The following is a 72,089-nucleotide window of genomic DNA, read 5'->3' as shown; positions in this document are numbered from 1 at the left end:
ACAAAGTACTCTTTGTTTTTTCACGTTCCTGTGCCGTCATGGCACAAGCCGTGGACATTCCGCAGCATAGTCGCATTGCGGTGCGTGATCATTTGCGGGCTTATAATGTTCCTTTGGAAGGCTTGGCTGTGATAATGGTGGTGAGTGCGGAACATGCTTATCCATACAAATTGTTTTATTCGTGGGTGACGTTTTCGGCGGTGGACTCAAAGTCTGGTGTGTTCCACACATACACAGCCACTCCTGTACCTAATGAGTATACTCCGTACAGGGCGCAGGAAGTTCCTATAGATGTTTGGCAGCATGGAGTTTGGTTTGGTGGCGCCCTACCCCATTCTTTGACCGCTCCGAGGTTGGGTCCTTTGTTCATTCCAGGTGCAAGTTGGCCTGTTTTGGCTGGATTTACTCCTCACCCTCTGCACGGCAATTGTAACCTAGCTGAACTTCGGCGACTACATGTGGTCGCGATTGCCGTGATTAGGACCCTAGTGCACTACACAAGCCGTAATCATCAGGGTGGAGCCCCGGGAGGTGCGGCGCTTCCGGCAGGGCAGGCTGGTTTGAAGATCAGTCCTGTGATGGTCAATTCCGTAATGGGAAAGAAGCCCCAGGATAAGGATGATTTTCCTTTCTGGCTTGCCGAGAAATTTGACCAGCTGGAAGCTGTATTTCCTAATACGACTCAGGGTGAAAAACACCAGATTCTTACGCTTAGTTTGCCGAAAGATTTGGCCCCTGAGCTCGTTGACTGTGAGACATGGGGTAAGACTTTTTCAGTGGTCTATGCGAGGTGCTACGGCACCCTGTCTATGTCCGTGCTGTCTTCATTCCTTAAACGTGTTCAAGATGATCACGGACCGGAGTCTGCGGTTGAGTTGGGAATGCGCCTGTGTGGCACCTTTGATGTAGTTTGCGATCTGATCCTTGCAAATGTAACGGGGGATGCAGCGAACTTTCAGGTTGCTAACGCTTTAGTGGTGCTTCCTGATGCCGAGAAACCCCGACAGTTGGCGAAGATAATTGTGGCGGCTTATAAAACAGTTGGTCGCAATGCCAAGGGTCTTAAGCCTTTTTCTGTAAAGGAGAAAAAGCAGCCCCAGGGACAAACTTCGGAAACGGAGGTTCAGCCCAAGTCCAAAAAACAAAATTGGCCTAAAAAACAGAAACAGGGTAAGCAACAGCAACAGGCTCAGAATTCTCGCCCTGCGTCTCCGTTGCCTGCGCATTCAGAACGCGTTTATGATTTGTGCGACCGCGCGATGATTGAATCTCCTGATCGTTTTCAGGCTTCTGATCAACGCTCTCCTCGTTCCTTTCAGGACTCATCGGCCCCATCAACCGGTGGAGGAGGGGGCAGCAGGGGTCGGGGTGGCCAGCAAGGACGTGACCAGCCCTGCCCGCGCAACGGTGCAGAAAAGCAGGAGGGCTCTACGCCTAAGAGACCGCAGTTTGCCAAGAAGAAAGTCGCAGCCTTAACGCCGCATCGATATGCCCCAGATTGTGAGAACGCGGCTTCGGAATCTGACGTGGGCTCTGACCTTGCTGGACAGCGCGGCGGAGATTACCATAGTGAGAGAGGCCCTCCGTCCACTACTGAAGGTGGCATCGACTGACACTTATGTTGTGATTGAAACAGCTGATACAAGAGTTGCTCCCCCTGATAGACTTTTTGAAATTGTCCTGTTAATAGAAGGTGACATACAGCGAACTATAAAAGGGGTATTTTGGGAAAATCTTTCATCTACGTATGACATTTTGCTTTCGGGGGCTGACTGGCCCCCACCTTTTGTTCTCGCAGCTCGGCGAGGGGAGGAGGTGATCCTCCCCAGTTTCGTGAACACTGTTTCGAGAGTGGAAGCGCTGCATTTTGCAGAAGAGTGGGCTCTGGCGCTTGCACCGGCTGTGTACCGCAATCAATGTGGCTGGGATAAATTGTCCCCATGCCACGAGATTCCTTTACGGTCTCAGCCGCAGCCTCAACCTCAATATCCCATACGACGTGAAGCCAAAGCTTCAGTCGCGGCAATCCTTGAACAATTGGAATATCAAGGTGTAATTGAAACATGTGTGTCACCGATGAATAACCCCCATTTTACTGTAAACAAGCCGGACGGCTCATATCGATTGGTTTTAGATTACCGGCATTTAAACTCGCATTGCCGTAGCTGTGCAGTACAGAATACTCACGGCTCTGCCCTAGTGAATAGTCTTGTGCGTAAACGGTTCAAAACCACGCTTGACATTTCCAATGGTTTTTATGCCCATAGATTGGACGGTCTAAGTTCCCAATGGACCTCCTTCACATGCGGCGGTGTGCAAAAAATGTTTCGGCGTCTCCCTATGGGCTATAAGAATAGTCCTGGAGTTTTTTCCGCCCGCATTGTCTCTCTTTTGGAGAGGATCGACCCAGATGCTTGTTCGTATGTGGATGACATATATCTCACAGACGACGAACTTTGGGAGCATCTGTGTCGAGTCAACAGTATAATTTGTAACTTTGCAGACATGGGTTACAAGTTTAACTTTGCAAAATCGCACATTGCAGAGTGCACAGTGTTGTTTCTAGGCTATGAACTCAACAATGAAGGAAAAGGTTTTGCTCCTCACTTCCTGGAGAAATGCGCGCAGTTGCGCTCTCCGACGACGCTGAAAAAATTACAATCTTTACTGGGCTTCTTGAATTTTGGAAGAACATACATTCCGGAATATGCCCAGTGTATCAAGCCTTTGTATGCTTTGATACAGCCATCTTTTTCCAAATCATGCTGGCTGCCTGAGCATTCGGCTATACTGCAATCCTTGCAAGCTGATCTGCTCGCTTCTGAATACTTACAGACTCGTGATAACCAGACCAACCTGGTGATAAGAATAATTCCGGGGACGGTGGGTTTCACGTACCTAACTTTTAATGAAGGAGATACAGTACCTATTGCTTACAAGTCACACTTGTACACTTCGGCTGAAATGCGATTTTCCACTGTGGAGAAAGTTTTGACGGCTGTGCAGATGGCAATTCTCAAGGAACGTGCCCTGTCACAGGGAAAACGCATGTTGGTTGTTACCCCGTGTCCTGCCTTGGAGGCAGTTAGGAAAGCCAGTGTACCAAATTCAAAAGCTTTGCACCCTCGGTGGATTCAATGGGCTGCATCCTTGACGACCCAGGATGTCACGTTTATTTTTGACGCCACTTTGCGGTCGCAGGAGTACTTACAGTATGAATTCGTTCATCCAGCTCCTTTAGCAATGCGAACTTTGGAGGATTTCCATTGTATCATTTACACTGATGGTTCGGCGCAGGTTGCGCATGGCTCTAAACATGCCTACGTTTCCGCATGTGCCATTGTGGTCGGTGCTATGGTGAACGATGAGTTCAAGTCCAGTGTCGTGCACACGCAGACACTTGGGGACTGCACCACACAATTAGCAGAACTTCGTGCTCTGATACTTGCATTAGAGTACGCTGATCCTTGTGTGACGACTTTAATCGTAAGTGACTCTTACTACTGTGTCCAGTCTTACAATGAGAACTTGTTCTTTTGGATTCTGAATGAATTTCGAGATTCCAAAGGTAGCACAATAAAACATAAAATGATCTGGGTCCGAGTGGCTGAACTTAAAGATAAGTTACCACTCGTGTTTGTGATTCATACTCTTGGCCACCAGCATGTGGGAGTCCACGCTGTCGGTAATTCGCTTGCTGATGAAGGCGCGAAGTCAGCAGTATCAAAATACTTAGTTGCAGCAGTTACACGGTCCAAAAGTAAAATAGATGATGACATCTTGGCGGCTGTAGCTGCCACTGAGAAGGGAGGTAAATATCCTTTGGGGTACCCTTCGAAGTATACATACCACTTAAGTCCCGATATGGTTCCTTATGTGAAAATTCCTGGTGTTGGTGAACGTTTGATTCCCAACATGGATCACAGAGCTACTTTGATTACAGCGGCGCATGAAGGTGTGGCGTCTGCGCATGCGGGCGTCTCGGCCACTGTAACTCAGCTACAACAAAGGTTCTGGTGGCGGGGACTGTACAAACAGACGCGCGATTATGTCCTTCAATGTGACATTTGCCAGCAGATTAAGCCTTCAACTGCTGCGCGTCTGCCTCAGACACAGTTGTACATATCTAATAAACCGCTAGGTTGCGTTTATTTAGATCACTGCGGTCCTATTTCTTCTGATACTGCATATAAGTACATCTTAGTAGCAGTTGATTCATGCACACGCTTTGTGTAGGTATGGCCCCATCGCAGCGCTGATTCACGGACTGTCATAAGAGATTTGCGTGTCTTTGTCGGGATTTTTGCCTGTGGTACCTTCCATTCGGATCAGGGTCCGGCTTTCGCCTCTAAGGCGTATAAGGATGCTATGGTTTCGTTGGGGGTCCAAGTCAAGTTTTCGTCTCCATACAGGCCTGAGGGTAACAGTGTAGTGGAACGAATGAACCGTGACTTAAAGCAATCTTTGACAGCTCGAGTTATAGGTACTGGCAGAAACTGGTTGGCCCATCTCAATTGTGTGCAGCGTGCTCTTAATAATCTCCCTAGAAGGTCTCTGGGTGGGCGGACCCCATACGAAATGCTCTTTGGTATCAAGATGTATATACCTGACCTCGACGGTCTAGACTGCAAGGCCCAGGCCGCGGCCTTTGACGTAGATGAACATTGCAATGTTTTACAGGATCTACAAAAGACCAGAGACAGTCTAGCTAAGGAACATTTGCCCTCCACATCGGATGTTGCGTTGCAGATCCCGGTAGTTGGCTGGCTACCCCAAGTTGGAGAACTGGTTCGAGAGAAGATCGATAACAAGAAGGAATTTGGTCCCTCATATCGAGCTCCGGTTCGCGTTCTTGGAGTGAAGGGCACGAGAACAGTCATATTACCACCACTTCCAGGTCGTAAGGAAAACAGATTTATCTCAATTGACAATGTCAAGATACACAGGGTGGCCGATTCTTTCATAGCATGACACCGGCAGTATCCTGTCCTTCCATGGTGAGACATTCTGTGTTGGTCATTACTTCTAATGCTGAGCCAGAGGTGGCCCTCGAGATGCCTGTTGTTTCCAATCCTTTATTAAATACTTTTCCTATTAATGACAATGATGACCTGAATTACACATATCCAACTGATTTATCGATGCCGGATTTGCAGACTCGTTTGGCCAAAGAATCCAGATTCTCTTTTGACTCTGTTTCAGTACATTTTAAAAAACCCTCACGTTTTGCAATTTATGCCACATTTAAAAAAAAAACATTTTTTGATTCCCCCTTGGACATATATTTGGGTGATTCTTTTTTCAATTTATCTTTTTATGTCAATTGGTTTTGTGTTTTATTTTTTCCGTCTGATCGATGGACACTATGTCAAAGAGAGAACAGGAATTCGGCACCTTAATGGAACATCGGCCCCACTTTCGTCATCACATTCAGCACAAAGACTGAAAAGAGATTTGAATACAGTTAACATCACTGCTTGGCCTGTTCTTGATGGGATTGTGTGGGATGCGGTTAGATTTCAAATCCATGGCCCCACTGAAGTGATTAATGTTCTGAATGTGCTTAGAGTGAACATGGGGGATGTAGTAAAACAAAACATACGTTCTGATGATTGGGATATTCAGGCCGTGAAAGCTTTATTCTCTGATTTGAAATATTATGCTGCCTTTGATGCTTAGGATTTATACTTCGATTCTGTTAATTATGGTGATTTGTTTTGCTTTCAACGTTATGGTAATCATTTTCTGCATAAAACAAGTTCCAGAAGGGGTACTTTAAATTACAAACAGTGGGAACATTGCCCAGCTCCATTACAAGGCAGCTCCAGTACATTTCTGAAAAAATACACTTATTTTACAGACTCTAATCAATCAAATCCTGAGTCATTTTATTTTAAAATGACACAAAAGTCCATGTCCAAAGTTAGACTTACCGATACAAAATTGTTGTATTCGAAGTCCTTTCTAGACAAGTTAGCTGTAGATGGCTACGAGCTATGGAAGGAAATAATTGACCTTAAATCGGTTTGGGGTACCAAAAATTGGCAGGTACAAGGCACTGAGGCTTTGCACCATGCATGTCTCATCCCGAATCACATGTTGTTTCTAAATTCTACCATTTCCCAGACAACATGCTTTGGATTGGCGACTTCTAAAAAATTAAATACACCAACTATCCCCGAATTGGAAGAATATTCAGGTTGGGGTAATTACACTAAATTGTCCATTCGTGATTTACAAACACTATTGCACAATTCATCCTTTAATGTATCCAGTTTGGATACGAAGGGTTGGCTGATGTGGCATAGAAGCTCTGATTCTTGCCAACGTCGATTTCTGGGTTTGACTGAGGGTTTTACACAAGTCAGACCTGAACCCCGTTTTGAAGCTGATTATACTGTTACAACTTACTCAGTGGGCAAATTGTGTCAGAATTGGTTACAACATTCCACGTTAGCTGCAGTTAAACTACATCTATCCCAGTTAAATGATAATGTGGATTTAAATGATTTTATAAAAGGCCCGGCTATTGGTAGATCTAAACGGTGGATTTATGCGATTTACAATGAAATTTGGAAATGTTCGCAAATTGAGGCTGCTAAACGACTAAGGGCTATTGACCAAGCTAATTTGGAAAAAGTGCTTACAGTTGTCGATAACAGTATTAACATGATTTCTTCACGAATTTACACTTTGAATAATATTGTTTCTTCTGTTGTTGACATTGTAAATGATGAGGTGTCTGTATTATACCATGGTCAAAATCAATTGCGTTCTGTAATGCAGTTTGCATGGACACTACAGACACTTAAGGCGAGCCGTGTGCCCTGGAGTTACATGAACGTGTCCTCCCTTTTTGCCCCATTTAATTTGACTGACAAGCAGCGCATGCTTTCAATGCGTGATGCATCATTTTCTATGTTACATATTGAAAGGTTAGAGTCTTTACCGTTTTCTGTAGCTGAGGCCACTGCTGCAACGTGGCTTATCCATGGATTAATTACATTACCATTTGCTTTGTACAAATTCACTAATTGTATGCGGTATATTGCAATAGGGCGATATGAACCACTAGGCAGCGCATTCCTCCATGAGGCATGGTCTCTACCATATACATACAGATGCCTGAAGGATGGAAAGGAAGTGAATCTTAATGGTGAAGAATGCACGCAGTCGCCTGACCGTTCATTAATATGCAGACACATCCAGTTACACGGTTCTTGTAATCAGGACCAGCCTAATTTAGCCTGTGTTTTGAAAGGCACACCAGTTCCGGCAATAGTTCCCACATTTACATTATTGACAAATGGTAGTTATTTGCTTTTGAATAACGAAGAGTGTTGTGGTTTAATTATCGGTATCGCTTATGTGGTAACTGTATCAGAACATGTGGTGTGTTGCAAAAATGTTCAATATCCTCCCACACATGGGAATTCAGATGTTTCCATCTGGCCACGCATCCCAACCTTGAAAGCAGAGTTCAATGGTATGAGTAGAATAAGAGCCCTTTTGTCTCAAAAAGAAGTGGCCCTGAGCTCGGCCCGAGAAACTTTTGTCCTTCACATAGCTAACACACGCACAGAGGTGCAGGCACTTTTAAATACTGACTTGCCGTTTCATTTTTGCGAATTAGTTCATCAAATCTTTCATTGCCTCCTCCACGTCTGGCCTCGCTCACTTTTTTAAAATAGTTAGCAGTGGTCTCGTGACTTCCTTTGAGAAAATATTTGGTATCATCCCTGCGTTCTTTCATTCTATATTTTCGAGTCTGCTCGGAGGATTCCCTGTTTTCCTTGCATTGGCTGCAGGCGTTTTGATAATATTTCGTTTTATAAAACATGGATGCCCATCCTGCACTAGGAGCCGCTCAGCCCCTCCTGGCGCTATTTCGTAACTGGATGCTTGATTACTATGGCACCTTTCGCTTGCGACTTTAAGCACGGCATTTGGATTATCATTTTGATTTTCATATTTCACATGTGTCCAGCCTTCATTGCCTGAACTGCGATTTCAACTGGGACCTTGATTTGTTTCTCTGCTTGACGGTGTCTCCTGACGTCGATTTTAATCATCTGATGAGCCCCGTAGTTGCTCACGAGTTGGTTTGTTCTGGCGAAAGGATTATGGCCTTGGCAGCGATGCATGGACTAATGGGTCAGTGGGACATACTCGCAGCGGCGCATGAGTTCCTGGCACATAGCGTTCTTGAGAACCCACTGAGTTGTCCTCTGATGTTGCTAGAGGATCCGGTTCTGGAGGAGCACGTATGTTCTTTCCCATTGCTTAATTGGATGGCTGAACTGTTTTCGGATGATGACAGTGATTTCATGTTGGAAGCTGTACCTGCATATTTTGCATATTCCGTCCAATCATGAGTTGCCTTGGAGACTTTCATTATTATGGCACATGACGTTTTGTATTTTAGGAAGGTGCCTTTTTCTTACGAACATTTTGTTTTTATACGACCCAGGCCTATAACTTTGTACTGCAGAGGCCTTGCGTTGAAGACTTTTAATAAAATTTGTTTGGCCACTTTAGGCATTCATATATATTTTTTATATTTAGCTTGGCTCAATCCTGTTGAACTCTGCTTTCATGTTAAGCCTCTATTTTAGCGTTGGCTTTCCTTATTTTTGACCGTGCTCGGAACATTGGGGGGGTGTCGTATAGATGCTTCTTTTCTATATACTGTGTTAAGTTAGCATGAGTTTATTAAGTGTTTAAACGCCATATTTTCCTTCGGCTTCAGTTTGCACACGACATATACTTGTTATTGTAGCTTTCAACCTAGACGAAAGATGTGAATTATTTGAGAATAATATGTTATTACTCTGATATCAGTCATGCTTGGTACACTGTCTGCACAGTGAGTGCTGAACCCTCTAAGACTAACTCGACACAAGATTGCTGGGAGGTCTTATCTTCGCACCACATTAGACATAACACAAATACAGTTGCTGCCAACATTGGGCTCTAAGCAGGTTTAGGATAGAGTTACTGGGAATGCAAAAACACACTTGATGATGCTTTGCATGCAGAGAGCTGGTGGAAGATGATGTGATCCTCTCCTCTTGAGATTTAGAGGTATGGGCCTGCCCTGCTAAAACCCAAAAGAGACCTTCATAGATATAATATAATATGCTAAATAGGGAGGGTGAGAAATAGGTGTTATTAATTCAGATTCATTTCAGCATTTTAATATGCTATCACCGTTTGCTTACTATGGACTAGTGACTATGCTGATAACTTTGATTCTTATAATATGTTTGCTTGTATTATATAAGATACTGCGTTTGAGAACCTTGCATTGATTAATAAATATTTCAAATATGCACGTGTCCTCTTTTACTCCACGTTCTGGTTTGAAATGATTATAGAGCGAAAGAGTGTTCATGTGTTCCACGATACCTGAGGTAACCTAAGTTCATGTTCTGGTTTGTCTAAAGCATTGGGAGTTTGTTATGACCAATGAGACACTGTAGCTAGCTCGGTAAGGGGATTTTGGGTACTGAGGTGAGTTTTGGGTCATCCTAATTCACTGAGGTTCCAGATCTCTATGCACAGTTCTGTAGGAGAATGGAATCCCTGCTACAAGAGAGTGAATAGTAGAGAGAGTAGTAGAGCGTAGTAGAGAGTGAGTAGTAGAGAGTGAGTAGTAGAGAGTAGTAGAGAACGAGTAGTAACGAGTGAGTAGTGGAGAATGAGTAGTAGAGAGTAGTAGAGTGCGAGTAGCAGAGAGTGAGTAGTAGAGCGTGAGTAGTAGAGCGTGAATAGTAGAGAGTGAGGAGTAGAGAGAGAGTAGTAGATAGTGAGTTGTAAAGAGTAGTAGAGAGTAGTAGAGCGTGAGTAGTAGAGTGAGAAGTAGAGAGTAGTATAGAGCGAGTAGTAGAGAGTGAGTAGTGGAGACTGAATAGTAGAGAGTAGTAGAGAGCAATTAGTAGAGAGTGGGAAGTATAGTGAGTAGTAGAGAGTGAGTAATAGAGAGACAGTAGTAGAGATCAGTAGAGAGTGAGTGGTAGAGAGTAGTAGAGAGTAGTAGAGTGAGTAGTAGAGAGTACTAGAGAGTGAGTAATAGAGAGAGTAGTATAGAGTGAGTAGTCAAGAGTGAATAGTAGAGAGAGTAGTAGAGAGTAGTAGAGAGAGAGTAGTAGTGAGTGAGTAGTAGAGAGTAGTAGAGAATGAGTAGTAGCGAGTGAGTAGTGGAGAGTGAGTAGTAGAGAGTAGTAGAGAGCGAGTATCAGAGAGTGAGTAGTAGAGAGTGAGTAGTAGAGAGTGAATAGTAGAGAGTGAGGAGTAGAGAGAGAGTAGTAGATAGTGAGTAGTAAAGAGTAATAGAGTGAGTAGAGAGTGAGTAGTAGAGAGAGAGTAGTGGAGAATAGTAGTATAGAAGTAGTAGAGAGTGAGTAGTAGAGAGTGAGTAGTAGAGAGAGAGTAGTAGAGAGTAGTAGATAGTGAGTAGGAGAGTAGGAGAGAATAGTCAGTCAGTGTCAGTGTCCAACAGTCAGTGTCAGTGTTAATCAGTCAATTTCAGTCAGTCAGTCGGTGTCATTCAATCAGTGCCAGTCAGTGTCAGTCAATCAGTGTCAGTCAGTGTCAGTCTGTCAGTGTCAGTCAATCAGTGTCAGTCAGTCAGTCAGTCAGTCAGTGTCAGTCAATCAGTGTAAGTCAGTGTCGGTCAGTCAGTGTCAGTCAGTGTCAGTCAGTCAGTGTCAGTCAATCATTGTCAGTCAGTGTCAATCAGTCAGTTTCAGTCAGTCAGTGTCAGCTAGAGCAGCTGTGCTGACCTGGTTCTCTGGCTCTAAAGCAGCTCTGCTGATCCTGTTCCCGGGCTGTGAAGCAGCTCTCCTGACCTGGTTCTCTGGCTCTAAAGCAGGTCTGCTGACCTGGTTCTCTGGCTCTAGAGCAGCTCTGCTTACCTAGTTCTTAGACAATAGAGCAGCTCTGCTGATCTGGTCCTCTGGCTCTACAACAGCTCTGCTGACACAGTTCTCTGGCTCTACAGCAGCTCTTCTGAACTGGTTCTTAGGCTCTAAAGCAGCTCTGCTGACCTGGTTTCTCTGGCTCTACAGCAGCTCTGCTGACCTGTTTCTCTGGATCTAGAGCAGCTTTGCTGAACTGGTTCCTAGGCTCTAAAGCAGCTCTGCTGACCTGGTTTCCCTGGCTCTACAGCAGATCTGCAACCATGGTTCTCTGGCTCTACAGCAGGTCTGCTGATCTGGTTCTCTGGCTCTAGAGAAGCTCTGCTGACCTAGTTCTTAGACTATAGAGCAGCTCTGCTGATCTGATCTCTGGCTCTACAACAGCTCTGCTGAACTGGTTCTCTCCCTCTAAAGCAGCTCTACTGACCTGGTTTCTCTGGGTCTATAGTAGCTCTGCTGACCTGTTTCTCTGGCTCTACAGCAGCTCTGCTGACCTGGTTCTTAGGCTCTAGAGCAGCTCTGCTGACCTAGTTCTCTGTCTCTAAAGCAGCTCTGCTGACCTGGTTCTCTGGCTCTAAAGCAGCTCTGCTGACCTGGTTCTCTCCCTCTAAAGCAGCTCTGCTGACCTGTTCTATTGCTCTACAGCAGATCTGCCCACTCCTAAAATAATCCTGACAGAAGCATGTCCTTATCTAATCACTCTGCTGAAACATAAGTACTTATAAACGTATCCTGCTGTCAACTACTTGCACTATAGGAACCCAGTCACTGTCTATGCACTTGCAGAATGACTCAGGCATTGAGACAAGCAGTGGTACAGTCACATGTGCACAATGTAAGCGGTCCCTTAACCCCTTGCAGACTACTGAGTCAGTCCTGCAAAAGTCCAGGTAATAGTCATACTTGTCTGGAATCACACTGTGAGTCTGTGTCCACTCCTACAATCATCCTGACAGAAGCATGTCCTTATCTAATCAATCTGCTGAAACATAAGCGCTTATAAAGTTATCCTGCTATCAACTATCAGCACTCTAGGAACCCAGTCACTGTCTATGCACTTGCAGAATGACTCAGGCATTGAGACAAGCAGTGGTACAGTCAAATGTGCACAATGTATGCAGTGCCGTAACCCCTTGCAGACTACTGAGTCATTCCTGCAAAAGTCCAGGTAATAGTCATGCTTGTCTGGAATCACACTGTGAGTCTGTGTCCACTCCTACAATCATCCTGACAGAAGCATGTCCTTATCTAATCACTCTGCTGAATTATAAGCTCTTATAAACGTATCCTGCTGTTAACTACTAGCACTCTAGGAACCCAGTCACTGTCTATGCACTTGCAGAATGACTCAAGCATTGAGACAAGCAGTAGTACAGTCACATGTGCACAATGTATGTGGTCCCTTGACCCCTTGCAGACTACTGAGTCAGTCCAGCAAAAATCCAGGTAATAGTCATGCTTGTCTGGAATCACACTGTGAGTAGGTGTCCACTCCAACAATCATCCCAACAGAAGCATGTTCTTATCTAACCACTGCTGAAACATAAGCGCCTATAAACTTATCCTGCTGTCAACTACTAGCCCTCTTTGAACCCAATCACTCTCTGTGCACTTGCAGAATGACTCTGGCATTGAGACAAGCAGTAGTACAGTCAAATGTGCACAATGTATGTGGTCCCTTAACCCCTTGCAGACTGCTGAGTCAGTCCTACAAAAGTCCATGTAATAGTCATGCTTGTCTGTAATCACACTGTGAGTCTGTGTCCAATCCTACAATCATCCTGATAGAAGCATGCCCTTATCTAATCACTCTGCTGAAACATAAGGGTGTATAAACTTATCCTGCTGTCAACTACTAGCACTCTAGGAACATAGTCACTGTCTATGCACTTGCAGAATGACTCAGGCATTGAGACAAGCAGTGGTACAGTCAAATGTGCACAATATATACGATCCCTTAACTTCTTGCAGACAACTGAGTCTGTCCTGCAAAAGTCTAGGTAATAGTCATGCTTGTCTGGAATCACACTGTGAGTCTGTGTCCACGCCTACAATCATTCTGACAGAAGCATGTCCTTATCTAATCACTCTACTGAAACATAAGTCCTTATAAACTTATCCTGCTGTCAACTAGTAGCACTCTAGGAACCTAGTCACTGTCTATCCACTTGCAGAATGACTCAGGCATTGAGACAAGCAGTGGTACAGTCAAATGTGCACAATGTATGCAGTGCCGTAACCCCTTACAGACTACTGAGTCAGTCCTGCAAAAGTCCAGGTAATAGTCATGCTTGTCTGGAATCACACTGTGAGTCTGTGTCCACTCCTACAATCATCCTGACAGAAGCATGTCCTTATCTAATCACTCTGCTGAATTATAAGCACTTATAAACTTATCCTGCTGTTAACTACTAGCACTCTAGGTACACAGTCACTGTCTATGCACTTGCAATATGACTCAAGCATTGAGACAAGCAGTAGTACAGTCACATGTGCACAATGTATGTGGTCCCTTGACCCCTTGCAGACTACTGAGTCAGTCCTGCAAAAGTCCAGGTAATAGTCATGCTTGTCTGGAATCACACTGTGAGTATGTGTCCTCTCCAACAATCATCCCAACAGAAGCATGTTCTTATCTAATCACTGCTGAAACATAAGCGCTTATAAACTTATCCTGCTGTCAACTACTAGCCCTCTAGGAACCCAGTCACTCTCTATGCACTAGCAGAATGACTCAGGCATTGAGACAAGCAGTGGTACAGTCAAATGTGCACAATGTATGTGGTCCCTTAACCCCTTGCAGACTGCTGAGTCAGTCCTACAAAAGTCCAGGTAATAGTCATGCTTGTCTGGAATAACACTGTGAGTCTGTGTCCAATCCTACAATCATCCTGATAGAAGCATGCCCTTATCTTATCATTCTGCTGAAACATAAGCGTGTATAAACGTATCCTGCTGTCAACTACTAGCACTCTAGAAACATAGTCACTATCCATGCACTTGCAGAATGACTCAGGCATTGAGACAAGCAGTGGTACAGTCATATGCACACAATATATATGGTCCCTTAACTTCTTGCAGACTACTGAGTCAGTCCTGCAAAAGTCCAGGTAATAGTCATGCTTGTCTGGAATCACACTATGAGTCTGTGTCCATGCCTACAATCATCCTGACAGAAGCATGTCCTTATCTTATCACTCTGCTGAAACATAAGCGCTTATAAACCTATCCTGCTGTCAACTACTAGCACTCTAGGAACATAGTCACTGTCTATGCACTCGCAGAATGACTCAGACATTGAGACAAGCAGTGGTACAGTCAAATGTGCACAATGAATGCGGTCTCTTAACCCCTTGCAGACTACTTAGTCAGTCCTGCAAAAGTCCAGGCAATAGTCATGCTTGTCTGGAATCACACTGTGAGTCTGTGTCCACTCCTACAATCATCCTGACAGAAGCCTTTCCTTATCTAATCACTCTGCTGAAACATAAGCGCTTATAAACGTATCCTGCTGCCAACTACTAGCACCCTAGGTACCAAGTCACTGTCTATGCACTTGCAGAAGGACTCAAGCATTGAGACAAGCAGTGGTACAATCACATGTGCACAATGTATGTGGTCCCTTGACCCCTTGCAGACTACTGAGTCAATCCTGCAAATCCAGTTAATAGTCATGCTTGTCTGGAATCACACTGTGAGTCTGTGTACACTCCTACAATCATCCTGACAGAAGCATGTTTTTATCTAATCACTCTGCTGAAACATAAGCGCTTATAAACTTATCCTGCTGTCAACTACTAGCACTCTAGGAACCCTGTCACTGTCTATGCACTTGCAGAATGGCTCAGGCATTAAGACAAGCAGTGGTACAGTCAAATGTGCACAATGTATGCGGTCCCTTAACCCCTTGCAGACTACTAAGTCAGTCCTACAAACGTCCAGGTAATAGTCATGCTTGTCTGGAATCACACTGTGAGTCTGTGTTCAATCCTACAATCATCCTGATAGAAGCATGCCCTTATCTAATCACTCTGCTGAAACATAAGGGCGTATAAACTTATCCTGCTGTCAACTACTAGCACTCTAGGAACATAGTCACTGTCTATGCACTTGCAGAATGACTCAGGCATTGAGACAAGCAGTGGTACAGTCAAATGTGCACAATATATGCGGTCCCTTAACTTCTTGCAGACAACTGAGTCTGTCCTGCAAAAGTCTAGGTAATAGTCATGCTTGTCTGGAATCACACTGTGAGTCTGTGTCCACGCCTACAATCATTCTGACAGAAGCATGTCCTTATCTAATCACTCTACTGAAACATAAGTGCTTATAAAGTTATCCTGCTGTCAACTAGTAGCACTCTAGGAGCCCAGTCACTGTCTATGCACTTGCAGAATGACTCAGGCATTGAGACAAGCAGTGGTACAGTCAAATGTGCACAATATATATGCGGTTCCTTAACCCCTTGCAGTCTACTGAGTCAGTCCTGCAAAAGTCAAGCTAATAGTCATGCTTGTCTGGAATCACACTGTGAGTCTGTGTCTACTCCTACAATCATCCTGACAGAAGGATGCCCTTGTCTAATCACTCTGCTGAAACATAGGCACTTATAAACTTATCCTGCTGTCATCTACTAGCACTCTAGGAACCCAGTCACTGTCTATGCACTTGCAGAATGACTCAGTCAATACCTAAGCACTCATAACTTAACTGAGCACTCTGTTTGCAGCACTGTCATCATTCTAGTTACTAGTGATGTTCTTATAGAATGACCTAGACACCAACACAAACATAACAGGAGATGGACAGAATGTGGATCAATGTCACACATTCACCCCAGTCCAAAGATCTGGGCCCAAATCCATCGTTTTTTTTTTTGCACTCCACACCACCCTGGGTTAGACAATGGCGATATGCAAATCAGCTCTGACCCTGTGCCCCATGGGAACAGTCCAGTCCGAACTACAAAAGCCATGTCCTTCCCAGAACGGAATCAAGCATCCGAGGACCGGACCGGTTTCGAGGTAACACCTCTCATCAGCCCGGCTAGCTTGACTCCAGTGGTGTGGAGTGCCTGGGACCCATGTCTGAGCATCCCCAGCGCACTTATGGCGGCAATTGCAAACAAAACAGGTGATGGACAGAATGTGGATCAATGTCACACATTCACCCCAGTCCAAAGATCTGGGCCCAAATCCATCGTTTTTTTTGCACTCCACACCACCCTGGGTTAGACAATGGCGATATGCAAATCAGCTCTGACCCTGTGCCCCATGGGAACAGTCCAGTCCAAACTACAAAAGCCATGTCCTTCCCAGAACAGAATCAAGCATCCGAGGACCGGACCGGTTTCGAGGTAACACCTCTCATCAGCCCGGCTAGCTTGACTCCAGTGGTGTGGAGTGCCTGGGACCCACGTCTGAGCATCCCCAGAGCACTTATGGCGGCAATTGCAAACAAAACAGGTGATGGACAGAATGTGGATCAATGTCACACATTCACCCCAGTCCAAAGATCTGGGCCCAAATCCATCGGTTTTTTTTTTTGCACTCCACACCACCCTGGGTTAGACAATGGCGATATGCAAATCAGCTCTGACCCTGTGCCCCATGGGAACAGTCCAGTCCGAACTACAAAAGCCATGTCCTTCCCAGAACGGAATCAAGCATCCGAGGACCGGACCGGTTTCGAGGTAACACCTCTCATCAGCCCGGCTAGCTTGACTCCAGTGGTGTGGAGTGCCTGGGACCCACGTCTGAGCATCCCCAGCGCACTTATGGCGGCAATTGCAAACAAAACAGGTGATGGACAGAATGTGGATCAATGTCACACATTCACCCCAGTCCAAAGATCCGGGCCCAAATCCATCGTTTTTTTGCACTCCACACCACCCTGGGTTAGACAATGGCGATATGCAAATCAGCTCTGACCCTGTGCCCCATGGGAACAGTCCAGTCCGAACTACAAAAGACATGTCCTTCCCAGAACGGAATCAAGCATCCGGGGTGGTGTGGAGTGCAAAAAACGATGGATTTAGGCCCAGATCATTGTACTGGGGTGAATGTAAGACATTGATCTACATTCTGTCCATCAAATTGTTTTTTGTAATTTTCTAGACACCAACACAAGCACACATACAATATTCTGTGCACAATCCCTACAAACCTCTAAGCAGATACATACTATTGGTACACTCCACTAAATTCTGAAGTAGTACTAATGCAGCCTAGGATACCTCCTGTCAGTCTCATGCAGTTCGTCAATCACCCATCCAGCACTATGGGCCCGATGTAGGTGGCAAATACCGGTCGGAAACGGCCGAATTTGGCCGTTTCCGTCCGGTATTTGGAATCTTGAGATGTAGGGGGCCAGATTTTACAGATTCTGTAAATTTACAGAATCGGTACATTTACAGAATCTGTAAAATACAGAATCGGTATTTTTACCGATTCGGTAATTCCCAGATGTAGGTGGGACTCTTCTGAGTCCCAAAGCCCCTACAAATTCGGTATTTTACCACCCAATCCAATTGGGTGTTAAAATACCGAATTCAGTTGTGCATGCACATGTGTGCATGCACACCTAGCCATGTGACAGACAGACATGCCCTTAGGGCATGTCTGTGTGCCACATGGCGCACATGCCTATTTTTGGGGTGCCAGAGGGTGTCAAAGTGACACCCCCTGCACCCTTGTGAAATTCGGTATTTACCGATTCTGTAAATACCGATTCGGTAATGCCCATTCATTCCTATGGGCTTCAAAGCCCATAGGAATGAATGGGCATTACCGATTCGGTATTTACCAAATCGGTAAATACCGAATTCTTCCGATTCGGTATTCCAGCACATCTGGAATACCTACATACCCACCCCTTAGATTTACCGATTTTTAATTACCGAATCGGTAAAATTCGGTAATTAAAAATCGGTAAATCTATTCTACCTACATCTAGCCCCTATGTTCTTATTGTATCACTCTGCCAATACCTAAGCACTTATGGGGCAGATTTACAAGCCCCCTGCGCCACCAGTACGTCACTTTTTATAACGTAGTGATGGCGCTGGGGAGTCCTCCATATTTACAAGTAGAGGAAAAGCCACCCTGCAAAGCTTTTCCTATCCTTGAAAATACGACCCATTCAAACGCAACACTTTGCATTGAAGGGGGCGTTACATGGGTGTTTGTGTGCCTGTTCCCACACAACACTCATGGAATAACACATCTCAAGATTTACGAGAAAGTGTAAATCTGTAGATATGTGTGAATGGTGTGCCACCCTAGAGGTGGTGTAGCTAGGCACAACAAGGAGAAATTTCCTCGGTTTTTCCTCTTTCAATGCATGCTGCATTCCACAGCACACATTGAAGGAGGAAATTACTTCACTGATTGTTTTTGTGCAGGAAGGCCCTCCCTGGACAAAAACAATCTCTGCATGACACAGACATCCTTGCACCAAGGATGGGAGGGAGTGCTGGTGTGGGCAGCTTAAGTAGTGTGTGACTCGGCTCCGGTACCTTCAAAAGTGGCATGTCCGGGTCTGATCATGACTAAGCTTCTCGGGAAGGTGCGCATGCGTGCGCATGTGCAATGGCACTAGTCCAGGTGTTAATTCAAGTGGCCATATTGGAAGGGGTTGATGCAGGTCAAAGGCTAAGTGTAGTTTAAATGAAAGTAACTGTATGTGTGCACACACATTTCTCGTGTAATGTATTATCGCAACCTGGCCTTGTGGGGAATGTCCAAAGTATGTTTGGTGGGCTCCCAGTGGCGTGCGCATGCGCTGTTGAACTAATTCTAGTCTGTAATGGGGTGACTAGTATGAAATTAAAGGCTTGAATACTAAACGTGCTATGGTTATCGCAACCAGACATGGTCTGGCGGTGGTTCCCTAGGCGGTCATCTAAAGTATGATTATTTAGACTCTGTTTAGTGATACTGGGGGGCGGGAGCACCTAGGAGGTTGGCATGGCTGTGCAGCCCGGGTGATTGGGTTGGCTGGTGTTTCAGATTGCCATAACCGTGCAGCCTGGGTGGCTGCTGTGGGTGATGGTTTTGGAGAGGGTTTCAATCTACCATGTGGGTGAATGTCCACAGTACTCTTCATGAGACAGTAGCCCTTAAAAAGAAACCCGCAGGAGACTGCAAGTGTGCTAGCCTTCCAAATATCATGCCACTAAAGAATAATCAAGGAAAGCACACAGAAAAGCCACATCCAATAGGAAATGACACTCACCTAAACATAGTTACCAGTGACAGAAAACATCAACTTCCCATTTTACATCTCCCACCAACAATGTACAGCTGCGTGTACCCACACACATGATGATGTGGAGAGGAAAGTACCATAAAATACAGGCATGCAAAAGTTAAGCGCCTGCTCTAAATCCAGCAGCATGGTCAACATTTCGAGTGACACAAGAACATTAGGCAGTGACCAAAGGTGCCAATTGTCATGAAGGCCCATCATACAGATGCGGCAGATGTCAGATACAATAATGACACACTGCATGAAATCAGGTATGGTCATCCTCATCAATGAGACTTGGGATTCTGTTTGCATCAATAACGTTTAGTCAAAGCAGCCAACACCTGCAAAACTATTATAAAAGTGCATCAGACAATGAACAGGTTTGAAGGTATGACACGTCTCGAGAGGATAAAAAGGAGTGCATTAAACAACTCTCAATCAAACGATGACTATGCAAATATTAGCAAGAACAATGGCCACCAGAAGAGTTCCACAGGTGAGTGGGTTTATAGCATATTGTTCACCAGGGAACAATTGAGAAACGACGGAAGCGTCAGAGTACACAAGATGGGCTCATGGTCACACTTAGTAGTAAATCACGTGCATGCAGGAATAACACTGGATCACTTCAGGAACACATACACGGGTAAAAACAATGCCATGTTCTGCAGAACGATTGCACACGTGCATAGCACAGTCCAGGAAGGAGAACGTGTTAAACTGAAGCTCAGCAATATATTTATAATATATATTCTTTATTGAATCCTGTTTATGCGTAGGGACTATTCACGTGTGCCTGCATGTTAATATCTCTTTGATGAAATAACGTTTCTGTTGGACCTACCTGACTGTCTTTGCATGGCATTCACCCAAGCATTATGCCTTCACTCCTCCTGATTGCTGAATTTTTTAGGACTCTACATTTTACCACTACTAAGCAGTGCTGAAGTGTTTGTGATCTCTTCTTCAAACATGGTCAAATTGGCCTGCACATAATTACCATAATTAAGTTCCTAGTAAATGATACTACATGTACATAGGATCTGCAAATTAAATGCTATTAGTGTGCCCCTACAACCCTTGTGCCACACACTAAAGTAGCACATTAAAAAAATGTCTCAGACCTGGCACTGCAACGCATAATACAATTAATTTTCAAGTGCCAGAATGATCTGGGAAAATAAACCTTTTCCTAGGTCCAAGCCTTTCTATTTAATACTCTAAGTCGCACCTAGGGTAGTCGCTATAGGCTTATAATACAGGGTGAATAGTAATTAAAAAGTAGGACTTGTGTACTTAGGTTTTGCATGTGTGCCGGAGGAAAGTCGGGACTCGAGAGTGCAGGTAAGATTGGCTTTAGGGCTTGGTGGCTTGCGGCAGTTGGCACTTGCGGGGCAGATTGTGGGCTTTTGTTTAAGTATTCATGTTAATCACAGCACCTTCGCGAGCTGTGATTAACATGAATACTTAAACAAAATCCCACAACCTTCCCCACACATTGTGTACTTCCAGAAAGTACACACTGTGTTTTTAAACTTGCTCTACTCTTTTGTTTGTAAAGTGCAATCGTGAGAGGGATTGTGGGCTTTTGTTTAAGTATTCATGTTCATCACAGCTCGCGGAGGGGCTTTGAATAACATGAATACTTAAACAAAAGCCCACAATCTTCCCCGCAACGCGCTTTACAAACGTCTTGTGCTTTGTAGCCCAGAGCAGGCAGAACACCGGCACCAAGGCATCAAAGCCTTTTTATGCAACTTCTCTTCTTCGGCCACTGACTTGTGAGCTTGTCATTGCAAAATAGTAAATTGGGCAATATTGCTCCAGCCTTCTTAACGCTGGTGTATTGCAACATCAACCCTGTGGGAGATGGTTTTGCTTTAGCAAACAAAAGTCGACCTTTAAACTTGATGTTAGGAGGTGTATGCAGTGCTTCACAGATCACATTGGAGACATAATCAAAATGGCACAAGGGGTTAGGGCAGCGAACCAGAGAGCCATGTTTTTATGTTTTTATGTAGAGAGGAAAGGACAGACTGGGGGAGAGGTGAGTGAGAGGCAAGAGAGGGTGTTGCAATAGAAGACTATGGTGTATTTGATTTTTTAGCAACACTTCACATAGACATTATTTGGGCTGCTTCATGTTAGGTGGGGGCACATTTGTCCTCCACTTCCCTATCTATGTCTCCTCTTGAAACTTTGTCACCAGAGGGCTTTATGTTATATAGCTGCTATGATCACTTGTGTAGCATTTTTTTTAAAAGGGCTGGGGGGTATTTGTGAATGGGATGTCAGTGATGAGATAACCTTTTTTTGTGCTTGGGTGGGAGGGTTTCCTACAGGGAGGCGCTTTTAGGTTTTTTGCCATATAAAATCTCAGCCTGTGTGCAAGCTTGTATGCAGGTGAGGTGCTAAAGTATTTCAGCTTTCATTTACTTTTTTCACCTGAAAAGGTCTGCCATATACCCTGTCTTCCCTCCCCCTTTGGCGGGAGGGAAGCAATAACCAGCTCAGGTGACAGAAATACCGTATTTTTGCTAGTGGGAAAAGGCATCTCCAGCTATCGTGAGCAAATGCGTACAGATTGTGGGGTAGGTCAACATGCCCCCTTATCTTTTTAATGTAGACTTGAAAGATTAGTTAGAATTTCTTCCAGAATTTTCAGATGCTTGTTTTTGAAGATGGTTTTAAGACCTCTCAGTACTTGGTGATCTGAAATTCATTCCTGGTCGTATTGATGCTCTTTGTAATGGTGCTCTTTAGTTAGTTAGTAAACATCCTAGCTGCCGATCGTGGATTCTACAAAATGATGTATTTGGATGAATTTAGCACTGGTGAAGCACCACTACACTTAGATAGGTCTGCAAATTCAGATTGGTAGGAGCGTCACAAAAGGCCATTCAGTGTGACTGACACACAAAACCGGAAAGATATTAAAAGACTTTTCAACTCGCTAATACAAAAGTTATCAAGCCCCTTAGGATGGTAACATGTACACCTCTGAGGAAATAATCAGTGCACATTCCAAACAAGAGAATGTCTTCAAAAAGTACTTTAAAGTTAGCTGTGATGCATACTGAATGCTGATGTAGTATCCTTACTGAAATACCTGAATGTTATGAAGCACAAGTGGACACATTCCCATGTGCAAATCTAGGGGCGTATGAAGTAGAAGCAGAAGTGTGTGACAGGTAGACCCATGGTGGCAGGTACTCGCTACCCTAAGAAATGCTACTTATTGCGGTCTTCATGAAATGATGTGGCTTAGGACAATGACGTTCCTGGTGATGTTCATCTTGCTTAACAAAAACAACATCCCATTGTTTGCACATTTTTGATTGATTGTAGGGAGACTGGATGTCCCAAATTTGCTGGGCAGTCCTGTTTTTCACCATATTTTTCTGTACATTTAGCTCATGTCCTAGCTTTCAGAGCAAGCCTACTGAACACAGGGGAGAAAAGCTTCAACGTTGAGTACTAGGGCATGATTAGTTAGCAGCACTTAGCATAAAGCCATTTAATTGGATGTATCCATGTTAGGGTGACCAAATGTTAAAACCAAAAACTGGGACATTTAGCAAATATAGAGAAAGACTACTCTTTGAAATTAGCTGAGGGGCAGAAAATGACAGCACACATCAACACAGACAATGAGGCACTACGAGACTAAGTTAAAGGGAAGTTTTGAACCATGGGTATTGTTTAAATCATGCTCTAAGAAGAGCCACAATCTTGTCCTGCTTTGGAGCACATAAAAACTGCTTCTCCATGTCTTCAGTCGATCTTCTCTAAAAAAATTGATTTGAGATACATTTCTCTAAATCTGCTGGGACAACAGGTGAAAAATCCAGGACTCCTGCCCACCATTAATCTATTGGTGTTTATATAGCACAAGCCTAGACAAAAAGGCAGCAGAGCGCTGTTCTGCAGCAAAAACAAGTACACAGTGAACAAGCCATATTACTTCATTGAGATGTAGTGTTCTTAAAGAGGTAGGCCTTCAACTATTTCCTACATTTGAGTAGTGTTGGGGAAGTCCTGATGGATATGGGGATGTTGTTCTAGATACTGGGTGCATAGATGGAAAAGGCGTGCTGGCATTTTTTTTCCACTCTTCTTCGCATCCAGCCTGATGGTGTTCTGGCTTTTATATCAGCCAAGAGTGATCAGGCATGGTGAGTTTTTCTGCTAGATAAGTAGTCATGGTGCCGTTGTAAATGGTGCCGCTGATTTTGAAAGTGGTGTGGACCGGCAAAGGGGCCAACGGAGTTCCATAAGGATGGGGTGATATGATCATATTTCTTTAAGCATTGGATGGGACAGGCTTTGGTGTGTATAATGACCTCATGAGGAGTCTACGTGGAGTCTGGGGAGCAGAAGCAGTGAAATGTGTCAAATTCAAGCATGGATTTTATGAATGGCCTTTAAGAAAATCATATTTCATTTGTGTTTTACTAAAAAAGGCATTTTGAATAGAAAGGATTAATCAATAAAATACGTAGCTTTATTTAATGTTCCTAGCTCCCAGCTGAAACGCATTGTATGTTGTAAAGAGTATGCCAGAAGGGTTTTTGGATTAGTAGGTTGAACAGCGCAGGGCCTATATTCTTAGTTAACTATTTTTTGTATGTTAGCAAAGTGTAAACATAGATGAAGAAACTCAAAAACACGTTTGAACCGTAGGTAAAGTCTCCCATTTCCTGCTGCCAGCGCTGGATTTTGCCTTGCATGTCTAGGCCTTGCAAGTCATGGATGCCCACAACATACTGAAGGTTACAATTATGCAAGAGGGGGGTGGCATCATCCCAGGGTTAGGCATCATCGTGCCATAGATGCCTGGAGCTGCCACCATTATGCTTGAGCTAGTTTTATTCAAATGGTAGGCACCATCATACCATGGATTCCCTTAACTTGCACAGAATTATCAACATCATGCCATCGCTTGCTTCATACTGGAAATGCGCCAGTCACATACATTCAGGCATGCACACCGATACTCTGGCACACACACTCTCACTAACTGTATTAAATGTAGTTACTCTACAAGGCTGTAGTGTGTGTGGTGCAAGCAGCACCCCTTCTCCCTTGTGTTGCCTACAGCATAGTTGGAGGTATGGGGTTGAAAATGCAGAGCTTGAATTCTAGCTGGTCACTTTGTCGTTTGAGATGTATAGTGGTTGGCTGTTATTTGGCTGTTATTTAGGCATCTATTGTAGTATTTATGGAACTCCCTTGAATGGCCGCCCTGCTGTGCCTTTTTCTAGGTTTTGTTTAAACTTATCTGCAGGTAAAACATGATTGAAGGTTATTCCTCTTGATGCTGATTTTTAAATTTAAGGCAGATTTTTTTTATTTACTATTCAAAAACACCCTTAAGTTCCCACAATCAAAAGCTATGTTACTCTTCTGCTCGGGTGGTCTGTCGCAGGTTTTCTGCCATTGCAATGAATGGGAATGCAGCTCTTTGATAGTTATTAGCTCACTGTTCTATATTAGGATTTAAACTTATAAACTGCAAGTAACAAAAGGGTCTGTCTGACAAAAGCAGTAATGAACTGACCTTTTTACATTGCATGCAATTTGTGATCTGCATGATTCACCAGCTTCTTTACATCAGGCATGTTAACCTCCTCTGCTACTTTATGATGAGTCAACTTCCACTCGACAAAAACTCAGATCTCTGCAGCAGGTCCATCAATCTTCAGAGTTATCTTGACATTTTTATGGTTGCCTGAAAATTGCTAGAAACTCTTTATCATATTTTTGCATGCCACTGCATCATCTTCAGGTGGGATCTTTTGATGGCTTGTATGCTGCTCAGTCCTCCTTGTGAATTTCCTTGTTCACCCACCTCAACCATTTGCGCAGTTTGAATGCCAGGGAAAAGCTACATCACAGAAGGTGTAACACGAAATACAGATTTATATACCTGTTTAAGATAATGGATGCTAATAATGAGGCACATGGGCACGTGCCTGTTTGGTCTAAACTGGGATCCCAGGTAATTATTTGGCCATTTTTCCTATTTGGGTCTCTAGACCGGTCCCATTCATAGATTGTAACTTATCGAGCATTTGCTGATGATCTTGTCTTCAATTGTAGGTTGCCATTCTGTAAGCTATTTGGATTTGAGTGGTCTGGTGCGAGTACCCAAAAAGACAAGGTAATTCTGTTTATGTTCCTCGTTGGGTTGGGGGTTGCTGGATAAATAGATTCCCAATGTGCACCCCTTCACTTTTGTAGGTTTGTGAGACTGTACTACATATACAATTGAACAGGCCGACATGAGTACAGGCAGAACAAACAGGTAACTGTTTGGTAGAGTTAAACTGGTGCATCTACTGTTGCAGGTTTTACAGACAGTACCCCGCACATTTAAACGGGCGTACGTGAGTACAAGCAGAACAAGTAATATTTTGGTAGAGTTAAACTGTGGTGCATCTTGTACACTGTAGTATAACATACTTACCCATGTTTTCTTCTGTTGCAGGTTTTGCAGATAGTACCGTACACATTTAAACATGTGTACATGAGTACAAGCAGTACAAGTAATGGTATGGTAGAGTTAAACTGTGGTACATCTTGTACATTGTAGTATAACATATATATATTTTTTTTAACAGTTTTATTGTGATAAGGAAAAAATACAATCATACACAACTACACGCCTACAACCCTGGGGCCGGCGCATTCAGCAATCAAGGATGTAGTACACAGCTTTAAAGCCAACAACCCAAGGTGGGCAGGCAGCGACATAGGTCCAGGGCCCATCACATGCAGCATATGCGCACAACTTGAACATCCAGTGACAAACCCCCCGGCTGGCGTCAATATGTATACTCTAGTCAGGGGTCGATCAATCCATGCATGAAGCTATGAATTGTGGTAGAGGTGAATGACCTAGCTACACCGTGTCCCCTCTAACTCGGTCTCCAAACTACTCTGAGCTCCCTGACTAATCAGCTCTGCACAGGGTAAAAAAAAGGGGGGGAAGGTGGGCATCCTCCTTGCTGTACATTGAATAAGGCCTCTTGGCTTTCATACTGCTAACCGCTGTTTGGAGAGTCAAGGCGCCCAGTCCCCTCTACTGTGTCTGCTGTCTCCCCCTCTCCAGGCTCCCCAATCTTGTTTAGCATATATTTTGTGTATAACCCCCAAAAATTCTTAGGTCGGCTCCGTGGTGGGAACAGCTCACTGTAATTCTCTGATTGTGTGCAGCAATATAGCATATCGCGAGACCATTGCGGCCCGCTCATCCAACATAATGCTACTCTACGCTTCGCGATCAGTAGGCCCATATCTACAAGCCTACGTGAAGCTTTGGGCAGTTTTTGGGAAAATCCCAAGAGCGCAACTGCGGGGACAGGTATCAGCTTGGTTTCCACCTTTCTGCTCATTCTATGAAAATGGCCTCCCAGTAAGAGAATATTCCCAGGCATTGCCACGCTAAGTGCATAAACTCAGCTGCGGGAAATGGCATCTGTCACAGTCCGCTTCCTCTCTAAGTCCGTACCTGCATAATCTCTCTGGAGTGTGATATACTCTGTTAACCCCTTGCGTGCGGGGCGTATTCCCCGCCTGTGCTGACTCCGCCTTGCGCGGGCGGAGTCATGACGGAACGGTTCCGTCATCAGCACAGCTCAACCGATGCTGATGACGGAACCGTTCTGTCATCAGCATGGAAGGGGTTAATGTACTTAAAGTGAATGAGTCTGTGTCTACCGTGTAGGGAGATTCGTCTAGTGTTTATGCAGCAGTAATTCCACATATCGTCTTCATTTGTTGTCTGTAGGTCTCTCTGCCAGGCTAGCCTGGCCGCAGTGTAGAGATTCGCCCAATGAGACACAGCTATTTTATAAATATTGGTACTAATTTATATGGGGATTTAGTTTTATTAACATAGGAGAGTTCCCTCACCTCGGGGGGTTCGCATAGGTCCTTCCCCAGGAACTCTCGCATAGCATTAAGCACTCTGTAGAACTGAAAGCAATTTAACATTGTGCTTGCGCCTGCCACTCCGCACGCCTGTTCCCAAGTCTTAACGACCCCGTCCTGAAACAGGTCCCCCATCGTAGCTATGTTCAATGTGTGTAGCGCCCGGGTAACCCCTCCGTCCCTGCAGGGGGGCAGCCAAAGAGTCCATTCGATTGCCTGTTGTTGTAGGAGTTTTTGCCAGGCGTGGCGGGTCGAGTTCAGGGAGTCTATTATACCGGTTCTGCGGTCTTTGGATTTGAATATCGTGGCAGGAAGAGGCAGTGGATTTGCAAATAATTTTTCTATACGGAGGAACAGAATGTCTGCCTTCCCATGAATCCAAGAGTGAACTTGTGCCCCCTGTGCTGCCCTATAATATAACTCGAAAACTGGCGCTCCCAGGCCCCCCATAGAGAATGGCAATGTGAGAACCTGCACAGTACCCGTGCCTGCTTACCCGCCCAAGACAATTTCAGCATTAACTGATTAAGCCTGAACAAGAAGGAGCGCGGTAGAACCAATGGGATGTTCGTGAAAAGGAACAGCAGCCTGGGCAAAACCACCATTTTCATGATAGAAACTCGGCCTATTAGCGACAGTGGCAGTCTGGTTCAAGACTCAACGTCATCTTCCAATTTAGCTATTGCTGTACTGTAATTTTCTCTAAACACAGTTTCAGAGTCTGTGTGTAACCGAATACCTAGGTAGCGAATAGAGTCAGTGGACCATTGTAACGGGTATTCCATTTCAAAATGTTTTGTGTCCGGGTTGAGCGGGAACACAATGACTTAGCCCAGTTTACTCACAAACCTGAAAGTTCCCCGAAGTGCACACCCTCCCTGAGCACTGAGTATAGATCATTCACAGGGTCATTCACATACAATAGAGTGCCGCCTGCATACGTCAACACAACTATCTTGTAAGTTGGAAAATTAATGCCTTTATGTCCGTGGTATTCACTAAGGGCGCACGCCACTGACTGCACGACCAAGGCATACAACATGGGGGACAGTGGGCAGCCTTGCCTAGTCCCTCTGGAGATGGCAAACAAATCAGTGACAAAATTACCTAGCCGTATCCGCGCTAATGGTCTATTCTACAATACGCCAATCAACTGCAGAAAAGCTGAAACCATTCCCATCCTAGACAGCACTTGCCACATAAAAGCCCACGCAACCGAGTCAAAGGCTTTCTCCATATCGAGGAAGACAGCTACCGCCAAAATGTCTTGCTTAACGTGCTTCATGGTACCAAACACTGTGCGGATATCATAAGTGAGGTTCCTATTAGGTATGAATCCGGCCTGATCCGGGGCTATTAATAAGGAAGAGAGAGGGGCCAGTCGGTTAGCCAATATTTTAGCGAAAATCTTGGTATCTACATTCAGCAATGAAAACGGGGCGGTAAGAACTGCACTCCTCTGGGGGTTTCCCAGGCTTAGGGATTGCTGCTATAGTCGCCTCTCTCATTGACTGAGGCATCATGCCTCTAACGCACAAATGATCAAATAACGCAGAGAGATGGGGGAGTAACAAGTCTACAAAGGTTTTATAGAAATTAACTGTGAGGCCATCCGCCCCCGGGGCACTTTTTGTTTTCATTCCTGCCAATGCTTCAAGTATCTCCCCATCCGCCCCAACAGTAGAAGAAGCATATAATTCCAAATAGAATTGTTTAAACCGATCAGCTATTTCTGCTTCGTCTGTCAGAATACTTCCCTCCTCCGATCTCAATTCTGAGATTAATGTTTTGCCTCGTGTGGCATTCAGGATTTGTGCAAGTACCGAGCCCGGTCTGTCTCCCTCACCGTAAGTACGCGCTGTGGCATACTTGTCCACGGGCTTGAATTCACTATCCGCGGCCTCATGATACTCGTCTAGCGTAGCTTTTATCTCATTAATGATCTCCGCGTCCCCTGCAGCTGCATGCCGGGACTCCAAATCCCTCAGTTTTTGTTCCAGATCCATCAGCCACTGCCATATAGATTTGAGCACCCCCGAGTGTTTGGACATAGCTATGCCTCTAATGTATACATTAAAAGCCTCCCATACCGTCTGAAAGCTGTCCACTGATCCGATATTGGTAGCAAAATACGTCTCTATAGCTTCTGCCAGTTCTTCCTTAAAAAGTGGGTCAAGTAGCGAGTAAGGTGGAAAGCGCCATGCGAATGGTGGTATGGATTTCTTGGTCGTGGCAAGAATCAGTAGCAGTGGTGAGTGATCGGAAAGTGTACGCAGGAGCACCAAGCAGCCACGGACCTGGTCTACCAGTGATGTGGAGGCCAGCCAATATTCTATGCGGGTGTGTATATTGTGGTAGGCTGAATAATGTGTAAATCCCCCCATACTGTGGTTGCGCATGTGCCATACATTACTTATATCCTTGACGATTATGACTCTCTATATCACCCGCACCGCAGCAGTCGGGCTCATTGTCGGGGTTGCCGATCTGTCCAAGTCAGGATTCCGAACCAAATTAAAATCGCCGCCCCATAGAAACTGCGCATTTTGGAATCGGTCCGTCAAGGTAGCCAACTTCTCAAAAAACTAAGGACAATCATAATTAGGGCCGTAAATATTCACAATTATCAAGTCCATGCCCCTACCCTGACACCTAGATATTACAAAACGTCCTTCCGCATCGGATACCAACTGCTCCATCGTGAATGCGTAGCCCAAGTCAACACCCCTCTGGCATGTGTCGTGAATCCTGCTGTATTAATGTTACCCAACAAGCTTCTACTGCGCAACATTGCGCTCGTCTGAGGTAGATGTGTCTACTGCAGTATGGCTATATCTACATTCTGCCTGTTCAAGTAGTTTAGCACTTTACGTAGTTTGTGGTAATTATTAAGCCCACGTATATTCCAAGTTATTGCACTAAGGGAGTCAATTGGTTTCCTGGACATTGGTCTTGCTATGTGACGGCAGCCTGAGTACTGGTTCTCTCAAGGTTCCCCAAGCTATAAGGCACGTGTATTGTGTGTACAATGTGCAAAAACCACAACAAACCCCCCCCAAACATCCAATACGCAGTAACCACCACCCTCCCCCCTCCCACAGCAGACCTCCCTCAACTTGGTCGCGCAGCGTCCCAAAGAACTCCCACTCAGCCCCCCGCCGCAACCCCCATGAAACCGCCCCCCATAACAATACTGGTGTGCAACACTCGTGGGAAGAGGTTGCTCAATTCACAGGAGAAATCCAAAATAAGCTGTCTCTTTTCCGCACTGTCTCATGTACGTCGTCTTAAGAGTGTACAGTATTCTTACACAACATTCACTGATTGTTTATACGTATGCCATATCGCCTACAGAGTCCCACAGCCCTGAACTGAGCCCAGTGCACTAAGGTGCTATTACTGTGGATGCCCTATATGTTGGGTCCGGAATCGCATCCCACCACCGTCACATCTCAAGCTCCCCAGCATCTCTGGCTGTGTTCTAACAGTATCTGCCAGCTAGCGTGTGACTCAGGGAACACCCCGCGATAGGCAAAGTCCCCAACCGACCTCCCTGGATCCCAACACCCCATTCAGTCTTGTTATACTCATCGTACATTATGCGCCCCTCCACATCAGTCCTGTTCCTCCAATGACCCTCCAGCAGCTTTGTCCAATAGTTGTTGCTCCGGGCTCCTCCTCTGTTCTTTGGTCCAACCCTTCAATGCCAGTTGTAGTGCCTTCGGGTCAGTGAAGATATCGGAACGTCCTTGCCTGTTAACTCGTAACTTTGCAGGATACAGCATGGCTAGTCTATGCCCATGTCCCGTAGTTGTTTCTTTAATGAAACATAGTGTCTGCGCACCTCCTGTACTCGAACGGTGAAGTCCAGATATAGTGATATAGTAGAGCCTTTGTATCTCAGATCCTATTTCTCTCATGCCAGATTGAGCGCAGCGTCCCTGTCCCTCAAGTTGAGTAGTTTTGCAATTGTCGGTCACGGTGGGGCCCCCGGAGGAGGTCAGGGACCCAAGGCTAGATGCACCCTCTCCACCACAAATATTGCAGAAAAAACAAAGTCTCCCAAGAGAGTGACTAGTAGCTTTTCAATTAATTGTTCCATATTCCCAGTGGGAGTCGTCTCCGGCAGGCCAGTAATCGTTAAATTGCAGTGACACAAACGGGCCTCTAAATCTTCTGTTTTATCTTGCAGGACACGCAGAACCTTGCCGAGTTGTTTGTGCTCAGAGACATGCGAGGTGTATGCCTCTTCTACCTCCGTGAGTCTTCTCTCAGACATGTCTAGACGTTCCGCATGTTTATCCAGGCGCTCTACCATTCTACCCATTCTGTAGGAGAGGGCGTCCAGCTTCATGCCCAGTGAGGTGATGCTACTTTGCAAGCTCTTTTCCATGGATAAAAGCATGTTGCGGATGTCCGTGCCATTGTCGTCACCCATGGGAGCGTGCATTCTTGAAACCTCTTACGTAATGGCGTCATGTCATTTAGAGCATTTTTGTTCAAAGGAGAGTTTAGCTTGCGTTTTATCCCCTCTGCCCATGTTAGTAATCGGCCAGAATCCACTACTGATCCCTGGCTGCAATGCTGTCTAGGCACTCACTACACTCCTCCAATGGCCGCCTTACACGTGCAGTTGTCTTCGCGGACGTCCCTTGTAGAGTCTGTCCTATCCGTGTGGGGACCTTCCTGTCTCCAGTTGCAGCCCTTCCGATCCCTAGGCCGCGTGGACAGGTGTAGGACCACAAGAAGCCAGAACGAGCCTGGGGTTTAGAGCCAAGCAGGAAGTGCCAGATATCACCCGCAGCTGTGGCGTCCCGCAGTGTGCTTGCAATTACACCACTTCAAGACAACCCTAGCAATATGATGTGTCACCTCACCAGTATCCATGCACTGTCCAGGGCTGTGGATGTATTGCCTCAGAAAGAGCTCCATCTCCCAGCTCCGCTCCCTTTACTGGCACAAGACTTTCACACATTCATAGTCTGCAGCACTTAGGGGGATTGAGCAAGTAACGCTCTCCAGGGTGCTCACTGCTGCATGGTGCCAGGCCACTCTGCTTGCTTCTGTGCTGTCAGACAGATCACCTCAGCTGGGGTCCTTTCTGGGGATTCAAGACTACCCTTCATCAGCCTCACAGCCGCCGCTAAAAGTCCATCGCTGACCAGGTAAACAGCCCAATCGTGTATTGTTCCTCACGGTGGGGGGGCACGCCACTGTGTTTTCTCCAGGGAGGTATTAGACACCAGCCCCTGGCTGCAGCCACGGCACTCAAATCACACAGAGGTGTCCGCTCACTCACCTTACCGTAGTAAAATGGAGGATCCTTGTCGGTGGGTGTTCAGGAAGTCCCCGCAGTAAATCACCCAAGATACAGTTGCGGGCAGGCTCATTTATTTCAGGGACTGTACGGCTCCGCAACCTCCGCGCAGCCAGAGCGCACCTCAGAGCCGCCAATTATGGCAGTGGTCTGCACGACTTGGAGCACCGCAGCATCTGGTCCCACCGGCCGTGCTGCCATCGCTGCTCCACCACCTCTTCCGACCTCTGCAGTGACGGTCTGTCAAACGCCACTCCAGGACCACAGGCTCCGCAGCAATCGTCTATCCCCCCAGCAAGCTCTGCAGTCTCCTGTAACCGCAGATCCACAGCAGGCCGGGTTGCACCCCTACCGGAGCAGCCCCGCCCCGCTCGTCTCTCGAGCCCGGGGACTGCCGGACTGTGTGCCACCCTGCCCCCAACAGCAATTTCTTCGACGTGGCGAATCGGATGTTAGTCAAAGTCGGGGCAGCTGCTCTCACTCACTTTCTGATGGTCGATTCTCAGGCAAGATGTAATTACGTTTTAAAATACTGTTGGATTATTGCAGGATAGTTTGACGACTTAACGGAGCTCAGGGCCCAAGCGTCCATCTCAGTCGCGAGCAAGCTCCGCCCCCCGTAGTATAACATACTTACCATTGTTTTCTTCTGTTGCAGGTTTTGCAGTTAGTACCCCACACATTTAAACGGGCATACGTGAGTATAAGCAGAACAGGTAATTGTTTGGTAAAGTTAAACTGTGGTGCATCTTGTACACTGTGGTATAACATACTTACCCATGTTTTCTTCTGTTGGAGGTTTTGCAGACAGCACTGACAAAGAAAATATAATGCAGTAGTTGAACGACAAAGATCCCTGCCTGAGGCTATCTGACTCAAACTACCATATTTCCCTCCTTGTAGTACTTAACGACATTCTGAGTGAATTTGTATCTCTGTGCAAACTGTTCCAAAAAAGTTCTTTGACTACTGTTGAAGCTGTACAGTATGCACGCACAAAGATTGGCCAAATTAAGGAACAGTATTTGGGGGACACTGTCTTTTGGAGCAGCAATGTAAGAGATCTGATGGTGTTGTACAAGGAAAGGCAAGAGTTTGACAGTGGGCCTATTTTGTCTTTTGCTTCCCTTCTTTCTGAGCACATGTAAAAAAGGTTCACTGAAGATGAACTGAAAGAATGGGCATGTTTTGAAATCCAGGCAATAGCAACACAATCACATTTTGATTTTGGGACTGAGAATATACAAAGACTTGTTGGAAAGTATAAACATGTATTGGTCCTGGGTGATTGTGAAACCCCAGAAGATGTTGTTCGACAATACAGAGACTATAAATATGTGGTGGCAGAACATGTAAAGGGTGGGTTTTTTAACACCTTTAAAGACATGCTGAATTTCATTGTATGCAATGCTGCTCAGTATAGTGTGGTGTCTCAGCTTGTTGATGTCTGAGCGACATTTCAAGCATCTAGTGCAGATTGTGAACAAGGATTCAGCCTCATGAATACTATCAAGAGTAAATTGAGGAATAGACTAGAGCAGAAGCATTTGGCTATGCTGATGAGGACAAAGGCCTACCTCCTGAATGGGAAAGTTGAACTCAATAGAGTTTATTAGCACAGGAATAATGGCAAGGATTGCGGTGGGAAGCAACCCTGTCACCCATCTAGTGATGCGACATTTAACGTGTCTGAACAGCCCTCTCCCGCAGTCCAAGTTTGCCTGGATGTCAGAATTTTACAAACTATCTCCGGCAGGATAGCCCAACATTACTCAGTAGCTTTCACATCAGATTGTAAATATTTTATGTAATTTTGTGACTTATTGTGTATACATGATATTGTATAGGCTCTCAACATTTCCCCAGCCAATGAACGGTGTTCCAGGTAGGAATATTTGGTAAAATCTTATGATGGTACCACCATTGAAGTCTTGTGCTTTTCTAAACCTGAAGTGTACTTGCCTGTGTAACCAATTCATGTCATGGCGTGTTTATACAATTTGCCAACCAACCGTAAGACCCTTAACTTGGCGCTGTATGTGTGAAAATGCACAATTTTTTCACTTTTTTAAGTAAACGTTTGGAGTGACATTTGGCGCTGCACACGCACACTGTCTCATTCCTGGCGCACATGGCCATGGTTGCACCACATGTTCTGCCACCACATGGTTGCAGCGCACAGAGACCCTCCACTGCCGCACACAGAGGAAAAAAATTAGAGGGAACATTGGTCCTGACAGAGAAAAACTCCTGAAGTTGTTTTTCACTGTTGTAAGGACTTTCTGTCTCATTGACTTACACTGAGTTATCGTATTATACTTATTAAGTGCTTACTTTAGATTGGGGCAGACAGAGATATATTCTGTTTACGTTCAAATGAATTGCAATTTAAAATCCCCTTAAATGGAGAAGTCAGATTTTAAGTTACAATTCAGTAAATGCCACGCACATAAAACAAAAGTGGAAGTTGTCTCTCAAAACAGGCAGTGATTTCCCCTGATAATATTCACCAGGCACACAACATGTGTTCTTATAGAACCCTACCCATATACTAATCATGTGGCATGCTTCATCGTCATCAGGTGGGCTTAACCTTGCAGTTGGTCGGAGCACTTTGATATTCTCTATTTTCAAAGTGGGATCTTAGAACAGAAAAGGTTCAAATATCTTCAGAAAACCCTAACCCAATTCTTTAATTAAAGGGGCCCTGTGATATGGTTAAAACATAAAATGACACAAAGTGGCCTTTACTGAGTCAGTGTGTATATTCTAGGTCAACGTGTTTGATCAGCTTCGCAAGATGCGCAGAGTTCACCAGTACCTCTAAGACCCTTAAACTCCTAACCTACACAGATCAGGAGTTATGCATCAGCACACAATCCATGTAAGATCAAGAGATAGTTACCCAACCCCTTTGTACAGGGTGAAATTAATTAAAAACTGGAGATTATCCACCTAAACGGAGAAGGAACACTGAAATGGAATTACACCAGTATTAGAAGATGGGTAATTTAAACAATGAAACCCTGGCACTTACAACGGTGAGATAACTAACCTTAGATATATCCTCATCTATCAGCCAGGATAAGTTACCTGTTATGAATTAAAGTACCTGTAATAGCTAGTGTTCAATATGCCATGAAGTCATCTCATTATCCAAGTGTATTCATACAGTGCATCACAAATCCACATGCAAAGAGTAGAGTAAATACATTTATATATACACTATCAGGCGTCTAGTGTTTTCAATGGGGGACATACATGGCAACTGACAATATCCCGGCCTAATTGGTTCAAATGACAGAACTTGCTAGAATCAAAAGTCACACGCTGTGAAAACATGGAAGAGATAGCCCTACTTAACTAACAAAGAAGAATAAATATAACAACAAATGACCCAAGGGTCTAGGGCATTCCTTACCGCACCAATGCTCAGCAGGTACTTACCAACCTAGTCCGTGGTCCTGATCCCATTAATGTGGTGGAAAGGCAGCTAGAGCCAGTCCATAAATAATGCAGAGCGTGCTTTGGTTATCAGTTACCCCTGGAATCATTAGAGAGAAATGGTTCCAGGCCGACGTGGATCGCGTTGGTCATCTTATAATAGGTTTGACTGCTAAATGTACTCATGTTTCTATCCCTATTCTATATCCAGGAGTGACATTAATTGCTACTGACAGATAATATTCACTGTCCAATCCTTGAAATCTTGACTCAGAGATGAAATCATTAATAGTAATTCCCAAAATGTGGAGGAGAAAGTAATGAGTATACAAGCAAACAAGAAGGTGTGTGTTGAGACTAGACCGCTGCACTCGCTGGACACCCTAATAAAGCAAGATGCAGCAGTCATCTTGTAAGTCTCAGTGGACCTGTATAAGCAAGTGTCGGGCTGGACCGCTGTTGTACCTAATCTGCCCTAAAATATGGAAACGGGAGCCCATCTTGAAATTCTTGGGACGGCATCTAATACTGCACAGTACAATATATATTTTTGTAAGAAGCATAATAGTCATATAGAATATTAACAAAACATTCCAATCTGTAATCTAAAAACCATATAAAATAGATGGAAACAGGCTCCTACGGAAGGGAAGGGGAGCTCATGTAAGGTTAGAGCTCTCATCATTGGAGAGTGTGTAGTACAGTGAATGAATTTCATTGTTCAAATTACCCAGGTCCTGGACCCTTGGCCAGCATCAGAGTATACTCCTCATGAAGAAACAGTGAAAATCCTGAAGTTTGGGCTCCTAGCAACCATGCGAATGGGAAGTTCCAGTGAGACCTACTTTTTACATCAACAGTAACTGCAAGCGACAACAGGCAACACAAGAGCATTACTTCACACTATAGCTGCAGTGACTGCCAAAGGCAAACTACAAGAACTGTCTATGATGCCCGATGGCTCGACGTGCCATAGCGATGGCTATCCACGACATCTTGCCTGCTCTTCACAGCTTACTCAAACACGAACGGACCACTTTGTGCCAGATTTAGAAGGTAACTTTTCAGCAGGACTAACCTGGTCCCTGTATCCAAACCTGCACTCCATCACAGCTGACTTAAACTTGTGGCTTTCCAACATCTACCACGACCTCAGGACCGTGAGTGGCTCTTTGCGCTTTTGCAATTTTAGGAGCTATTTTTACGTAAAACAACTGATTGGAGTTTTGTCATTCTGCTATGATTTTATTTATTAAATCTACTTTCTTTTTCCCAAATATTTTGGGATTTTTCTTGCATTGTGATTTCACTACATTCCTCAGTTGCAGAATCTATATCCAGGGCTGACAGAGAACAAGAACAGTATTGTCTCATATTGGAGTTCATTGCAATGGAACTTCAGTACAGATATGTGAAAATCCCCATTGTGGTCCCTTAGGAAGATGGGCAATTAGAAATTGTGTGGAGTCATTGTCTGGAACAGCATTTCCTGGTTGTAGGTGTAAGTCCTTGAATACGGTTCACATGCAATTAGATACAAAACATGACAGATTTATATAATTCTTCAAGAGCACAAAATGTGAGGTACGGTAGGTGTGGTGAATCCATAGAAAGTCTGTTTTGGAAGACATGTAGGATGTTCAAAATAACACATGGCCATTTGGTAATTTACTAGAAGTTCAAGAGGGGAGCATTATGGTGATGTGGAGATGTAAAATGGCTTGAATAAGCAGGTAGATGTTGTACTGTAACACAAAATGATGAGGCTTTCCTGCAGAATGTAATGAGAGGCCCCCGAGTCTCTCAACTCCCACAGATATTTATTGGTCTTGGTCTCAATGCAGGCACCCTGAATATATACAAATAAAACAAATTTTGTTGCATGCACTGCATTGCATTTGGGGAAGCAGTGCACGTAACGAAATTCGTTTTATTTATTTAAATGTTTACTTACCTGGAAAGCTCCATAATCCATAGATTACTACCCCCTACCCTGCCCCTCCCCCTCTCCACGTCACCGCCCTGCAGGGACACCCGCTACCGACTGCGGCTGATAGGGACAGCACTTCACAGGTGCCTGTTGCACAGTCTAGACTGTCAGTGGAACTATAAGAACCAACAAGGACATTTGACCATTCCACTTTCATCCAGGACCAGAAGGGTGTCAGTATATCCACCATCAGTCAAATGTACCTTCCACATAACTCCGCTATTATTTAAAGCCCGAAACAGGGAATCCTTTGATTCCTGTCACAAAGGCTGTGCATTTTAAGATAGCAGTAAGTAGACATGTTGGTATTCAACTTCTCCCAGCATTAACAAAGGCAAAAATAGATGCAAGTAATTTCATTATTTTCGTCAGAAGTAATTCTGGCCGAGGGAGTTAGCATAGCTGCCAAGTTTTATGCTTAATTATACTTTATGTGTGACACTTTGAGTGACACTATTTCAAGAAACAAAAATGCAATTAAGCCCCTGTAATAAAGCTATCTTAAAAGATTGCAGTAGCAGCTGCTACTAAACAGGGGTGGTGGGCGGGGGGGGGGAGTCTAGAGGTGTCGGAATGATGAAAAAATAAATAAAAACTCTTACCTGAGTACCACTAGCTGCTGCCTCTCCTCCGTCCTCTTCTCTGCAGCTGGTAGGCACACAGCCTCCCAGAATCCTCTAGGCAATGACAACACTGCCTTATAGCTATATTGTGATAGATCTGAGCACCATGGTTCAGCGCTCAAAGAGGGTCTGGAGACTGTGCATGCTCTCCACCCAGGCTGTACAATTCAGCCTGTGGAGAACATGCAAAGTGAGCATGGCGGTTGGGCCGGTCCGAGGCGGATGGCCAAATCATCATGCACACTTAAGGTGCAGCCACCACTCCTCATCCTTCGACAACACAGTTGCCCTTCCCAGCCCGCACTAACCTGGCTTCAACTGCAATATCAACACAAAAAAATTACAATATTGGAATGTCATTATCATTTTATTTTTTGTATTGAGCTTGCAGTTGAAGCAGTGGGGAGACGCTCCTCAACCTTAGCGGAGAAGCCGCCGCTGACATATTAGCCCATTGTGATCACCATAAAAACTTTTGATGGAATAGAGGAACTTGGCGGGCATGTGGGGGTTATGTTCATAATGGCTGCAAAGGTGGGAGAAAATAATCTGGTTTAGATATCCATAGAACATGGCCAGGCCAGCCATCTAAGCACCGCACATTCTTCAAGCCGAGCTGGGAACCCTTATACAAAGTAGGTTTTCAGTTCATGTGTGGAAGCTGTTCCATAATCCATTGCATATTTTGCATTCTCTCTAGGGCATGGAGTGCGGCAGCTTATGCTTTTAATCAGACACTTAAGGAACACTAGGACAAAAGTCTTAGACAGAAATCAGACTCATGGCATACGTGGATTTGGTCATAGGTAGCTCATAAAGTGATAGCACTTTCGATTCACAAAGGCAGTTATTTATGATACAGTGTTATTTAGGACATGAGAAGTTTTTAAATGAGATATATAGCCAAGCTGTGAGTTATCATCTCTGATTAATTCATGAAAATAAAAGTACCCAATAAAGTATTACAAGACACGGTCTCTTTGAACCTCGCCGGTCTTGCATCTAAACATCTAATAGCCTCTGGCACTCTAATAGGACTACTCTCATAGGATACAGCACCAGCGGAACTCATACATTCTCACATGACACAGCCTCTGTGAGACTCTTACATTCTCGCAGGACACCACTTCTAAAGGCCTTGATTGCTCTCAAATACTAGAAGAGGTCAGGCTAGTCTCAGAGGCCAGTGGAGTGCTGCCTCATGGTGAGAGGCCACAAGGGGTTGCCAGCTGAAACAGCTCTCCTAAGTCTCAGCTACTGAGACGCAGCCCCTAGGAGAGGCAGCTGCAGGCTGATCAGAATCAGTGACTGGTTGAAGTAGTTGCTAACCCATGGTCTGGTCTGATCTATTAGAGGCCACTGTTCCCTGCTAAGGCAACTCAGACAGAACATCTATCATACTCTGGGAAGGTCCATGCACTTGAGTAGTCATTATTGTTGGGCAATGACTGGCATCTGGGTTGACTATTCTTGGCTGGTGCTGGTGAGCACAAGATAACACTAAATATGTGCAATAATTAACAAGCATATGCAATGAAATAGGTCTTGCATGTGTGAGAGTTACAGCTATTAGCGCTGTAAATGTCAAGGAGCTTTAGCTATGTGTTTTAGTTGGGGTTTGTTGTAGAGGTATGTGGTGTGGAATGGAAATGTGAAGAGTTCAATTGTGTGGTGTGGGAGTGTGTGACGTTCAGTGAAATAATGCTGATTGGAATTATGTTACTAAGTTTAAAAATGATGAAACATAATGTCCAGAATCTATAGTCCACCTTTTGTTTTTTTGCCCCTATTACAAAAATGTGAGGGGCAAGTGGATTATTCTATTGTGTAGACTGGTTGGTCCGGGCCACTATCTTGAGGTGTTGCGAATTTTGTTTACCGACACACGCAGAGCAACAATATTTTGCTTGGACAAATATTGGTATGCACTATGGATTAAGCGCTCTAAATGTATTGTATTGTATTTTAGGGTAGCCATGTCTTCTTTTAAAAATCTTTTTTTTTCTCTGTTATATCGCTCTAAACTTTCCTGGTGATGTGTACTTTTTAACATCTCTATGATCAAAATAAAGTTTTCTATGATGATGATCAAACATAAATAAAAAGAAAGTCAGATTTTCATTGCACACAAATTTAGAAAATGAAAGAATTTCAACCCTAAGCAAGGAGAAGCTGAAAAGAAGATATACATGTTCAACATGAGCAGGGAAGAAATTGTTTCAAGAACCAACACTACAGAACACCGTTGGAAGGCTTACCAGTAGTTAGGCACTGCTCTATGGGCTCTAAAAAACAACAAGCATTGGCAAAGCTAATCATTTGTGCCTCCGCTAGAGATATTGATTTTGCCAAAGTGTTTTAGCCATATTAACAGTGTGTGACTGTGCAGTATGGCTAAAAGTCAAGCTAGAAAAAAAACAATATAACGCAGCCAGCACTGGATGGAAAAACATGGACAAACATATGAAAGGCAGATAAAGCTGATCCACAGTGGCCCATTAACATGTCGGGCAGATCACCACGGCCCGCATGGCGGTGGCGATCTGCCGGACATTTGTGCCCACCCGCATGCCAATCCCCCCGCCATATTACTATGAGGGGGGGGACCCCGGTGGACGGACAGACCGTCTGCCAGTTTTCCGCCAGTAGGCAAGCCACCCGATTGCCTACCGGGCGAAAAAGCAGTTAATATGGTGGCGTGTCTGGTAGACACCGCCATCCATATTATCATGCATGTGGGGTGTTGCCTTGGCATTGCTGCCACAGAAAGACAAGCGATTATCACCATTGGGGGCCCGTAGTGGGGCCCCAGGGGTTCTGGGGGCTGTGGGGTGCACATGGGGGGTACCTATGGTAACCCCCTGCAGTTCCATGCAAAACATGCCTTCTTGGCATTGCGGCGGGTGGTGCCGAGAGCCCCCTGCCGCAATGTCAAGAATGCAGGATGGGCCCGCCAGTGTGGAGGGCGCATCTTAATATCACCAATGGGACCCCCACACCAATGGCGGGTGGTCCCATTCTGTGACAGGATGATGCCCACAGTGACCAAGGAGAAGCTAAGACATTAGAGTGACAATTAAGCCAACCTTTGGTAAGCAATGGACGCCCTCAAAGCCCCTTTGTGGTTCTTCTTGCCAGCAGGCTTGCTCAAAGAAAGTATAACAATACAGCCTTGCAGATACTTCTTTGTAGCAAGGAGGTATCTGTTCACATTTCACTTATTTGAATTAGGCTTTCACCTTTCTGAATTCAATATTTGGACTATAACCCATGTTAATTGCAGTTTAATTATGATACTGCAAGGCATGGGGGAATGTATATATTAAAACACACTCAGTATAGTGATGGCATATGAATTGAAACACACCATGACTTCTCTACAGTTCATAGTGGTGATAAAAGTAAGGTTCTGCAATCCTTCAATTTTAGCTGCCATATTTGGCACATAAAACTAGAAAAAATGTAAAATGATCGGTAATGACCACCTATAGCACATTGGCTCTTATTTTTTAAGTGAGCTATATTTATGTAGCATACGTAGCGGCGCACAAAGCTTACAGTGTGAGGCTGTGGCAAAGCACAGGCTGCAGAGCAGAACCAAGGCTTTGTTTCCATTGGTTTTACGGACCTGAAAATGCAATAAAGTGTGCAGGGACAGAATATTGAGTACACAATATTGAGTTGCACAAATATCGAGTCATTGATATCGTGGGGCAGAAATATTGACAGCAAGAATATCGTAGTCAAGATTATCGACTTAAGGTAAGTAATATCGATTTTAAATATATTGAAGTGTTTAATATCATTAGCAAAAATATAGCTGTTAAAAATAACGTTTTCTTTCATTGTTATGTATTTTAATATATTTTATATGTATGTGATGTATGTTGTTTGCATAAGAATTGTCTTTTTTATATATGTGTTATATTTTTAGTAGTTATTATTTTATTTTATTTTAATTTTGTGCTCTTAGGTCTGTAGTGGGTTGCGGGGTCATAGGGTAATATGTTGGGAAGTAGTTTAATTATAGGACATTTATTTTAAAAAATGTATTTGAATTCTGCGCTTTTAGTTTCATAGCAAGTTGTGGGTTTATAGGGGAATAATACATTTATTAAAAAAAGATCTTTGAATTCAGCATTTTTATTTCTGTAGCGGGTTGTGGGTTTATAGGGGAATAAGGTGGGAAGGAATTTAATTATTTTAAATGTATTGATATATTTTAATTTATTAATTTCTGTTTAATTGAGATGTTATAGTGTTAAATGTGTAACGTAATTTATTATTAATTAATTAATAATTGGTTGTTATTTAATTTTAATTAATTGGTAGCTAATTATGGTAATTGTGTAATTAATTGTAGGTGTGTCTTATGGTTTTTACAGGTATTGGGTGGAAAGGGTGGGAAGTAATTTATTTTTAATCGATGAATTAATAATTGGTTGTTAATTAATTTTAATGTATTTATTGGTAATTAATCATGGGTAATTGTGTAATCAATTTTAGTTGTGTGTTGTGGTGTTTATAGGAGTAAAGGGTGGGAAGTAATTTGTGTTTGATTAATTAATATATAGTTGTTAATTAATAGTAATTTTTTGATATTTATTTTGGGTAATTGTTTATTTTTGTGTGTGTTGTTTTTACTTTTAAATGGGTAAAGGGTGGTAATTAAAGACATTATTTAATTATAAGTTTTTAATAGTAATAGTGTTTAATTTTAAAAGGTAATTGTGTTTCAATATGTTATACTTTAATTTAGGTGTGTGTTGTGGAAAATAAATTAATTTTTATTAGTTTTTTATTAATACTTTTTTTTATTGATTATTAATTATGTTAATCATGTAAATAAATGTAATTTAAAATGTTGAAGTGTTTTGTTAGTGGTGTGGTGTTATAGGGTAAGAAATAAAATAAATACATTTATGTTTTAATTCATTTCTTTGTAAATATTTTCTAGTTCAAAATAATTATTTTTTGTAAATGTATTTATTATTCTATTATGTATGGTATTTGTAGGTTTTTGTTATGTGTAATTAATATTATACTATGTTTTAATTGTATATGTTTAATATTTTAATTTTTTATATATTGTTTATTCTTTTTTTATGTTTTAATAGATATATCTTTTTTTTAGTGTTTGAGTTTGAATAGTAATTTTGTTTTCTCCACTATCCAACACTTTCCCTACTGTTGCATTCTCGGGAGTGGGAATAGTAATTTGTACCCCTACGCTATCCAACAAATTCCCTAATCTTGCAGTCTTTGAAGCGGGAATAGTAATTTGTACCCCTCCGCTATCCAACACTTTCTCTAATGTTGCACTCACTGGATGTAGAATAGCAAATTTAATTATTTTGCTATCCATCACTTTTCCTACTGTTGCACTGATTGTACTGGGCAATTTAAGTTCACATTTTTTTCATTGTTTAATGTTTTAATTTATTAAGAGTTTGTTTTTATATTTGAAAATATTTATATATGTGTTTTATTTCAATATAATTAATATAAAGTTTTAAAGATAATAGTTCATTAATTATTACAAACTAAATATATACATGTATAAATGATTGTGTTTTTGTGTTTATTTTTTTAAATTAAATATATTTTTAATATTTTGTCAAATCAGTTACATGTATTTTATTTTGTTAAAATGAATATTTAATATATTTAATATATAATATTTTATTTATATATATATATTTAAATCGATATTTTTTTACATCTATATTTTTACATCAATATTTTTGATTCAATATTTGTGTACTTACCTGTGCAGGTATGGGAGTGGATATTTGTGTAGTCTATATTCTTTTTTTTATATTTTGAGCATCAATATTCTATCAGTGAACCTCAATAAATGCACTTTTTTCATGGGCCCTGTCACACTGAACTTTCTTACCAATACTGGCAACATTTTCTTTCTTTTATTTTTATCCCGATGGCTGGGGTGCCATCAGGTAAGGGAACAGTGTACTGCTGCTGCACTATAACAATATCACAAACATATTTAGCTTTTGAAGTATTCAAATAACGTTTGAGAATTAACATATAGTTAATTTCCACACTGGCACAGAATGTTAGCCATAAAATCAGGAAGACACTATTGTCTACAAATCCTTTCATCTTACAAAAATATTCAGAAGACAACTGGGCAGATTTACAAGCCCCTTGCAACACTTTTGCATCGCCATTGCGTCACTTTTGTGACGCAGCGGTAGCGTAATAAATGCATCCAATTTCCAACGTGACACATCTAGGGAGATGCGTCACGTTGTAAAGCCCTGCTGCTTCACATTATACCTGCATCAGGTATAATGTATGCAGGGTGGGGGTTCCCACATAGGAAAGCCTCGTAAAAGTGACGCCGTGAAATCTACAAGATTTCACTGAGTCACTTCTAGGATGCCACTGCATCTAAACCTTAGGTGGAGTGACGCGGTGTAGTGGGAATAGGCCTCAAAATGCCTTGCTGGAGTTGCGTTGTGCTTGCGACATGACTCCAGCAATGCATGCTTTTTGCCCCAAGAGATGCATCAGAATTTCTTACGCATCCGTCAGTCCTTGCGCCATGGTACATGGTATTGTAAAAACGGCGCATCCATGGTGGAGCAAGGGTTTCTCAGAGTGGAGGAGAGAAACTGACGCATCTCTACAAATGCATCACTTTCTTTTAAATCTGCCCTAACTTGTTTATAAATGTGTATAAAAGGGTACTACCATTGATGAGAGTATTCAAAAATACGTTACTTCCAGGCACTAAGGCAGTACGGTACGAGCAATCTATTTAATCTCTTATTTCTCAGCTCGCAAGATTTACAGATATTTTATTTGTTCTCAAAACACCTGCCTCTAAACTCGTTTCATCATGAGTCTGGAAAAAGTACAGCTTTCTAAAGTAATCGATTCTCTTGTGTGTGGGTCGAATGCAGATACAAGGCATTTATATGCAATAACAAACAATCTACAATGAACATGCAAGCACAACTACTGGAATGCAAACCCGAAGATCGCTCTTCTGCATTGTTGACACTCGGCCGATCCATAGAAAGAAGGACAATTGCAAAGCTCATGATATGATTGTTATCTACTTTACATTTTCATGGGGAATATTCCATTACCTAAAAATGCTGTGTATGAAGTGCACAAAATTCAGTTATGAAGAGAACTTGAACTCTGCAGGGACGGCAGAGTGCAGCTAGAGGGCATAGGGATTGCAACATATGAACTCTAGAGAGGTGTCCTAAACGCTATATTAATTGCAAGGATCCAATCAAACAAGGCCAGAAAAGACTCTTAATGAAAGCAATGCGAAATATAAATAACACCCTAATTAGGTCCACTTGAATTCAGAGATATGCTCTGGCTACCCTCTTTTTGGATTTGCTGTAATGGTAGGATATAATAGAGCTAAACAAATGAAAGGCTTGGAGCCAGGTGGATTGTCACTTTCAGGGAAAGCTGAAAATAATAAAAGACACAATTGAAGAGAATGATTTACCAAATGGGCATTTTCTAATGTCTGGAGCTGTACAAAGTGCCATACGCAAATTACGAAGTAAACCAGGGGAGAAGAGCCTGAGGGGCGTTGATCGTTTCAAAACATAAGCTGCAATCGCTTGTGTTCTTAACCGATCCTCGTTAGTTTGTGTTTGAAAACGAGGCAGTATCTGTGTGGCCTGCACAAATAAATGCACATTTGTCCTTCACTGGGAACCAAACACCCTAGTGCAGCGCTTGACTCTCAGAGGGTAGCGTTGCAGAGCAGTCTAAGGCTTACTCAAGGGAGGTGGTGCGGGCTAGTAATCGCCATTAAAGGGACACAGAAATAACACTCAATAATTGATTTTCCAGTTTGTACTTTGCTTTATAAAAGTAAGAGTACATTTATTAAACACAAACACTACTTAATATTATGTACCAATTTACAAATATACATAAGCTGTTGGAATTACTTTGTGACATTGCATAATATCTCCACCCCTCCCGCAGGGTGGTGGGGTCTATTACCACCACTCCCATGTACGCACATCATCTTGCCCCCTAATGCAGTGGGTTGACACAACCTAGAGCGAGGGCCATGCCCACTGGCACTATCCCAGTGGCGACCCACCCCATCATCTCAACAAGCATTAAAATAGGTACACCTGCCCTGGAGACACATAACCCGGACGGAGCATCTCATACTGACCATATAGTATGCACCTCTACATCTTAGTATCTAACAGTCTGGATGTTCCTCCCCTAACGCAGTAGCAAGAATACATGTTTGGGTATCACTTTAAATGAGGTACATTTCATAGCTGAAAACAGTTGTAATGCATTGCAATCACAGTCTCTAAAAGGCATCACAGGTAAAATCACAGGTTTAAGCATTTACAGCCAGACACCCTAGCAGGAATGTCTGGCAACATAACCCCACTTGCACTGATACACGTGTGACTTACAGTCCCTCTAAAAGAAATAACATTGGTAAATGCACTTCTCGTGCAGTTACACCTCTCCACCTCCAGGAGATGCCCTTCTCCAGACATCCCCAGCCCAGCCTTCACACATTGAGGCAATCCTTAAAGCACCCCCCAGCTGTAGAACAAAAGTTCCAGCCCATGGGAAAAGTAATTGCTGGCTGAGCCCTCGAGGGGTTGTTTCTTTTAAGTCCCCATGAGACTTATGGAGGGACTTTCTCCCTTTGTGCTGGTGGTGACTGTGTTGCTCCTGCAGCTTCCCCTGCACATTGTCACACCTTTGGCGGTGACCCAGTCCTCCTGGGGCCACCCCGAGCCAATGAAAAGCTGTTTTCCCTTGCAGGCTGGTCCGGCCCAGCAAGGCATTTTGGGGCGCTTCTCCGTGGCTCCGTGAATATCCTAGCAGCGGCTGCCCCGCTGTGCTAGGAGAGCCGTGCTGTGGACCTCTGTCCGCGTCTTTCCTTTGTTGGCGGGTCCAGTCCCACTGGACCACCAGGTGAGTAATCCAGCTCAGGGAGTCCACCCTGCTGCTCATGCTGATTTTCAGGGCCCGGTCTCGCCAGGGCCCCACGCACCTCCTCTCCAGGGCCTCGGTACCACCTGGGCACCCCGCGTCCTGTACACATTGGAGGGCAGTTCAGGGAGCCCACCCCCAGCTGCCCTTGCCGGCTCTATGACTGGCTAGCACCCTTATGTGCTGCGGCGGGAGCTGGCACGTCTCTTCTGGTCTGCCCGCTCCTGCATCCGGCCTGGCAGGTCTTCGGGGAGGAGTGCAACGGCACTCCCCCTGCCTTACCGCTGCTGCAGGGGAGTGCTGCAACACTCCCCCGTCCTCCTCTTCACCACGGGGCCGGTGGATGGGGTCCCAGGCCCCAACAGGGATACCTGCATGGGGAGCAAGACGGCGCTTCCCGGCTTTGCTTCACTTTTGCCAGGGGTCCGGATGGGCTCCTGGCACCTCCCTGGGGGCATGTTTAATGGGAGCACGACGGTACTTCCCATCCAATCTTCCACAATTCGGGGCCTGGAGATGGGATCCCGGGCCCCGCCCACCATTTTCCAGGGGTGCAACTGCGCTCCCCGATTTCCATTCTCATCAGGGACCAGGATGGGCTCCGGCAACCCTCATAGCCAGTCTTCATGGGTAGCCCGACGGCACTCCCCGACTTTTCTTCAGGTCAGGGCAGTCCCCAGGCCCTGACCCACCCCGGGGGCACATCTAAGACCGGTGCCGGAGCCCACTGCGATTTGTTGTCGGTCCCAGTAGAGGTCAAAGGTTGCCTCCCTTTGGGGGGCATATCCCTGCCCCCAGAGTACCGATCTGCACCATTTTCACCTCTTCTTGCTCCTGGTGGCGCTCCCCAGCCACCGGGGAGCACTTTCTTTTGCACTCTTGGTTTCCAGGAGGGTGAATTCGGCAGAGAGAGGTCTTCACTGGCTCCCTGCACCAGCCTCTCTCCTGGGCCTCTCTTCTCCTTGTGCAGAGGACCAGGCTTCTAGTCACTTGCCCTGGTCTCCCCTTTTGGCGCAAGTCAAGGTCCTGGGCCAGTCTGGAGGTTCTTCCTTCCAGCAGCTCATGGTGCCAGGCTCCGGCACCAGTCGTCATCAGCAGACCACACCCCAGTGAAAGCTCCTCTTCCTGTGCAAAATCTTTTAAAGACTGGTGAGGGCGCTGGCAGGAAGTCTCAGGTTGCCCTATCAAACAGTGACACATCACTTCTCTGCCCCTGCTCCCTCCTTCCTGCCCAGGCCTCTGGGTTTGTTCAAAATGGCCTTGTACAGGGGTCTCATGCCACATGGTCTGTGACAACCCCTTCCCCCTTCGCTGCCTTCTCTCCAGAGCAGCTTGCTGCCTGACACCAGGTGTCAGCTGCTGATGGAAGAACCTGTAGCTCCACCCATCTTCTCTTCTTGGAGTTGAGGCCTTCGCCCTTGGAATGCTTGACATTCAGGGCTGGGCCGCTGATGCTACGGCTTGGACAGGAAGGTCTTTAATTCAGCCTGGCAGGGTCAGCCCCAGCCAGGCCCTGGTTATGAGCTGACTCAGAGAAATATGACATTTCTGGATGCCCCAAAGCAGTGCAAATCTGTCTTTGGACTCTGTAGAATGCTTCTTCTTACATACATTACATTGGACTTTAGTGCGTGTCTGGAATTTGTAGGCCCTATGAATGTGAAATTAGCGTCAAAGGAGAGCAATGGAGTGAAAACAGTAAAGCACACTGACTTTCCCTCAAATGTTTCTTCCCATTGTAGAAAGCCTATTCCATGTAATCACTCAGCTCTGCATAAGTCCTGCCACACCATTCAATTTGTAGCTGCCCCTCTGCTGCGCATACCAGGAATCTCCCCTGCGCAGCCCTTACACTTGTGCACATGCATGTACACATGTGTCTGCATGTAACCAGTCCAGTGCCCCTCACTCTGGCTGCAGCGCAGTGGCCTACTAGCGCCAGGGGGACACCGGTAAAATACACATGCAGCACCTTTTCATCCTGAGTTCCCTGTGGGCGAGTCCCAGCTTATGAGGCTCTCCCACAGTAAAAGCTCAACAAATAGGTGTTCAAAAAGCAAAAAATCTGGGCGGCACATGTGGTCAGAACACCCTTCTAACAGTTTGCAAGCAATTTAACGAGGATCAGCTGAAAACGCAACTGCTATTTAAACAAAGACAAACCTTCTCCCCCATCTAGAGTTATTATATTGGACTGATTTCCATCCTGCTCCCCAGGGAAGTTCACAGATCCTTCCTCTTCCTCCTACCCCTTGTCCATGGATGGGCTGTGAGCCTGAAAGTGATGAAGGTGGTGTTTGGCAGCTGCAGGGGCACTGGCTGCAACCGGAGTTGAGGTAGTACCATGTGAGGTGGAGGTGGTGGGAGCTGCCCCAATATAGAAAAAAATCAAACAAAAAAAACCTGCAAACTCTATAAAGGGTACACCGTGTCTGGTGGAAAAGAAAACAGGCACAGAAAGGGCATTGATGGAGAAGGGATGGGGGAGGTAGGGGGAACAATGGTGTCCACAGATTTTTTTAATTAATACAGTTCCAGCTTCGCACAGCGTCCATGCAGCTGGGAAGGGGAGGTGGGAGTATATTTAAAAATAATAGCCATTAAAGTAAAAGTGCGCCATGGGCGCTTTATAACAAAAAATATTTTAATGTAAATATGGTGAGCCGCATTTAAATAAAGGCATGTACTCAACAGGAAACTGAAAGCACGGGTTAAAAAGAAAAAGCTTTTGACACCATAGCTGAAACAAGCAGGAGCGAAGGGGGAGGCAGCTATAGCTCAGGAGGTGCGCGTAGTGCATTTGCATGTAAAGCAGGAAGGAAGCATAAGTTAAAGACAAAGCACAGCATCCTTTTCGGGTGCGCTTTGACATAAAGCAAGTAATTAAAAAGTATATAGCAGGGTGGCCAGCACTGTGCAAACAGTAAAGAAAAGGATATGGTTGGCCAAAGAAAGAGCAACTAAAGAGCTCACCATTGCAGAAACGCATATTGCATTTCGTGCCTGCAATGGGAGAAATCATTCAAGAAAATAGTGCTCACTGTGTAACAGCACAAGTAAAAGGTCAAGTCTTCATGGGAAGTTACAAATGTAGACATGGCTTTGCTAAGGAGGGACTACTAAGCCTATTGACCAATGAAAAGCCACAGTTTACAAAGGACAATGACACTAGCCAATGAAAAATATGGCGGAGAGTGTGCAGAGTTTCAAGTCCATACCTAAATACCGCATGCCTTGCAGAGCAGCGTATGCGCTGCCCAGGCTCGATCTAAAAATGAGCAGTCAGATTTGTTATCTTCAGGTTCTCAGTCCATTTGGAAACTCTATTTCAGAAGTTTCACTTTACTGCCGGCCTCTCTATGAGGTCTTTGGGAAGCCTACGAAGAGATACATCACTCTGATACACTTTCCTCATAGCACTCAGCTTGCTGTCCTGTGCCTGTATAACTTTAGCTGTTTTTGACAGTTCACCTTAAGTCGTCCTAGTTTTTTCACACGCATCGCGGTAATCGTGTGTGTTTTGCTGTCTCATTTCACATAAGCTTAACGGAAGGAGGCCACTATAAGGATGCTAGGTCGATAGCACTGTTGGTAGTCTGCAAGTGACTTTTGCACAGCTGGTGTTTAGTCGTAAGGTTTGTTTTTTGGTTCGCACAGGGATCACAGAATGGTGCAGTATCCGAGATAATTCTAAAAAAGTTTGGAGGCCACACGTATTGTTTTACCGTAGTGAATTCCAAACAATTTACATGTATGTATTTTATACGTATCTCGCAGTATGCCCCTGACGAACGGACTGTGACTCAAAATGCATTCGGCGTTTGGAAATTATTTATTAATATAATGTCAAGATGTATGCAACTGCAGCATTCCTGAAAGATATAGGAAGATAATGACGAAAACATATATGTACATCTGGATCAATAGATCTGAACATTCCAATATAAAGAACTTTGAAGAAAAGAAAAAAAGTGAGACAAGAGTTCTTGTGAATTTGCTTCAAAAGATGTAGCCTACGCGCCTTGGGAATGAGAAGTAATTTTCCATGATAACATGTATTGTTTTAATTTTTGAAAAAAACGTAATATAATCCGGTGGTGACTATTTGGGAGAAGACAAGTATCATTTGCTGGAGTTTATTGTACAATAATCAAGCTTAAATTCGAGCAGAAACCCGAGTTTGATGGTCCCTTGGTGAGTTGAAGAAAATGTGAAAGCATAATTTAATGCACAATAGTCTTTGAGATGAATTCCGACGCTAGAACTTTATAATATACGTTGGCTTCTCCGAAAATAAATTAGTTTTCAGGCTTCCCACATGTGAATCAGTTTATCTCCGTAAAAGATTTTGTTTAAAATAATCTGATAAATTGGAAGAAAATATGAAGTGGGATGCATCAGTTCTACTTCCAGCAGGCGCATGATTGGCAACATTTAACACTGCACCTGCTTTCTTTACTCTCATGTGTACGATCATATTTGATTGTATAGCCTCGCGTGTATTGTTTTAGTGTACTGAGAAAACTAAGATTTTAAAAATGTGATGCGCCAAAGTACCTCGGTATGATCAATCAGTTCCCCTAAAATATATTATGTTTTATGTGCATTACACATCCATAGATACATGTCGGTCCAAATGCTTTCTGAGTTCAAGATATTAGTATTAATTTAAAACGTTTCTACTTTCTCACAGAGATTGTGCCGCATTTAATATTAATGTATTCCTAGAACCACAAAAATCACTGCCGAAGCCCATGTGTTCTGCCCCCACAGTGGTCTTTGTCATGACTGTAAGTGGTACAAGTATTCATTGGCTGCTGCAATGTGAGGTTGGGAGCGCCTTTACAGCCATACACTGCAGTGCAGAGACAGAGGGCGATCATCATTGGCTGAGAATTTTGCAAGCATTCTACCCACGATTTAATTATGTGACTCCCTAAATACAACTGGGTTACCCAAAGAGAACCCAAAGGTTGCTCTGCCATAGGGACTGAGCAGCACGAAGTGCAACAAACCTGAAACTGGCCTAGGGTTGCTTGTGTACCTGTCCAACAAGGGTAGTGTCTTAACAGCTCAGGCTGCACTGAAGCAAGTTCAAGAACCCTGGGTTTGTCATAAGCCCAGCGACAGTCACTAATTGACATTGGAAGGGGTCCCTGGCACTGGGTATAAAAGTGTATGATTGTCAATAATCCAACATTTATTTTATGTATAATGCTAAAATACAATTCTATAAATTGTATTAGTTGTATTGTCATGTAGTTACAGAACACAGAGTAAAAGTAATGTACTCCTGACACGCAAAGTGATTCAAACCAGCACACAGTCTTAAAATAATATTTACTTTCTGGTACAAAATGTTATTTGTGCTGGAAAGTTGTCCCAAAAGTAACACAAATTAGGTTTAATGCCGCTTTGCGTTAGTTTACATCAAGGAGACATCTCAAGGGTAGTACATGTGAATTCCCATGGGTTCAGCCCATGTTTTGATACAAAACCCTATATGCCAAAAGTGGTAGACAGGGATTTGTACTGAAACATGTCACCTCTTTGCAGCAGCCGTTAACAAGGAGAAATATTAGTATTTCTCCTTGCTTTTCACAAATTTTACATATATGCTCTACTAAGAATAAGCCTCATGCATTGAAAGTCACTTTCCAGACTGTGCTGACTGATGCTAAACCTATTGCGATAGTTACATGTACTGAACATAACTTAAACTTTGTGGAAATATAGGTCATGACACAGACTGAAACAAGAAAATAGGCTGCATAATATGATACCATTTTGTTTGTATTGCTCTGTATAGAAAACTCTGTGACAGTTGTTCACTCTTGCCTGCTGGAATTACCCACACAGATGTAACAAGCAATAATGATGGAAGGAGGGCTTAAACTAATCTCAAACAAAGGCAATCACTTGCAGCATCCCATTCCTCATTGTTTTCACAGCTATGCCACTCTACACAGATTTACCATACACAAATCAGTGTTGGTCCAGCTCCAGTAGTAATAGTCGAGTCTTGACATTATTGCTGATGCACACTGCTTATATTTATACTGATTACTTTTGAATATGGTAATTATTCTTATTGGCACTGGTGAATAACCTTTGGTAGTTGATATTAATCTGGAAACTTCTTGACAAAGCCTGGTCACCACTAGATTGCCAGACCTGCTTCCTATTGATGGGAGCACCAAACCTTGAACTGCCAGACCAGGTCTCTTCCAGATGAGAACACACGCAAAACCAGTCCCACCACAGGCAATCCCAGACCACAGTAATTACCTCTGGCTGAGATCAAGTCAAGCAATCCACTCATCACTTGTTTTTTTCAGTAAGACATCCTAAATGTGATGACAATGCCTAAACATGGGGTCCATGCCCCTGTTTGATAGGAATCAAGCTGCATGCTACTGATGATTGAACTCAAGCTGCAAGCTACTGGAGAAACCCAAGTAGGTTGAGACTTGTCTTGGTTTGCTTGTGTTCCAGTTCAGAGGAACCCTGGCCTGTTGGCTCAGGCTGGACTGTTCCTACTGGTCTAGGACCAGCACAGATTTGCATACGACTGGATCCTATCTGATGTGGTATGATCAGCCAAAAACATTTGACTGGATGGTGGCTCAGAGTATTTACCAGTGGCTAAAATTAATTTATACATTCCACTCATCACTTTTTTGTTCTCTTTACTAGCAAACTCTCCACTGATTGTCTCTCATAATGTTGTATATTAAATTAAAGACAGTTTGTAGCAGGCGAGCAAGGTTTAGTATCACTCACACGTTATATACATGGCTATGTGGACACTTGCCGACCCTTATTGATCCTATTTTCCTTCAGAATTAACAAACCAAAAGCAAAATGAAACCATACATAAAGTACCAAACTGTAAAAAAAAAATGCTAAAACTCCAAAACTAACAACAGATAATGGCTGCCTTCCGCCTATTGAATTGTTTCTGATGTTTCTGATTTTATTCTTAATCCATCCTTTCTGCTGCTTGTATGTGTACCCAAATGTAGCTACTTCTTACTTGGAAGTATGTACTAGATTAAACTTATTATTATAACTATACAAGTAGAACTGGTGACTGCACTTCATCCGAGTGACGTAGCGACGTAGCACGTAGCACGTCGCATGTAGCAACTCACATCTCAAGGCTGTTGCTTGAAGCACTGTGAGTGTTTGGAGCTGGGAGCCCAGTACCAAGAGTGAGAGATTTTCATGTGTGACTATTAACTACTGACCATGCCACCGCCCCTGAATTGGTAAGAGGCGCTTCCAAGTACCCGCATATACCTTTCCAATCGTCTGTTTTCCTCCCAATCAGGAGCATCACTGATGGCGGTAGGCGTCAGGGCCGGCTGAAGAAAGGGTCGCTGAAGTCATTGGGGGCCACTGAGGTCCTGCGGAGGCAGTGTGTGGGAATCGATAGTGACGGCCCGGGTGGTCCGAGTGCGATTCGCGACTTGCTGAGCCGGCACCCATTTGTCTCCCCCGCCTTATGTCGACGGTGCAGGATTACTTGTGCGTGCTGTGGTGAGTGGTGCCCCAGGTAATTCAGGGTGTCTTCAGTTTGCACCCTCAGTCATCTGGAGCTGCTTTCTGAGAGTTGCCTAGATTGAGGCTGTGGTGGCAATTAATTGGCAGGGAGCGAGCTGGTGCATGCTGGTGCTTAACTAGGAAGACACTTATGTAGATGTTAATAGAAATTACTCTCCCATAGGTAGCCCGAGCAGCTTCCAACAGTCCTTTCTTCAGGCACAAGCATAAAACACAAGTTGGATTATTGGACTGTGGGATTTCTGCTCTTGGGCTGGACATACACCCCGCCCTTTCTCTCATCTTATTTTACTATAACCTGCCATAACTCTTGGACCCAGGAGGCACAGTGCGTAGGCAGTTAGTAAATTCACGGGTGGTTGTCACCTGGTGGCACTTGTCATTGCAGAAGAGCCCGGCACCTGGTGTGGCTGTGGGTTGGTTGACAGTGCTGTTTTATTGTTTGGTCGTCTTTTCCTTGGCTTTCAGAAAGAGAGCAGTATTTACGGAGCTGTCCAAAGGAAACCAAAACCTCCTAGGTTCCTCATGTGATCTACCAGTTGGCAATCCTTTAAGGAAGTAACTTGATGTGGCTTCCAGAAAGATTTTAGCCTAACTCCTTTAATCAACTAAGGTTGCAAGAGTAAGCAGCAGTAAGGAAGAAACAACGGAGTTACGCAAACTTTAAATAAACTAAAGGAAACCAGATAATCAATAAATATGAGGTCGGGAAGAACCCGTAAACAAGTAATAGAAAAAACTGGAAAAAAAGCTCTCAAGAAAATCAAGGAGGTATTGGAATCATCGGGAAAAAGCAGACACGCATCAACAAGTACTCTTATTTTACCAATATTTCCGCTTTTTGGTAAAGATTCACCTACTAAAAATGTATGTGTCTAAGGATCCCACTGCAGCAATTTACTCAGAAACTGGTGAAACAGTGGGATTACCAAATCCATTGACCCCACAAAATGGCAGTAGCATCTACATTTCAGGACTCTAACAGCAAATCTATGCAGGATATGAAAAGGGATCAGACAACTAGTAAGCGGATACTAATTCAAGCACAAATACATGTCCTGGTCCGTTCGCACTCCACCCCAAAAGTATTGGTAAAAGAGGGATCTTTTAGTGCCTTGCAAAAACACGAGGAGCACCAATGTGATGTCTCAAACATTACTCATGGCCTAAAGGAAGACCACAACAAATTATGGTTTTATTCATTATCGTTCACAAATAATAGTGATCTCCTTCAAGCATTGGAGGCACAAACTATAAATATAAATCTATCCGACAACTTGACTGATGCCAAAGGGCCGAAGAAACTGTGTACAGAAGTAGGGGGTGTGCTAAAAAATGGAAGAGAGTGTGGGAGCCCTGGCGGAAATACAGAAAATCTGGGGTGGACATATACAGGTTGGCAGGATGGGGGCTACTGATTGTTGTTCGCTCTTGAATATTTTACGGCTCATTCCTTTGGTATCTCCAAACGATCAACGATTGGAACTATGTACTGTATGGTCTCATGAGCATTGTTAATAAAAAGATTTATTAAAAAGAATATATATATATTTCAGACAAGTGGATAGAAAACTCAAGGAGCACTACAACACATGAACACAGTCAGCGGATATTAGAAATATCTAGTACGCTGGAGCATCTTGTCCAAGTGGGTACAGGGAAAGAGAGTAAGCAAGAGGAAAATGACTATAAAGAAATTAAGGTGTAAACAGAGTTGTGTTCTAGTGTAAAGCAAACAAGCAAAATAGTGACAGAAACAATGGAGAAAATAAAGGAGAACGAAATACCAACACAAGAATTCCTGGAGGACGGCCCCCAAAAAAAGGGAGAAACCAAAATAGAAGACTACACAACTGTGTCTACCTCGCTATTAAAAATGCTCGAAACAGCAATAACCACTTTTAATATACAGTCGCACAAATTAGATATACAGATCAATTTATTGAATATAATAGCTACGTATATTGCTGGAATAAATTCTCAGTTGGAAAATCTTACAGATTTAATAACTGCTGAAAGAATTCCGAAAGCAGTGCTGTCCAGTGAGTGTGCATGTGGCCCAATAATCGACAAACTGTGCACAGTACAGGCTATTTTACTAAGTATCTTGATAGCAGGGCAAACTAACAACCTGGAGCAGCCAAAAATGGAACCCATAGAGATGAAGTGATTAAGATACCCAGCCAGTATAAATCCATGAGCAATCAAAATCACGGGAACCAAATGATGCATTCAAGCCGCCTGAGGGGGACCTAGAAGTTGAGAACAATAATATAAAACAAATAAAACAACAACAGACTATGATAATTGTTCAAGATGCTTGCTTCAAAGTCATGTAATCAAACAAAGAGACAAAAAATAAATCTATAAACAATGTAAGGAGAGATGGGAATTACATAATCAATGATTCACCCCCCTTGTGGAATTCAACAAGACATAGTACAAGTTCAGAGGAGTCAATGATCTTAAGTTAAATCAATCAGGAGACATTCAGTAAAAAAATTACAACAACCAAAAGGGAGAAGCTAACAAAACAAATAAAGAATACAGATATCCTAAGCAAATGTGAGACAGCATTTGTAAATAAAAAGGAGAAAAACCAAAGTATAAGATAAGCAGAATCACAAGACAGTATAGTGACAGGACCAACATTACGACAAGACTTAAGCCCGGAATCAACTCAATCAAATATTAAGGGTAGGCCAGAACATACTAATGGCTCATGTACGTAACACAATTGAAGTAGGGGCAAACTCTACAATGGTGATGACATCACCAGAGGAGAGGGTGGTGGCAGCACTCCTGAAGACCTGCTTGAGCACTCACGAGTCAGACTGCGATTGGGAAGCAACACGCAGCTCCTCCTCTGCCTCTTTTTATCTTTGTGATTTTAAATGATTACGATCAATTTTGTCCCGCTTTGCACATCTTTTTAAAACTCATTGCACCTACCTCATCTTTGGCCTGACTACTCTGGGTGCAGCGCGGTTCATCTAATACCCGCCCCCTCCCCTGGATGTGCCTCCCTGCCCCAGTCCATCATGGCTGACGTGCCGCTTGTTGTGGAGGGTAGGAGCCATCTTGAGTGAGGGCCTGGATCTTGACGGTGCCGCTTTCCTGCCTGCGGTCTAGCTGGGGGTGGGGCTCATCCATAAATTGCAATGACCGTCCGGAAGCGCAGCGGACGAGCGCAGCGGGCGCGACGGAGGCGCGCCAAAGGTACGCCTAAGGTCAGCCCATCTGCGCCCGTCCGCGACCGGCCGGGACTAGGGTCCGGCCATGCTGCTCATTCTACCACCTTTGCCGCCTCTGAGCTACTTAGCATGCATGCCCGGTGGCCCCTCCCCACGATGATCGGGCCTAGATTAGACTCGCTTGGACTTTATTGCCCTCGTGACTCTTTTCCTGAGTTCGAACCCTTGCCAGCGCCCCCTTATACTCCGGCTTCCCGGCCTTTGGTAGCTGCTCCCCTGGCACCTAACATTAGACCTACTAGCCCCAAACTGCTAGTGAGCTACCTCAACACACGGTCGCTGGTCAAGCACCAGCTAGAGATCTTTCAGTTGCTTGACCCAGAACACCCTGATATTTTTTTTATCAGTGAAACCTGGCTTAATGAAGAGTCCTCTCCAGACATACTAGCTGCGGTTCCGCCCGGCTACTATGTCTTGCAAACCAACAGAGCCTCTGGTAAGCCAGGCGGGGGGGTCGCAGCCTTCATTAAACATCCCCTTAGATTCTCTGCCCAAGAAGGGACTTGTATTCCCTTAGTTGATTGTCTTATAATTAGGTTGGATTCCCCTGAGGCCCCTCTTCTGTGCGTCTTGGTTTACAGGCCCCCTCAGACCATGCCCAATTTCCCTTCTTTGTTTGGTGACCTACTATCTCAACTGGTCATCAACATTTCCAAAATTGTGATCCTTGGAGGTTTCAACTACTGGCCGTCTGATAACAGAGAAACTGTTTGCTCTTCCACCTCCTCTGATCTTCTGACTGGCATGAACTGTGCCCAACATATCAACTCAGCCACGCACATTAAGGGCCACACTCTTGACCAGGTCTGGACGTCCAACCTGGACATCACCACACCTTGCATTGTTCCGTGCACTTGGTCAGACCACTTTATTATTTCCTTCTCCTTCTCTATTCCTTCCCATGCTTACCGCACTTTAGAGGGTGACCTTCCTGCCAGAAATTGGAATAGGGCTGACCTTGGAGAACTCCCTTCTCAAAAGCCTCTCCCCCCTATAGGGTGTGATTCCCTGGACAGTCAGGCATCCAACCTGCGGTGTTGGCTTGAATCCACCAGTGACATCGTGGCTCCTCTTAAGCGAGTTAGGCTTAAACGCCTCCCCGACGCCCAGAGGTGGTTTTCGGGGGAGCTCAAAGATCGGAAGCTCAAACTTAGAGAGGCAGAGCGGTGTTAGCGGTGCGATTACGCCGCCAACAAAAAGCTGACATTCACCTCCCTGCTCAAGGACTACAAATCAGCCATCCTACAAGCAAAAACACTTTACTTTTCTAAAAAAAAACCTTAGACTCGGCCTCCAAGGCTAAGGATATCTTTTCCATTGTCACTGAACTTTCTAACCCAGACAGGGTCACTCTTAAGCCTCCCCCTACCCAATCCCTCTGTGATTCCTTGAATTCTTTTTTTATTGACAAAATAATAAAAATTAAAAATAGTATCTCCTGAACCCCCCTCCCGGTTCCCACCACCCCCATTACCACATCTGCTAAATCTAATCCTCAAAGCATCACTCAGATACCACCAATTTCTGAGGTGGAGTTCTTAGCCTTATTAAATAAGGTCGCCTCTGGCTCCCCCACTGACTGCTGCCCTCCTCACGTCCTTCGAGAGGTGTTCTCTGCTTGTCCTGCCCCCCCTCTGAGCCTTCTCAATAACTCTCTCAGAGAAGTCCTGCAGGGCCGGCCTTAGGCATGTGCAAGTTGTGCACCTGCACAGGGCCACCAAATCCCAGGGGCCACCACATCAATATATATCCTTAATATAATATTCCTCTGAGGATGGATACATATTTGTGTGGGGGCCCCTGGCAGGGATTTGGTGGCCTCTGGCTCTATACAACTTCCAAACACCATGACCCCCCTCTTCACTGGCCTCCGCGCTCCGCCCCACCCGGACCCCTTCTTCTGGGGCCCCCTACCTACGCTCCCTGCCCAGGGCCACCATGAACCTAGAGCCGCCCCTGAGTCCTGGTCCCTAATTCCTTTAAAAACGCAGAAGTAGTCCCCATCCTTAAAAAGCATAACGCTGATCCCTCGCTAATGAGTAATTTCCGCCCTATCTCTTTACTCCCCTACCTGAGCAAGGTCCAAGAGGCTCACGTCACCTCTGTCCTGAGCCCTTTCATCGAGCACTTGCAGTACCTCGACGCCCAACATGCCGGTTTTAGACCCACCCATTCCACCGAGTCGGTCATTCTCTCGGTGATGGAGGAGCTGCGGAGAGGAGCGGACTTTAACATCAGTCAGGCTCTGGTGCTCCTGGATTTATCGGCGGCCTTTGACACGGTCGACCATGATATTTTGGTCGGCCGTGTCAGGGAGGCCGGTATCCAGGGGACAGCCCTCAACTGGGTCCGCTCATTTTTGAGCAATCATCAACAGGCCGTCCGCCTCTCTCAATTTACCGCGGACCAGGTTGGGCTATCATGTGGTGTCCCTCTGGGCTCTTCCCTCTCCCCCTCCTCTTTAACCTTTACCTTACCCCTCTGATTTGGTCCCTGCGAGGAAGCCATGTCACTGCTTTCAATTATGCAGATGACACCCAGCTTATTTTTAACATCGACCCCTCAGACCAATCAGTTGATAATTTTCAGTCGACTCTGCGCCACATCAGCGACTGGATGCGAGCAAACCACCTGAAACTGAACCCCGATAAGACCGAGCTGGTTGTTATCCGGGGGGCCTCCAATCCATGGAATTTTAATTTCTGGCCCTCTGACCTCGGCAGTCCCCCTTGCCCTGTCGACTCTGCCAAAAGCCTTGGAGTGATTATTTCTAAAGACCTGTCAATGAAGGCGCAGATTAATTCTGTGGTGTCTTCCAGTTTTTTCCATCTTCGAACTATTCGGAAGATTGCCCACTTTCTCACGACCGAGGCACTTACCCTGGCCCTCCTGGCCCTTGTCATGTCCAGAGTCGACTACGCAAACTCCCTATATGTCGGGATCCCGGCCTACCAACTGAACCAGCTCCAGAGGGTCCAGAACCAGGCGGCCCGACTGATCTTTCACCAGCCCAGGCATCAGCACTTCCGTCCCTTGCTAAAATCCTTACACTGGCTTCCGGTGGCCGAGCGCTGTTATTTCAAACTGGGATGCATCGTCTTCAAGGCGCTGGCTGGCCTCGGCCCTGCTTTTATTTCTTCTCTCTTGTGCAGCTATGTCCCCTCCCGCAACCTCAGGTCTTCCCGCCTGGCCCTGCTCACTATCCCTTCCTTCAAACACAAGAAACATGGAGGGCTACGATTTTCTTTCCTTGCACCTTCATTTTGGAATGCACTTCCACCTGAGTTCAGGCTCACATCTTCCTATACTCAGTTTAGATCTTCTTTGAAAACCCTCTTGTTTCGCAAGGCCCATGATTAGCCTTTCCTTTTGCCCGTCTTCACCTTTTGTTTCTCAAACCGTTTTGTTCTCTGGCTGCTTACCAGCGCCAAGAAACCGCATGGAGAAAGTGCGCTTTATACGTTTTTATACATAACATATACATAACATAACAATACAAGCTAATTCATATGTCATATATTGAGACAGATCATGGGGATAGCTGGAGCAAGCAGATTATCCTAATACCCAAGTACACATCGCAGGGACCGCAAGATATCCTCAATAGAGGAAATATAACGCGACTAATGGCTGAAATTCCGGCTCTGAAAAACTTGTATAAATGTGACTTACTGTCCATCAAATTTATTCCTCAAGAAGAAAAGAAACAGATGGAAAGAACTTATAATGATAAAAATCAGATGGAAAAGAACACTTGCGACATGGAGAACTTAGGAAATAGCGGAAGCTACTTTGAATGCCAGACAACAATTTGAAGCATGGGGTATCTTATTGGAAAACCCCTAAGATCGTGTTAACCATTACAGCTAATGAAGCTCTTGACGAATCAGTCACCAGATACTGAATAAAGCCGGGTGTTTTTGGTACTACAAAATGCTAGAGGTTACAAGGGTGACATTAGTAATGGGAACAATACACAAACACTGGGGCAGGGTCCAATGCACTGGGGATGGTTAGCTGCAACTCTTAACGTTCCGACAAGGGAATGACTTGTCAACTAAGCTAACAATCATCATTGCGATAGTTTAAAGCTTCTTTCTTGGAACATAGCTGGGGCAAAAAATTAAATACAGGGGGATGTTACACCGATACACTGGAATAAATCTGATATCATTGCATTGCAAGAGACCTGGCAGTTAAATCCGCAGGAAGTAGCTAGTTATAAAGTTCATCATGTCAACTTTGCAAGATCATATCGGCATGGGAGAGCAAAGGGAGGCCTAGCAGTATACATTTCAACGACAGTAGCTATAGGTTCGGAGCAACTTAGTACAACAACTTCAGATATTCAGGTTATCAAATTAGACAATTTGTCAAAACATGACTTTACTATAATATTATCAATAAATGTCTTATTGCATCCGAATGTGGGGACAAAATTACTGCAGTCGGATAAACTACTCTCGATAATTACAGAATACAGACTGACGAACCCAGTGTGAGAAATCATATTAACAGGTGATTTTAATATCAACCTCTTTTACACCCCCGAGGATGATGAGTTAATAACTGCACAAAATGTTTTCTGGTCGGTACCGGTACAAACATCCTCAAGGGCAAAACGAAGGGACTTAATTGGACAAAAAACTGTCATGGCCCTGGAACATCTAGGACTGAGAATATTAAATGGAAGAACATAAGACTACACATGTTTGACAATAACCTCACAAGCATAAATCATATTAGAGGCATAAATCACAGTAGAGAATAATCTCACAAGAATAAACCACATTATGCAATAACCTTGTAATCATAAATCACATTAGGCCATAGCCTCATAAGCCTAAACCTCAGATTAGGGAATTACCTCCTAAACATAAACATCAGAGGCCTGAATCACTGTGCATAAATCACATTTATCTGAACACTATATAAATCACATTAGGGCCTGACGCCCTATCAACCTAACACTGTCCCCCTGGCCAACTGGCCTTCTCAGAGGGCTAAAAATGCCCTATGTCCCAAATGTCAGGGCGTGCTGCCAATGCAGCCAAATCCAAAAGTGTGCATTTGCGGTTACCTAAATTTTGCAGTTGCCACTAATTGCTGTGCAGCTGTGAAGCAAACTGTGAGCACTGGCACTCACTGTGCCTTCTGGGCCCCTATGGATCCCCAAAGGGACTCTCTAAACAAATATGGCCCAAAATGTGGCAGTTTCCCGCTACAGCGGCGCAACTGAGGAAACAAAGAATCAGACACTGGTGCTTCGGTGCCCTCAGGAGTCCACACAGGGACTCTACAACAAAATGCCCCCAATCGTTGGAGCGGCCCGCTCTCCAACGGGTCCACGCAGAAAATGGGCACTGACAATGTGCCAATCATGAAGCCCCTCTCTGGGGCTCTTTAAACAAAACTGCCCTCAAAGGAAATCCGGCCGGCTCCAGGCACCAGAAAGGTGCCTCGAAAAGGGGTAATTTCTGCATGAAGTAGAGCCCCACTCACTAGGCTCTGCAGGCTCCTCTGATGCTCTTTGGGGACTCTGCTCCTCTCCTTGGCTGAAGGCAGGCCTTTCTGGCCGGCTCAGCCACAGGCAGGTCTCTCTTTTCACCACGAGAGCCCTGCTGACAAGCTGCAGCATCTCTCCTCCTCCGGCAGTGCACGTGGAGCATCCCTCAGCTCAAGGAGCCCCGCCTGACTGCATGCTCCCACTCGGCCGCTCTGCCGGCCGACCCACTGCCATTGGCGACCTCGACAGCCTCTTCCTGGTCTGGGCCCTGCCCAGAGTCAGGCAAGACCGCCTGACTTCTGGGTCAGGCCGGCGGCTCAGTTTTCCAACTGCGATGCAGGTTGGGCACCTGCTCAAAAAATAAAAACATAAAGCGGGGTGGGCACCTGCTCAAAAGGCACTAAAATGCGGGGTGGGCACCGGCTATTTTAGATATATACATGAAGCGGTGTGGGCTCCTGCTCGGTATGTAAAAAATGCGGGGTGGGCACCTGCTCCACAACGCACCATGGGGGATTCCTTATGATGGGGATTTCCTCTAAAAATATGGCAGCTCACGCTACGAAGCCCACGCTCTCTGATGCATGGGGCAAATTTAAATATAGAACTCTCGAGGCGCTGGATGCAACAATAAGTCCGTAGGTACATGGGACATAGCTGGGCCCAGGGAGGCCAGCACACAGGGTCCTCCAGCAGGGAGGCAAGCCCCTGTGGCAGCTCTTCCCGGGCTCCCAGCAGTAGAAATCCCCCCACAAGTCCAGGAACAGCACACCATCATGAGGTCACAGCCCCTATAGTTATATTTGGCATTCCTTTGTCTGCCCTGGCACAGGTATTGGGGGAACCAGCAAATGTGGTTCAGGGGGAAATTAGATAACTCTGTTTACCAGGCTCCTCTTCTCCTTTGTCACATGGGGTCGCGGTGCTCAGACACACCACAGGGGGTGGAGCCAGCGGTGTACATGGCAGGCACAATGCTTTTCAGGGTCAGGGGACTACTCCTCTCACTACTCCAACTGTAGATGTTCTATTCAGCCTAGTGCTTATTCACCCTGTCCCTCCTGGAGACACACACACCTCCCAGCCCCCGTCACTCAAAAGCCAGACATGCAAGTCATCAGGCAGGCAGACACATAGCACACAGAAATGCCAACTTCTAAAAGGAGCCTTTATAAAATAGTTATAATAAATCTGCGCACACCATTGCGCAGCATTTATTGTTACCATTCCAAATATACTAAACTTGACCACGCTACTCCTCCCATATCAGGAATTACTACTGAAACAATTATCAAGGAATCCCCAATGCATTCCTATGGAAGGGCAGCCCCACAGTAGTGAGAAACCAAAATGCCTGTTTGTCACTACCAGGACATGTCACACACTTAAGGTACACGTCCTATCTTTTACCTACTATGCACCCTGCCCATAGGGCTAGCTAGGGCCTACATTAGGGGTGACTGACATGCAGTAAAAGGGGGTCACAGACATGGGATACACTTTAGGTGCCACATCACAGCGGCAGTACCACTGTGTGCACAGGCCCTGCAATGGCAGAGGCCTGAGATAGGGTTGAAAGGCTACTTTTGGTGGGTGGTGAAATCAGCGCTGCAAGCCCACCAGTAGCATTTAATTTACCAGCCCTGGATATATAAGATACCACACTACAAGGGACTGACAGGTAAATTAAATAAGCCAAACCGGTGCAGACCAATCTTACTATATGTAACACAGAGAGCGCACACATTTTACACTGGACAGCTGTGCTAAAGTGCCCAGAGGCCTAAAACCACCAACACCATGTCAGAGAAAAGGCTAAGAGAAAGGCAAAAAGTTCAGGGATGACCCTGCAAAAAGTGCCAAGTCCAACAGAGAATTTATGCATATTTCAAAAGCTGGTAAAAATCTGGCTACGTCCAGCTAACGACCTACACGATGCCCTGTGACCGGCCCAGGAAGAAGATCAGCACTCTAGAATGGCAAGTTTTTGAAATTGGCCTTGGAAGAAACAAAGTCCAAAAAACTCTGCGCACATTCCCCCTCTTTTCCTGTTTTCCATACGGTGGTAAACAAAATGGTGAAACTACACTCATTAGTAGAGGACAAAAATAAATTTTCTAAGAGGTATAATGCCTGGATGGTACTGCAGTCCTGCACACAATTACAACCGACTGAATATCTGAAAACAACATATTCACACTTTCTAATATGGAAACCTATGGCCACCATGTTTGGGTTTCTACTAAATGGACATACAATGGGCCTATATTATGCACACTATGTGGTGCAGAAAAGCAAGACCTCATTCATCTTATTTGCATATGTCCTTGTTTAAAGTCAACTTGGGCGTGGTTTTTGAAAAAGGCATTTAATGAGAGAGGGATTAGATGCTGTAATTTTGCAATATTCAAGGATTTGGATGCAACGTACTTCCATTTAAATTGTAAGGTGATGAAATGTTTGATACAGTATGAACAGATAATAATGAAACTGGATACCAAATTCACCATGCCATTGATTGTGTAGTGTTTACAGGTACCAAAATAATGTTAAGTCCATCAGTTTTGAACAAATATGCACTATTGACTTCAATATTAGGATTGAAATAGGTAGCAATGGAAGTCAATCAATCAGGAGTTTGTTAAAGCGCGACTACTCACCCGTAAGGGTCACAAGGCGCTAGGGGTGGGGGGGTGCAGGTTCCATTCCATGAAGGAGGGGGTCTGTCGAAGAGCCAGGTTTTGAGGTTACTTGCGAAGATGGGGAGCAATGTTGTCTGTCTGAGGTGGAGCGGAAGGGAGTTCCATGCTTTGGCCGCGAGGAAGGAGAAGGAGCGGCCTCCCGATCTGGTCTTTCTGGTGCGGGGGACCACGGTGTAGGAAAGCTGGGCTGATCGTAGGGTCCTATGGGGTGCGTGGAATTTGAGTCGGCTGTTCAGGTATGCTGGTCCGGTGCCGTGGAGGGCCTTGTGTGCGTGGGTGAGCATCTTAAAGGTGATTCTCGCCTCGACGGGTAGCCAGTGGAGTGTGCGCAGGTGCTGGGAGATGTGGCAGTGTTTTGGCAGGTTGAGGACCAGTCTTGCGGCGGCGTTCTGGATGTTCTGTAGCTTGCGGATGAGGTTTTTGTTTATTCCGGCGTAGAGTGTGTTGCCGTAGTCGAGTCTGCTAGTGACCAGGGCGTGAGTGACTGTCTTTCGGTGTTCGAGGGGGATCCATTTGAAGGTCTTACGAAGGAGGCGGAGGGAAGCAGGATGATGAGACAGAGTTGATCTGGCGGTCCATTTTGAGCTTGGAGTCCAGGATGATTTCCAGGTTGCGTGCGTGGTCTGTGGTGGATGGCGGGTTTCCGAGGGCAGTGGGCCACCAGGTGTCGCTCCAGGCGTCGGGGTTTGGACCCATGATGAGTACTTCTGTTTTGTTGGTGCTTAGTTGTAGGCAGCTGTTTTTCATCCATTTGGTGACGGCTTCCATGCCTTCTCGAAAGTTGCGTCTGGCGGTGTTGGGCTCGTTGGATAGGGAGAGGATGAGCTGGGTGTCGTCTGCATATGACACGATGTTGAGTCCGTAGGTTCTGACGATGGGGGCAAGTGGAGCCATGTAGACGATGAAGAGCGTCGGGCTGAGGGAGGAGCCCTGGGGGACTCCGCAGGTGGTAGGTGTGGGGTCCGAGAGTAAAGGGGGGAGTCTGACCCGCTGTGTCCTGCCGGAGAGGAAGGAGCAGATCCAGTCGAGGGCCTTGTCCTGGATTCCTGCATCGTAGAGTCTGCGTATTAGGGTGCGGTGGGAGACTGTGTCGAACGCCGCTGATAGGTAGAGGAGGATGAGGGCTACTGTTTCTCCTTTGTCCAGAAAGGTGCGGATGTCGTCTGTTGCGGCGAGGAGGGCGGTTTCCGTACTGTGGTTTTTTTCTGAAGCCGGATTGGGAGGAGTCGAGGGTGTTGTGTTCTTCAATGAATGTGGCAGGTTGGCTGTTGATGGCTTTCTTGATGACTTTCGCTGGGAACAGGAGCAGGGAGATGGGTCTGTAGTTTTTGAGGTCGGTGGGGTCCGCTGAGGGTTTCTTTAGGAGGGGGTTGACCTCGGCGTGTTTCCAGTCGTCGGGGAACGAGGCGATCGCCAGGGAGCGGTTGATGGTTTGGCGGAGCATGGGTGCGATGGTGTTGGCGGCTCTGTTGAAGATGTGGTGGGGGCAGGGGTCCATGGGGGCCCCTGAGTGGATTGACTTCATTGTCTTCAGTGTGTCTTCGGTGGTGAGGGCTGTCCAGTCATTAATCGCTGGTTTCCGGGTGTCGGGGGTGGTTGGTGAGGGTTCAGTGTGTTGGTTGTCTTCGTCGAAGTTGTCGTAGATGCTCTTGATTTTGTGGTGGAAAAAGATGCTGAGTTAGTCGCAGAGGTCTTGTGAGGGAGGGATGTCGGTAGACTCGCTGGTGGGTTGGCCAAACTCCTTGATGATGCTGAAGAGTTCCTTGCTGTTGTGTGCGTGGGTGGAGATCCTGTCTTCAATCACGTTTTTCCTCATTTCTCTGATGAGTTGATGGTGGGCGTTGGTGGCGGCTCTGAAGTTGTTGTGGGCTTCTGTGGATTTGGTGTTTCTCCAGGCCTTTTCGAGGTGGCGGCATGTGCGCCTGGTCTCCCGAAGTTCGGTGGTAAACCATCTGGCTTTCTTGGCACGGGTATTGTTGTTTTTCTTGAGGGGGACTATGGTGTTGGTGCTGTCCAAAATCCATCTATGCAGGGTTTCGGCTGCGGTGTTGGGGTCGTCGTTTTCCACGATGGTTGGGGTGGAGTTGTTGAGTGAGGAGGTGAGCTGGTCATCGGTGATTTTGGTCCAGTCTCTTTGTGGAAGCAGGTGCTGGAGTCTGTGGATGGAGGGTGTTCTGAAGGTGAAGTGGACGCAACGATGGCCGGTCCATGGGAGTTCGGTGGTGTGGCTGAAGGTGATGGAGTTTCCTGTAGTGAAGAGGGGGTCGAAGGTGTGTCCTGCTGTGTGCGTGGGCTCGGTCACGATCTGGCGAAGTGCAATGTTGTGGAGGTTGTCCAGGAGGCATGTGGTGTTGGGGTCCAGTTAATTGTCAAGGTGGAAGTTGGTGGATGCGATGGCCTGTGGGGAGATAATGTCCGTGATGGAGTTGGCGAAGGGTCCGCAGGGTCCAGGGGGTCGGTAGATGAGGGTTCCTCGGAGGGCTGCGGTGGGGCTGGCCAGTATCTTGAAGTGAAGGTGTTCCATCAGTTCTGTGGACTCGTCAGGGAGTGTGCTCAGGCGGAGGCTGGATTTGTGGACGATGGCGATTCCTCCTCCTGGGTAGGTGGGGCGGTCCTTCCTGAAGATCTTGTATCCTTGGGGGATGGCGATGGCGATCTCCGGTCCCGAGGTGGTGTTGGTCCAGGTTTCGGTGAAGAATGCTACGTCTGGGGTGGTGCTGTCGAGGAGGTCCCAGATTTCTGTGGCGTGTTTGTGGAGGGATCGGACGTTGAGGAGGATGCATTGCAGGGGCTTCGGTTCGGTTGTGTTCTTGTGGGCGGGTTGTTCTGGATCCGTGTTCTTGGCGGCTGGTGATGCTAGCTTGCAGTTGTTGTTGCAGCCTGGGTTGAGTGCGTGGAGTGCTGCTGGGTCGTAGCGTTGGCGGGGCGGAGGTCCAGGGTTCCTGGTGCTGGTCGCAGACGGGTCATGGACGGGCGCAGACGTGCTTGCCTTTGACGCGCCTTCGGTGCACCAGCGCACGCCCGCAGTGGCCGCCATTAAGTAGGGGTCGGGAAGGGCTGGACAGCTGAGAGGTGGGAGCGGGGAGAGGAGCCGGATTGGGCCGGTCGCACTGGGGGGGCCGCGGGGGCAGCAGCGGCTGGGAAAGGTAAAGGGAGGAAAGAAGGGATAAAGAAAAAAGGGAAAAAAAGCAGAAATAAGGCACAAAAGAGCAGAGATGCAGAAAAGGGCCAAAAGGTGAAAGATGGAAAGGGTAGAAAAACGAGTGAAAACGAGTGAAGGAGCAGAGGGAGAGAAAGGGAAAATGGGCAGAAATAAGGCAAGAAAGAGCAGAGGTGCAGAAAGGTGAAAGATAGAAAGGGTAGAAAAATGAGTGAAAATGAGTGAAGGAGCAGAGGGAGAGAAAGGGAAAATAAGCAGAAATAAGGCACAAAAGAGCAGAGATGCAGAAAAGTGCAGAAGGGTGAAAGATATATAGGGTAAAAAAAGAGTGAAGGAGCAGATTGAGAGAAAGGAGAAAGAGGTCCAACTGACCACCAGGGATGAGGTGCAGGGAAACCTGCGGGTGGAGGAGGGCCTCGATCACTAACACTCAAGAGTGCAGGGGCAGGGGCACCTCACTTAATGGTGGAGCTGCGAGGGTGGGAGAGCAATTTCACTGACAATGAGTCAGTGGTCTTGCCTGAGCAAATCATACCTTTGTGTTTACTTGCTTGTGTAGTTACTTCTTGAATACAAGTGAACGCTTCTTTAAATAGTAAGGCCACCCCTCCACCCTTTTTATTTAATCTATTCAGATTTAAGATTGTATACCCTATGGGAAGTGCTGCTGCAATGTCTGGGGTACTATGGGTATCAAGCCAAGTCTCCATAAGGAGCATGAGGTCGGGTTTAATTTGGTATAGGGTGTCCCATATTTCAATAGAGTGCTTAGGAAGAGATCTTGCGTAAAGATACATGCAGGAGACTTCGAGGTTAAGAGAGTTTCTATGTGTTAAACAGTCTATGGGATTACTATCCCATCTGCAAGTCCGACAGCCAAAGGAACCCATGGTGTTGACGGGCTCCGCTTTAGCACATCGAGTGTGACCGTGTGGGACTTTGGTATTGAATTTCATGAGGTTTCCTCTGGAATATGTCAGTCTTGATATATCTGCCTTGTCACTGGTAAATGAGGCAGGGTTTGTGGCCCCTAGTCCCGTCCAGTCGCGGACGGGCGCAGACGGGCTTGCCTTCGGTGCGGTGCCGGTGCGCCCGCTGCGCTCGTCCGCTGCGCTTCCTAGAACGGGGATCCATTTTATTCTGTTGAGGATGGGAGGGGTCGAGCACTAGTCTGCTCACCCTAATCCTAACCCAAGATGGCGGGTCCTAGTCCGGTCCGGTCCCCAGGCAGCACCTAATCGGCTGCGGAGGGGTAGTCCTGTGAAGCAGAAGGGGGCGGCGCCCGTGGGAACCAAAGTAATGTTCAAGTTTTCAAAATGAAGGTTTGTCAGATTCTTTTAAAAAAATTAGGGGGGTGTCACCATAAATCAGCGCAAAGTGTAGGTTTAAAATTGCAGAGATAACTTGCAAAAACACACCTACCAGGTCCCGGCTTTCTGCCTCAAGACCACACTCATACACTATGTCAATCGAGTGTTTCTAGCGTTTCCTGGGCTTTTATGCTGTCGAGGGCGGGAGGGGCCGAGCACTAGTCTGCTCACCCTAATCCTAACTCAAGATGGCGGGTCCTAGTCCTGTCCGTTCCCCAGGCAGCACCTAATCGGCTGCGGAGGGGTAGTCCTGTGAAGCAGAAGGGGGCGGCGCCCGTGGGAACCAAAGTAATGTTCAAGTTTTCAAAATGCAGGTTTATCAGATTCTTTTAAAAAAATTAGGGGGGTGTCACCATAAATCAGCGCAAAGTGTAGGTCTAAATTTGCAGAGATAACTTGCAAAAACACACCTACCAGGTCCCGGCTTTCCGCCTCAAGACCACACTCATACACAATGTCAATCGAGTGTTTCTAGCGTTTCCTGGGCTTTTATGCTGTTGAGGGCGGGAGGGGCCGAGCACTAGTCTGCTCGCCCTAATCCTCATCCAAGATGGCGGGTCCTAGTCCGGTCCGGTCCCCAGACAGCACCTAATTGGCTGTGGAGGGGTAGTCCTATGAAGCAGAAGGGGGCGGCGCCCGTGGGAACCCAAGTAATGTGCAAGTTTTAAATATGCTGGTTTGTCAGATTCTTTTAAAAAGATGACGTGGTTGTCACCATAAATCGGCGCAAAGTGTAGGTTTAAAATTGCTGAGATAACTTGCAAAAACACAGACACCAGGTCCCGGCTTTCCGCCTCAAGACCACACTCATACACAATGTCAATCGAGTGTTTCTAGCTTTTCCTGGGCTTTTATGCTGTCGAGGGTGGGAGGGGCCGAGCACTAGTCTGCTCGCCCTAATCCTCACCCAAGATGGTGGGTCCTAGTCAGGTCCGGTCCCCAGGCAAGACCTAATTAGCTGCGGAGGGATAGTCTTGTAAAGCAGAAGGGGGCGGCACCTGTGGGAACCAAAATTATGTGCAAGTTTTCAAAATGCAGGTTTGTCAGATTCTTTTTAAAAAATGACGTGGGTGTCAC

This window comes from Lissotriton vulgaris, chromosome 1_1 (assembly GCF_964263255.1).
Source record: "Lissotriton vulgaris chromosome 1_1, aLisVul1.2, whole genome shotgun sequence".
Classification (NCBI taxonomy): Eukaryota; Metazoa; Chordata; class Amphibia; order Caudata; family Salamandridae; genus Lissotriton; species Lissotriton vulgaris.
Note: the sequence above shows the minus strand (reverse complement) of the source record.